A 72089-nucleotide genomic window follows, 5' to 3' on the forward strand; every position below is an offset into this window, starting at 1 on the left:
TACGTGTGACAGAGTTGATGTTAAATAAATATTTGTTAAATGAATAAATAAATGGATGAGCCCTGAATGAGAGTGGCAAACTGATCAGAGTAGACCTGCCCTGCCACTATCTCTTGGATATATCTCATGGAAATGTCACTTCTCTTCTTAGGTCTCAGTTTACTCATTTGTAAATGTGTTGGTTGAACCATCAGAGAAAGAAAATGGTATACACGTCATATGCTATCACTCCCTACTGCTGCACCCTTGACAGACATTGCTAATCTGTCGCAGCACAATTTCCCACTGAGCCCAAGTCCACTTTCAGCACTGTGCTCTTGGACATCGGCAGGGATGTCACTCAAGATGAAATCTGTTAGCTGACCCTGAACTCCATGGCCTCTGAATTCCCTTCCAGCCCTGACATCTCATCACTCTCTGAAATAAAGTCCTGTTTTCTTAAGATCTTCTTCTGCATTAATCTCCTGCCTTCAAATGTCTTTGCTGAACCCAAAATCTAGACCTTTGGCTTGGCTGCATTCTCTTCGGGTCATGCGGGGAGAATATGAACCACATGCTGAAAGAACTCCAATTTGTTCACACATCTGACTGTTCAAACTGCCCTGGCACCTGGAGGCCGCGTGCTGCTGTCAGCAGCATCCTTCACAAGAGGCCTCCCCACGTTTCCCAGACATTCCCAGGGTTCTCAGGAGTAGTCGCATTTTTTGTAAGAATTCTACTCTTCCTAAATTTGTTTCTTGTCATCCTGTTCACAGCTGCTATCTACCAGGACCAAGCAAACCAAAATGAAAGGACTATTGCTGACACCCTCAACCTCCCCACATCGCCCCCAGAAAAATGGGACTCCGTGATCCTCCTGGGATGGTCTAGCCTCCTCTGGCTTCCCTCTGTGACTGTGCACTGGGAATTAGGAAGCACTCTGAGTGGACACATGTTTTAAACAGCTTTGTACCTATTTGTTCACCATCTGCTTTTAAGTCTGAAACGAACAAAGAGCATCTTTGAGCATCATTTTACATTTCCCCCAGCCCTCTCTGAACACTGAATCAAGACCCATCACCAACTCTAATTTGGGCTAGGGAATAACAGCATTTGTCGTACAATTCTATATGTATAAACACTGAACAGAGCTGATGGGCACAGCTGATGGCCATGAGCCACCAGGCCCACCACGCTGTGTGGCCCGGCCACGCGGCTGGGTCTCGGTGGGATCAGGCTGGACCTGACATCTGAGATCCCACCTGGCTGCCTGCTCACCATGCGTGACCACAGGCAAGTGACTTCACGACTCTGAGTCTTGGTTTCTTTGTCTGTTAGATGCTGCCATAAAGCCATTTCCTTCACAGCTATAAGAGAGAGACCAGGCATGCTCTGGAGACAGGAAGTGACTGGCAAAGAGAAAGAGTAAGAGAACAGGGTCCTTGGGGCCCCCACAGGCCCTCTGACAACATGGCAGTTTGCTTCTTCAAAGCCAGCAGGAGACTCCCTCCCTGATGTCATGCATGGGAGTGAAATCATACCAGCTTTATTATTAAATATATTCCATAGGCTAGAAGCAAGTCACAGATTTCACTCCTACTCAAGGAGACGGGATTATATAAAGGCATGACTCATTGGATATTAACTTAGAATCCTGCCCACCATCAGCACCCTGTGATCTCTTCTGTACATAAACACCCTAACTCCTTAGTAGCCAGCATTGGCCCAGTGCAGGAAGCTTAAGGGAATTGTCTGACCTCAGTGGTCCTGCACTAACCCTGCCTTTGCATAGCACATTTGCCAGTGAGACTATTCCAGTCAATAAATCTGCAAATATTCATTGACAATATATTATATACGGGGGCAATCATCATACTGAAAACATTTGTGATGAGTTTTGCAATTTATAAAGGACTTTGACCTGCCCTCTTATTTAATCCTTATGGCCACAGATGAGGATTATTATCATCCTTTTGTTTCATGTGAAGAAACAGGACCTCAGGAAGCTTAGATGACATAGTCAAGACTGCACAGCTAGGAAGTACAGAATCAAGATGGGAACCAAACACCTGAGGTTCTTGTCTCCAGCAGTGTATGTTTGGTTGTGAAAGTGAAAAAAAATGTGCATTTTTATGAAAAGATCAGCAACAATAAGAGGGATATATACTTAGAGCCATAGGAGCAATATGATATTAAAGGATTTTGCAAAAAGGCTAGTCTGGCCCAGCAGGATTTTATAGAAAAGGCAGGATGTGAATTAGATCCCAAAGAACAGGCTTCATATACCAGATGGGGTGGGTGAAAAGATAGGGCATCCATGTGGGAGGAACGGGATGAATAAAATGCGAAAGTGGAAGATGGTGAGAGTTTCCAGGGGACCAGAGGAAGATGGCCCAGCTGGAGAAAGTCTTCTATTGGAGAGAAATGGAGGTAAAGGCTGGAAAGCCATTTGGAACTCTTGAAAGCCTCTTTGAGGATCAAAACTGTGGTGCCAATGGGCCCCTGAACCCCACCACCCTTCCTAGAATCTCATGCGTCAGCAACAGTGTGCAAACCTGACCAAGCCTGAGCTACCTGGGGTGGGAGGCTGCAGCAACACTGAAACTCACATATTTGGCTCACCTGGAGAAGCAGCATAGTGGAAAGAGCTCCACTTCCCAGGTGAGTGGCTTTGATCTCCTTGAGCCTGTTTCTACCTCCATAAAATGCAGATGAAAAATACCTACCTTGCAGACTTTCTGAGCAGCAAGAAAATGAGATAATACCTATAAAGTCCCTCGCTTAGCACATTCAATAAAGAGGAGCTATTATTATGAAGTTAATTAATCAATCTGTTGGTATGATATGAATTGGTCTCCCAGGGTTGCTCTCATGGGAACTCCCAGACATATATTCCACACACTCTACAAGCCTCTTCCTCCACAATGAGCCCCCAAAAGTTTTCTCTCTGTTTATCTTCAGTGAAAACATAATTGATACTTTTAAAAATTGCTTATTTTGCATTTTAGCTATTGGTGATAAAAGTGAAAATAAACTCACAAGTAGCTTAGCATAGGAGTTCCCTTGAACTAGACCAGTGTTTCTGAAACAGGGGGCAAGCATTTGGAGATGCTTAGAGACATTTTTGGTTGTCGTACCTGGAGGAAGCTACTGGCATCTAGTGGGTTGAGGCCAGAGATAGTGCTGAATACCCTACAATGCACAGGATAGCCACCCCTTTGGCCCCCCATCCAGCAAAGATTTATCTAGCCCAAAATGTCAACAGTGCCAAGGTTGAGAAATCCTAGACTAGAGGTAGGGAGAGCTGGGTTCTGGCCTTAACTCTGCCTCAAATAAGTTCTGTGATGAACTGTCACTTCTCTTATCTGGGCTTTGGTTTTCTTATGTGTAAAACAAAGACCTCAGCTTAGATCTGCCTATAATAAAGTGGAAAAAAAAAGTTGTAGTAAACTTTTCATAAAGCTAAATGTATTCAATTTTTAAATACTATCCTTTATACTGATATTTTAGTCCTCTTGTTGAAAAGGTATGTTAAATGCCTTTTCTTTTTTAAAAAAACAATTATGATAGTTAACTCAAAAAACATAAAAATATTCCTAGCAAAATAAAAATTTCCAGTCCCAAGTCAGTCACACAAACTTTTAAAATTGTCCTTGTCAGTGAAATGCAAATTTTGAGGATCTAAAGGCCTATGTGATCTCAGAGATCTCCTGCACCTTTAACAGCCTCTGACTCAGTAAGAAATAATTAAAGGAAATTGCTGGTGAGTTGCTGTTCCGTACAGTGTCATGATTTTCTGAAAAACACCCTGCATTACCCAGAGTTCATTCAGTACACCAGGAGCTAGTCTGCTCATTACAGGTATTGGAGTTAGGGGCTATACAGCTGTTGGAAGGGTTGGAAAATAAAGATCAGAGAAGCCACCACTGGGGGTCTAGAAGCCAGCGCTGAAGTCCTTAGCCCAAAACACTGAAGCGTCAGGTGGTTCTCAAGCAGTTGTGAACGTCCCCTCAGTGCACACATCCGCTACAACTCCTTCCAGAGAATCATGGCTTCTCCTGCTCTTCAACCTTCCAGATCTTGTGCAAGTTCCTCTCACTGGCAGGCAAATTAGGAAAAGGGATTTTGAGATATGTAGTTCCCACTTGTCTTCTGGGATGCAGTGGAAACCTTGCGGGTAGGGTGCCAATAGGATGCCCGGTTGACCAAAATCCAACACGCATATAAACAGACGGGGATGCCGCCCTATGCCTCCACCCACACCCTTCTTGGCCGGAGTAAACCCAGCCAAGACGTGGATAGCTTTCCCGTGAATGTATGCTGCCCTATCACAGAGGAGAAGAATATGAAGAAAGAGGCTACAATCAGTTAAACATAATAAATCAACATTGCTTATAAAAGTGTCTGATTGCTGAATTAATTCCTAGCCTGATTTGTAAAGATCGTTGGGATGCTTTTTGGAGTTTTCAATTTCCCTCTAGCATTTTGCAGGCCAACAAGTCTCTGAGATTCAAATCCTGTGACCATCACATTAAGCTATAAAACATTGTTCTGCTGATGCAGTAATTGCCTGACATGGCTACCTGGTTCGAACTTGTGCTTAGTATGCAAATCTGCTCCAAAAATGCATTTGACAATCACTTTTCTGTCCACAGAAACTGCCCCTTGACAGAAAATGTGTCCCGAAAAATGACTTTCTATTTTTTGCCTTTAAAACTAAAGCTTGCAAGTCCAGTGGTAGATGAGAGCAACAACATATGCTTATAATTAGGATTACCATCAGGCAATTCAACCTTACCGAGGGAAGGGGAAGAGGCCCGCCAAGGGAGAGCACAAAGGCTCTCTGAAAAATAGCACACGAAACAAGCCCAGTTGGGTTGGCTGTTCCTGGGTAATGGGAGAAACTTGATTGTGAAAAACAGTGCTGGTTTGACTCCAGATTCTAAAGAAATGTTGCGTGGGCAGAACAAGAAATGCTGACAAACAAAATCAAGCTGTGTGGATCTGCTTTCCAGTGTGGGCTGAAGGAGCCTGACAGAGGGCAGCCCTGGCGCAAGCAGCTGCCCCAGGGTTGGGAAACCGGGCCCTTGCCCCAACCCCATATGACCAAGGCACTACTCTGCCCTGGAGAGGGGAGGGTGCAGGGCCTCTCACTTCTCTCCTCCTCTGATTCCCTCTGCGATTTCTGCATTCCAAGCATGGGTTTGCATTGAAGAAGCAAGTCTTCGAATCTCAGCTCTGATTCTGCATGCACCCGGCAGGAGATGTGACATCTCTGATCTTCAGCCTTTCAAATGGGCAGGAGAATGCCCACCTCACAGAACCATTAGGGAATCAAGTGAAACAGTGTGAAGGAAAGCCTGGTGCCTACTGGCCACTAAATCAAAGGGACCACTACTGTTGTTCCTTTGTTTGGTTGGCTCCTGGACTGCTTGGGATTGGCTACTATTTATGGCTCTACGAGTTTTTATTTATTAATTAATTCACTCCACAATTATTTGTTGGATGCTTACTTACATGTACCAGGCACACTGGAGATTCAGTGATATACAAGGCAAATGTGGTCCCCACTGACTGGTAGGGGACACATGAATGAATAGGCCATTGCAATGAATGAATGGCATGGGGGAAGAGCAGGATGCTAGATAGGCACCTAAGGGGGAAATTTTACCCAGATTTGGGGGCTAAGGGACCTGGAGGAGGCAGCTTCTGAGTTACAGCTGAATCCTGAGTCTGATCAAGCCAGATACAGGATGGTGTGAAGGGGTGGAGGGAGGAAGGGAGACGTATAGCTTCAGACCACAGTGAGTGCCAAGGCTTATAGGGAGTGACTTCGTGGTGAGCCCATTAACTGAAACGGGTCCCAAAGGGGTGAATGGGACAACAGAGGCCTGGAAAGGGCAGCAATCAGCCTGTGGGTCACATGGCCAGGTAATGGGCAGCCAGGCTTAATGTCCCTACCTGGTCCCAAGTCCATGTGCCGTTAAGCTCTTTGCTTTTCTGGGAAGCCCCGTCCCCCTGCCCCTCCATTTCCTGGTATTCTTGTCACGAATCTGGTGGAATCTCACTGTCTGACTTTGGGCAAGTTGTTTCATTATCTGAGCCTGTATTTCCTAGCCTATTGTGAAAGGATCCACTGCTACCCTATTTGGGAAAGTATTCTGAAAAATATAAAGGAAGCAGTAGCATGACAGGTGGGCCCAGGGGCAGTAATGTGTAGAGAGAGACAGAGAAGACTGGAGGCAAAATGCCCCAGCAATGCATAGAGGGACCATGGACTCAGCTGTCCACTTTGTATGTCCAAAATTCCAGAAAGGTAATTCTATCTCTGACTATTTCCACAGACCCCTGTCAGTCCCCAGAGTCACACGGTTAATTCTCATTTGCTGCGAGAGGCAGCAGGGCCTAATGTCTCTGCAATCAGACTAACTGGAATTGAAACTCCACCTGTGGAGAGCCAAGATCAAGTTACTGAACCTATGAAGGTTCCTCACATGGATGAGATGATAAACTTACCTTATAATGCTGTTAAGAAGACTAAATTAAGTGCAATAAACTATGTATAGTGCCCAACGCATCATAGGCACCAAGTAAATGTTAATACCCTTGTTCTTAGTTTTACGGCAGGTGAGCTAAAGAAACTCATTCAAAGACATAATGCCATACATAGTGTTGACTTTAAATTCACCTTCTCCATCACTTTTCCTAATTAATCTTTTCTCCCCACACTCCTAAATCACTACAACACCCAGTGTAGATGCTCCATTTAGCCTTTTGTTTTAAAAGGACAGAATTTGCTAAGTTTAGCTTGAGAAATGAAAAGCTTAAGGAAGGGAAACATGAAAATAGAAAAGTGGGTACCTTGACTATTTAGCTGGGCACCATGGAAAGGCAGCAGGCTTTGCAGACACAGAAACAGAAATGAATGGCCTCTCAGAATCCAAAGATGCTTTGGCTTCAACTGCTCACCAAGAGAGGGGATCATGGATTGCCCCATGGAGCTCATCCCTTATTATGACTTGGTTTACCCTCTTGATCTTTTCTCTCTCTGTGTCTTTTGTCATTTTCATCTTGCCACCAATTGGCCAACTCTCTCCAGAGAGAAGATGTAATTGGCCTAATTACCCATTGTTATCCCGTTGGATGCAGCTTTCAGGCCAAACCATCTCACAGGCCACTCTCCAGCCTAGAGATTGGCTGCACGTAGGACGACTGCCTACACTACACTACTGGGGTCAGAGGGCGGGGGTCCCATGCTCCTAGGCTAGCATTTGCCTGGGACTTTCTCAGTTTTGTCATGGAAAGCCTTGCATCCCCAGAAAGCCTTAAGTCACAATTTTAGAACTAAATATCTCATACCCTGAGAACCCCTTCATCCCCAGGCAAACTGGGTAGTTGGTCACCCTCTGTGGCCCCAGAACGAGAATCTCTGCAGAGGAGGTGTGGCTGAGGCATGACCTCTCACACAGCAAGAATCAAGAACTCAGTAACTGGCCAAAATCTTCCTGACATGGTGGAATCCATCTGTCTCAGTGGACCATCCTGTGAGTATGTGGGATTCAACTCGTTTCTATTAAAGCAATGTTTAAAATAAACTTTCCAGAATCAAAGAATTGAAAATCTCTCTGATCTTGCAATTTGGAAGTTTTAACCTTTTTTTATTTTTACTGAGTTTCCATTTTCTAGGCTTGTAACCAAAATAGTGCCATTTAGGCCTAAATCAAATATGATATTCTGGCTCAAAAGAAAACATGTTGATAAAGTTAGTAAAACCTGAAAGCAGATTTATGGTATAGGGGACCCAAGACACAACTAGGGATCCCCAAACTGTGAAAAGTGGTATGTGTGCTGATTGCTGATGCTGATAACCATTCTTTCACTCACTCCTTAAACTAACATTTAGTAGGAAAATTTATTGGGCATTCACCGTATACCAAGCTACTCAGAGTTAGCCAAAGTACAAGGTTTGAGGACATAGACCTCCAGACTGTCAAGTCTGCTCAAAATTTCTAACACCAACTGCAAGTTTGGGGGTTTCCTAAAATTACCCTCAGGTTCACTAGTTTGCTAGAAGGACTCACTGAACTCTCTGAAAGCTGTTGTACTCATAGTTATGGTTGATTATGATACAAAGAAAGGATACACCAAAATCAGACAAGGGAAGAGATGCATAGGACAGAATCATGGAGGGTTCTAAATGTGAAGCTTCCTTTGTCCTTAGGATGTATTACCTTCCCAGCATTGATGTGATCTGGGAAGTTCACCTCAGCCTCAGGTTCAGGGCTTTAATTGGGGCTACACCACTTGGACGTGATTGATTGATTACCCATGTGTTGCCATCAACATGAACCTCTTGGATTCTGATACCTCATGTAAACTAAATTGCTCATCCTCATGGTGTGATGAAGACTTGCACTGTAGGCGTCAGAATTAGGCACTTGTGTTCAAAATCTGGCTCTTCCCTGATCGGCCATGTGACCTTGTGCCAATCACATCCCCTCTTCAAGCCTCAGTTTCTCTTTTTTATAATGGACCAGAGATCCCAACTTTGCAGAGCAAACAAATTTTCAAAAGGAAGAGACGAAATCAGAATGCAGGATACAACATGCCGTAGGGAGGGGCTCGATATATTGGAATTCTCTTCATTTCCTTTAAAAGAGGCCAGATGAACGTTGCCATACATACAAATTGTGAGATGACACCAATTGTATCCTTAACAGTTATTTCTAATCCTTTATTCCTCATTACATTTTGGGAAAAGCACTAGTTGATATTTGGACAAGTTAACAGCATGGTTTTGTTTTATTAGCTGCCAGTACTAAATGTTGTCTCTATGCACTTTCATCATGTTTTTATTTGAGCTTTTGAATAAACTTCTCTTCCATGTTGATTTGACCTTTTCAAACCCCCGTTCTCCAAGTGTTTGAGACAAGATGAGGATATGTAGAGTGACAAAGCTGAACTCACACCTTTTATACTGAGAGGAGAGTGAGTCCAGGCAATTGGCTCCTATGCCAGGAAAGCCTATTAAAATATTAAATGAGGAGTTCGTGACAGGTTTAACTAGCCTCTTGTGGCAAACCTCCAAACCATAACTTACTAAGGCTGGGTTTTGGCTGTTACAAACCAGCCGTCACAGGCTGTGTGAGACCGTTAATTACGTACGTGAGCATTGATAAATTAACGCCTGATAGCTAGAAAAAAATTAGGGGTTCTTGTTTGTGTAATGCACACTCTTCCCACTTTTGAAACAGTCCCATAAGAAAATGACATCAAATTAAGTTTGTGGAGGTGCAAAAGTTGAATAAAAAGAACAGTAACCAATGCGTGAGCGTAGATCTCACAACTGAAGAATGAAAGCTGGGCTGATGTTCCTAACAGGCTATTCTTACAGTAGAGCGCCTATCCTGGCATTTTCCAGTACTGTCCTCAAAGACCACTCTTAATGGGTCAGTCAGGCTTATAATGAGTTTCTTTTTGTACTTTAATAACCAAGAAACTTTGGATCTGTTCCAAAATACAGCACCTTATTCTGAATATCTGTACTATAATGATAATAACTATCATTTATTGAGCAGTTATGAGGTAACAGGCAATTGCAAAGCCTGGAGATTATCCTACTAATTAAAATATGATGTTAAAAAGATGTAAGGAATAAAATAGTACACTGGGGAAGGACATCTTGTGATCTAGGCTCAAAGAATATAGGGGAGGAGAGGAGAGGAGCTGGAGTATTTCGGTCTTGTGCCCAATGTCCCAGAGAGTCAGTGAGCTGAGTTTGAGTTGATAGAGTGACCCTTGAAAGGTCAGAGCTCTCAAGTGGAGGCAAAGGAAAATAGTTGCCGCGGCTTTGTTTCTGACCTATTCCTAGGAGGGACAGCCAGATGATGTGGGTGGACTGGGAGACAGGACTGCTAGAATTTGATTTCATGCTAATGATTTAGAGCCTATGGTAGATTGACTATAATAATGGCCCATTTTCTCATCTCTCAGTGTAATCATTCCCTTCGCCATGTGACATTACAGTTCTTCTCACTAAAGAGAGATAAAATCTGTTTCCCCACACGTTGAATATGGGCTGGCCTTGTGACTTGCTGAGGCCAACAGAAATCGGCAAAAGTGACCACACCCCTGTTCTGAGCTTAAGCCTTAGGAGGCCCTAGCTTTGTTACTTGCTCTTGAACTTATACAACTGCCATGAACACATGGCTGGGCTAGCTCACTGGAGGAAGACACACATGAAGCATCCCAGATGCGGCCAAGCAAGATCGGCTAACAGCCATCCAACTCCCAGACTTGGAGTGAGCCCAGCCAAGATCAGCAGAGGCATCTGGCTAACTTGTAATTGTCTATAGGCACTTGAGCAAACCCAACCAAGACCAGCTAACTAACCCCAGTTCAGATCAGCTGAGCCCTGAGGACTTGCAAACCAAATATTTGTTTATTGTTGTTTGCCACAGAGGATTAGTGGTTGTTTGTCACGTAGCAGTACTGTGGCCATAGATAAACTATTGACAGCCTTGTAGAAGCTGCTCCTTCACTCTGTATCACTAGTAGCAAATTCATTAATGAGAGTATTCATGTCACAAGATTCATGTTGAAGAGTCAAGAGCAGGAAGCTTAAAGCTGATTTAGCCTACCTGTCCAATCTTAAACAGAAGTTATAGCAGATTCAATTCTACTCAGAACATATATATGAATGTGCATTGTATATATGATCACTTGCTAAGCACAATCTTATTATTAATACTAGGCAGGATGGTTTTCAGTGGAAGTATACACCGAAGAGACAGGGCAGAACCATGCTATGTAGGTAGCCTGCCTCCTCTCTCCACACTGAGCTTCCGTGGACGATATTTCCCTCCTCACTCTGTAAAAAACCTTTGTTGCTAATGGGAGAAATTTGTATTTCGCAGCTGTGTTAGGTGGGAAAAGTTGAGAACCATCAACCAAAAGTCAGAACTAACTTTCTGTTGTCAAACACAACCATCATTTGTTGGAAATTGAGGATTCCTGTGTGTTATTTACTATCTCCATGCCTGTTAGACAGTAAGGAAAAGAATAGCAATGCTCACAAGTCCCCATGATTTTCAGGTCTTGTTCCCAGGCAGCCTCCCTCTCAGCCAATGTTTTTACATCATGACAACTTACAGATATGCACAAGGTCTTCCTCGATCCAAGAGATGATTATTCATTCCAAAAGAACTATAAATAGGACTCTCACTAATAAATTTATTCTTTAATCCATAACATAAACATAGCATCAGGTGGTTCATTTACTAAACGTCATGCTTGAAGCCAATCCCTATGATGAGATTCCTAGCCCAAATGTGGATTAGCAGGTGAATAAACTTGGATCCTGGGTCCACACAAGAATATGAGTAGTTAGCAACCAGAAAAGTTGACTGAAAGACTAACTCCCTCACTCTAGCCTGTGTTGCTAAAATCCACAAAATTTCTTTAACTTCTAGGAAGACCCCCAGTGATGCACAGAATATTTCGTGTGATGGTTAGTTTTCTGTGTCACCTCAGCCAGACTGTTGTATCCAGTGATTTAACCAAACACTAATCTAGATATTTGCTGTGAAGATACTTCATGGATGTGGTTAACATCAACAATCAGCTGACCTTAAGTAAAGATACTGTGGGTGGGAGTAATCCATCAATGGAAGGCTTTAAGAGCAAACACTAAGGTTTTCCAAAGAAGACTGCAAGACTCAAGACTGCAACATCAACTCCTGCCTGTGTTTTTAGCCTGCCGGCTTGCCCTACAAATTTGGATTTGCCAGCCCCCACAATTGTGTGAGCCAATTTCTTAAAATAAATCTCTTTCTCTCTCCCCATGTATATATATATTAATAACATATTAAAAAACACATATTTACATGTATAGTATACATGTGTAATATCCATATATAATATGTGCATATACATATGTAATATGTGTAAATGTAATATATGTATAATCTTATAGGTTCAGTTTCTTTGCAGAACCCTGGCTGATACAACACATAAATTTAAACCTCCATCACTATCACAAAATTAACTTCTGCAGTCCTGAAAGAACCACTTGTATCCATTTTGAACTCAGTATCTGAACTTCTCCTGATACATTTTCTTCTAACCGTTTTATGGTCTTAGGACTTGGACTTGACATTGGAGTCTGTATTCTTTGCTACGACCTTGGTGGGAGACCCTGTTAGCATTCTGCCAAGATTCACCGGAATCCCCTTTAACTTTACTGTGTGTTCTTCCAGGGCATGTTGTGTGTTTTTGCTTCTAAAGATCCACATCTGCAACTCTCTTTAGTGGGTCTTCCCTCAAGTTACTGAAGCCTTCTTCTTCATGAGCACGGAGAGCCTAGGAGTTAATATCTCAGCCAGTGACGGCCTGGTGTGGAAATGTGAGCCCAGCTCCTTCGCCTTAAGTTGGGGCAAATTCTGAAAAGTAATTGACATGGTTTGGACACTTGTCCCCTCCAAATCTCATGTTTACTTCATGAAGTGGATCCCTCATGAATGGCTTGGTGTCCCCCCCAAGATGAGTGAGCTCTCGCTTTGGCAGTTCACACGAAAGCTGGCTATTTAAAAGAGCCTGGCACCGTCTCCTCCCTCTCTTGCTGCTTCCCTCTCCATGTGACAAATCTGCCCCACCTTCACCTTCCTCCTCGACTGGAAGCTCCCGGAAGCCCTCACCAGAAGCAGATGCTGGTGCCATGTTTGTACAGTCTGCAGATCTGTGAACCAAATAAACCTCTTTTATTTATAAATTACCCAGACTCAGGTATTTCCTTTACAGCAATGCAAAGCGAATTAACACAGTAATTTACACTCCAGAGATCTCCTGTGGGAGAAGAATGAGGCTGGGACTCTGCCTGAAACTGCACCCTTGCTTGGCTTCCATCCATTCCCTGTCCTTCTGCTTCATCTCAGGGCTTGCTTCTGGCAAGCTCCGCCTAAGGCACCCTTTGTAAACTCCTTTGTCTGTGGTCCAGATTCTTATGCTAGCTATGCTAGCTTGGGAGAGCCCAGGGAGGTAACCTGCCTCCAATTCAGCAGACATGCCCATGAACAGCGAAATTTTTAGTTAGTTCTGGCCCCCTGAGTAGGATCCAGATGGATCTGACAAACTATCAAATACAGAATGCGAAAAGCAGAGGTAGAATTTTAGAATGACACATTCATAGCTGCTCGGAGTTGGAAGAAACCTAAAAGTATTTCATCCAAAATTTTACTTACTCATGAATTTCTTCTTTAATATCACTGAAAAGTAGGCACTGGATTCTTTTTGAATAGTCTCTACTTTCTGAAGCATCATGTCCCATTGTTGAACAGTTACGTCAGAAAGTTTAATCTTACATTGAGTCAACCTATCTCCCTATAAACTTCATCCATTTAAAAACAGAAGTGTACTGTTTATAAGAATTGCATTGAAGGAAAAGAATGATTTCAGGGGCTCATGCCCACCACAGCATAAGTCCTTAATGCAAATTTTAGAAGGTTTTTTTTTTTTTTAAATACTTGAGTTTAATCCAATACCCCTCCAATATTTGCTCTGTTTTAGGCAGCAGTGGAAGAGTTTCACAACACATAGGTAGGGAAGATAAGACACTTCAATGCTTAGCACAGGAGAGACTTGTGGCCATAAGTTAGCAAACTTCAAAAAGGCTACCTGTAAGAGTGCTGATCACATATTTGAAAAGGCCACAGTCCTTATGCAATAAAACACTTAGGATCCATGAAAGGGTTTACAATATTTGTTCAGCTGAGTGAGACTTTCGAAATCTATAAAGAGCCCCAATGCTTATCCGGAGGAGGTGAGCATCAGGGATCTCTTTGTTAATTGAAAATTTTCACTTCTAGAAAAGATAACATGAAAAATAATTGATTATGTGGGAGCTGATTTGGGTGTGAATACACATAATGGGTCTAATTCTATGTTCATGTCTATGTTAAACATTTGTGCCCTGGCCTGAGGCTCTCTTTGCCCATCTTCCGATGCTCCCGTCATTTTTCAAAAGACACAGTGAGGCTCACTGCTCTCAGCCCCCGCCTCCCAGTGCTGTGTCTTCTTCTCTCCCCAGAGGTTCCCCCTTTATTTTTTTCTGGGTTCAGGTCCTCTTGATTTTTGCATTTTGTTTTCCATCAAACTCTGTTTCTTATCAAGGGCTGAAACTGGCAAGGAAATGACGATTAAATCAATGTCCTTACTCTGGCTGAAAGGCTGACATGATTTGTGCCCCTCCCCAAACATTCTATCTTAGCCTCTACCATTCCTCCCATTCCCCCATTCCAGCCACACTGGTGTCTGCTGTTCCGCAAACACACCGAGTGGCTCATGCTTCAGGGCTTTTGTACTTGCTTTCTCTCTGTCTGGAAGGATCTTCCTGCCTGGATTCTCATGGCTCCATAACCTCCTTGAGTGTCAAGACTTTTGCTCAACTGCCTCCTTACTGGAGAAACCTTCTCTGACCACCCTCTCTATTTTACTTCACTTACTTCATGACATCTATCCTCTCAGCATTTATTACCTCTTGGTGTTTATAAACTTCTTTGTGTATGGTCTTTCTCCCCCTCCTAGAATATAGTCACTAGGAGGGCAGGGCATTTGTCTGCTTTGCTTTCGGCTGCAACCTGACACTTTGAACTATGTCTAGCATCGAGTGTAACTATTCAATAAATATCTATTTAATGAAAAAATAAATTTACATATTACTAAGGTTATTTCTTTATCTGCAATATTCTTTGGAAAAGTTATTAATACTAGAGGGTCCCTGCATCTCTGCTCCCAACCACCTAGTTTTCTTCCTCGAAGGCAAGCAATATAATGATTTTCTTATGTATCTTGCCAGAAAAACTTTCTGCATATACAGGAAAATATACTTGAATATATTCTTTTTCATATTTTTACTCAAACAGAGACACATTATGCATACTATTTTAGAATAGTATGGAATGCATGGAATTATATGGAATTATTTCAGACCAGTATAAATGGCAATACCTCATTTAAAAAGAAATATCTGCATGCTTTTTCACTGAAAGGATGCACCATAATTTATTTAAGTATTCTCCTATCGATGGACATTCAGGTTGTTCCTATTGCATATTTTCTTTGTACACTCATTTTGATAATTTTCAAGTACTATGTTGGACCCTATGAAATTGCAGATATTTAACCACTTTTGCATTAAGAGGATAAATTTCTAGAAGTAGAATTCCTGGATTAAAGAAGACAGTCATTTGTAAAGTGAATCAATATCGTCAAATTGCCCTTCAAGGAGGATTCCCATTGTGGGAGAGTTCCCATTTGTCTCACACACCCTGCTGGCACAGAATGTTATTAAATGTTCTTAACTTTACCAATTTGATAGGTAAAAAATGATACCTCATTGTAGTTTTAATTGGCATTTCTTTTATTATTAGGCTGAGCATCTACTTACATGGATAAGCACCATTTGTATTTCCTATTTTATGAACTTTCTGTTGAAGTCATTTCCTATTTTTCTTTTAGGTTTTTGTCTTTTTCGTACTTACTTGTAGAAGCTCTCTACAAAATAGATGATCTCCATATTTGCAATATGAGTCGAAAATATTTGCTCCTACTTTGTAGTTTGTCTTTTACTTGACTTTTTTTCTTTGCAGAATTCTATTTTTACATTTATGTGGTTAAATTTGTAAGTTTTTCATGTTGGTTTTGTGTTATAAGAAATGACTTCCTCTACACAAGATTATTTTTAAAGAATTCTTACATACTTTCTTCTAGTATTTTATGGTTTCAATTTGTATTGAATCTTTTAAAAATATGGAGCTCATTTTCAAGTGTGGGTGAGGTCAGGAGCCAGAAAATATATATTTTTTTCAGATGGCTACCCTGTTTTCCCAGCTCCATTTTTGAAGTCAATTTTACTCCTTTTTCATATATTAAATTCTTCTATGTATTTGCATTTATATTCTGGGATTTCTGGTATATTTCACTGACCTCTGTATGCATGTACAATGGCAATACTGTTTTAATTAGCATAGATGTATAATATGTTTTAGTACCTGGAAAAACTACATTCCCTTTATCACTCTTCTTCTTCAGCATTTTCTTGGTTCTACCTGCTTGTTTAATTTTCATATCATTTTTATACTCCGTTTATCTAGATCCCCCAAAATCTTGTTGGAATTGAGTTTGATGAGTCTATTGTTTCTTCATTAAGCATGATTTTGATTATCAGGCTAAGATATATTTAAAATGTACATTCATATAGTCATATAAAGGAGCATTCATCTTTCTTTATTTTTAAAGTTTTGTTAAGATGAGCTATTGAATTTCATCCAATATCTTTTCAGCATCTTTAGAGATAATCATATCATTTTTCTCTTTTGATCTATTTCTACTCTGAATTACATGGATGGAGTTTCTAACGTTTCAACACCCTGGAATTAAGTTCCTCTTGGTTGTAGTGTTATTCTTTTAATGCACTTCTGGATTCTGTTTGTTATCCATATAGCTAAATTAGTTTATTCTGCAGTTTACTTTTTTTCTCTGTATGTATATGGTTTAGGTTTCAATATTATTCTAACTTCTTAAAAAGGGAGTTTCAAAAACTGCTTTATACTTCTGTATTCTGGAACAGTTTAAGTGGCACTGGATTAACTTCTTCGTTAAAGGTTTGGTGTGATTACTCTGTGAAATCATCTGGGGTGGTTGCTTTTTGGGGATATAACACTTTGACCACACTCACAGGTTTAATGGACAATAATGAAGCTTAAGATTCAGAGCCCCTTGCATGGACCCAATAAGTCCCTGGAGGGGCCCTGGCAATTTATCCACATGGTCATATATTTCTGTGAAATCTTCGAATAAGATGTTTTTAGTCACAATTGGCTTAGGCCACTAATTCTTTCCAGGCTAATTTCTATGTCACTCTCCTGTTTTTGTCAGGTGGCATTGGAATGGCTGCAGATATTTTTGGGATCTGGCTGAGGGGAAGATGGCAGACTTGGAGATAGGCCACCCAAATCCCCCTCAGGGAAGGACTTGCGTCCCACTTGAAGGGAGTGTAGCCAGCAGTCTCCAGGTGTCAGCTCCTTCAGGGTCTACCTTAGCTGTAGAGAGCCACCTTGCAGAGGTCACACCATTCCCAGGGCAGCCCTCTCACCTGGTGATTGAGTGAGAGGGCCATAAAGGCCCAGTCATTTCTGCCCAATGCAGAGCACTCTGCCACGTGACACTGTGTCTAGGGCTCTCGGCAGCCCTGACGTCTTCCTTCGTGTGGTCCTGCTTCCTCTTCTTCCCCTCTCAGCTGCAGATTCCTGACAAAACATCTTGCACCCCAAATAGACTCCCAGCTTCTGCTTCTAAAGAACCTAGACTACAATAGGAGAGTTGAGTTTGATGTACGTTTAATTTGGTTGTTTAGGGATACAACACACCACACACATACACATACACACACGCAATGGTTTTCAGTCACTTCTGTGGTTTGTTATGTTATTGTTAGCTGATTTGGTGTGTAGTAATGGCTTCCACACTACTCCTACTTCCCAGTTTATTTCCTTATCTGCCATCGCAACACAAATGGTGCCCAGTTCTGGAAGTATCTGGGGTGAAGGAGAAACAAAGTTCGAAGTGCATGGAGCCAGAGGCTACTCTGTAGAAAAGTCTTCCAATTGTCACACATCTAAAGGTGGAAGCAAAGAACTTGTTTCTAATCAATACTCGGTCAAAATGGAAGATTTCTTCTGAAAGGAAAATGATAATGTGGCATATTCACCTATAAAACCACCACACTTAAAAAAAATTTTTTTTTAAATAGAACTTAAAATTCTCGTAGGGTACAAATCTGCAGCAGTATTGAAAACATCTGTATATGAAGTCACATGTTTTTTGTGTTTGTTTTTGTACCCCTACATATTGAATTGCACCTTAGTAAGGTTGAGAGATTTCAGACAAATGGCATGCCAAATTACAATCAAAAACAGAAAGAGCCTGAATAAACAAGTATTCTAGTGATAAAACCATACATATTTATCAATATGTCCATGCATGTAGCTTATGAGTAATTTGGGTATAAAATTAATGGGTCTTATTTTATTTCCTTGAAGATATTGTCATCTTTATGTTTTGATATTGGGATTTCTGATGTTATTTAGAGGAAACATATTCTGGTCAATGGAATTCCCAGAATCCCAGAAATTCAACCCCCTAAATTGATCACTCTATCTCTAGATAGGTTGAAACCTGATGCTCTTTGATTTTTTTCCCTCTAATATTCTCTAACCTGGGTTTGAACCAAAAGTGCCCCTTTCTAGTGATATCAACTGATTTGGGGTAACACAGTTGGGTATTTAGTAGCAGTTTGGTGACTTTTTTAACAATTTCCCATTTTCAGCTCAGCATTACCTAATTAAAGGCCTGTGTAGATTTGAGGTCCACAAGAAGCTGAGTGCTTTGTGACAATGAGAATGACATAACTTTGCCATGCTTCTCTTTCTTTCGTGGCTGACAAGAAGCTCACAGCAAATTTGATTTCTATTCATGGCAACTTTACTAGTCCCAATGGTTTACATATTTCATCCTCTCCATGGTGCTGGCTTTCTTTTCTGGCCACCTCAGGCTCTGGTGCAGGTCTTTCTGTTGCTATTCCCTTTCCAGAGAGCATCCCTCCACTCTCTTCCCACTGCTAACTCCTAGACATCCTTCGAGGATCAACTCACATGTGACTTTTTTACAAGAATTCCTGGGTGCTTCCAGAGCCTTCTAGTGTTGCACACATCACGATGCATTCTAATGTATTTGTTTGTGTGGCTCCTCAACTGCAGATAAATTTCGAACTCTCTCAGAACAAAATAAATGTTTTTTGAATCTCTAATTTCCCAACATCTGACACTGGATTTACATTTATTCTATGAATGACTAAATGAAAGAATGATTCTTCTTCATCTATTTTTTGTTATAACCACATAAAATATATTTCAACAAGGACCCACCCCCTATCTTTCAGGGCTTTTGCTTTCTATGTTAAAGTTTATCATTCATACTCCCCTACACAGAGCCTCTGACCCAACCAACCATAAGTCTCTGCTCATGGAGTTTGCATTCACTCCCTTGTCCCGTCCCCAACTTGCTCCGTGAAGCCAGACATCCCAGATTTAATCTGATGGCATTGCCTTTCCCCTGACTCCACTTATCCTGAAACCAAAAGACCCATGTGTGTATAGCTCCATGCTTAATTAAGATAGAGCCGTGGCAGGAGACTTGCATTCTTTCCCCTTGATGTGTCAGTATTTTGACACCTGTGTTACTATTTAAGGCTTCTCCAACTGACTCCTTGGTTTTAATTTGCGTCCATATCTTATTTGGTTTCCTCGAGTAGCTAAACTGCTGCCTTCCTTTCTTCCCTGGAAGAGGGGAGCTGATTTAATTATTTCATAATGGAGTGCATTTTCTCTTGTAAAACTGATTAATTTCTCAACTACATCTAGGACATGAAAAAACAGATATTCCTGGCAGTTCAGTCAATTAGTGAGTGGCCATATTTTCTAGGTTCCATTATGGGATAGGAAAAAAAAAGCACTGAATTTAGAGAAAAATGATCTGGGGTTGATCCTGGCTTTATCACTTGCTCATTATGCTTCTTTGAGAATGCGCACCTTCTAAGATTCGATTGCCTCATTGGAACTAATGATTCTTTCGTGCTTCAGAGAATTATCACAGTATCAAGTGCATTTACAAAGGTGAGAGCCATTTTAAAACTTTGGTAGATTATATAAACAATAGTTGTTATCGCGTAGGAAATTTCAAGTCAGATCTGTAACTCCTACCTGATCTTTTTAATAGTTACATTTTTAAAAAATATACACTATAACTATTATCTTGCTAGCAAAAAAAATCAATGAAGGCTACTATTTAAAGTTCTAATAAATTCTGAACTGAATATGTCGTCTTTTTTGCTGAATTAGCTTTTTGACACACCTCTCCCAATACTACAAAGTGTGATTTAAGGGTCGTGATCAGTTTCATAAATTTCCATATCACACTCCTAAGTGGTAAGACAGAAACTCTAAGCCTACCTCTATTTATTTGCTTCTTCAATCATGAAGTCAGTATTTTCTTCCCAGCTATGGCCTATAAGAAGCTGTGTATCTGGTCGTGGAAAACTCAGTCTTTTCACTGTGGTGTCCAGGAAGTGGATATGCTTTATTTTGTGTTGATTTTCATCATAAAGCCTTGGTACTGAACTTCAGCTTCTTTGATTCAATAATGATAATACTAATTAATAACAATGATTATAGTTTGTGTTTTTGTTTTGTTTTTCTTTCTTACGTGTGTTTTTTTTTTTTATTTCAGCATATTATTGGGGTACAGATGTTTAGGTTACGTGTGTTGCCCTTGGTTCCCCCTCCCAAGTCCGTGTTGTTTTGTTTTTGTTTGAGTGTGTTTGTTTGTTTTTTGAGAGGGGGTCTTGCTTTGTCTCCCAGGCTAAAGTGCAGTGGTGTCATCATAGCTCACTGTAACATCAAACTTCTGGGCTCAAGTGATCCTCTATCCTTCACCTCCTAAGTAGCTAGGACTACAGGTATGAGCCACCATGCCTGGCCCAATTAGCTTATTTTTAAAGCCTTTTTGGAGCTACATATTTTAAGAAATTAAAGCAATTGACATGGTTTACATTTGAAATGATAGCCTATGGCACATTATATAAGACATTAGATCTGTTGCCTGTGTTGGAATCACCTTGTTTTGGCATATAAAACATTCGTTTTTTTCTTTCTTTGTTAGATTTTAATTTCTTCCTAAAATTTCAGTAATATCTTTGCTGATTTCCAGAAAGTAAATATTAATTGCATAACAAATATACATAAGTATGAAAATCTTAGTAATATTTATAATCTTATCTTTTATACTAAATATTAAAACTTTTGTGTACATTCTTTCAAATAAACACACATTTTTAAAGGAAATTGATATTAAATCTTTTTACCTGGGATATTTTTAAAAATTTCTTTCTACTTTAAAACAAATGTGTATTTGTTATAGAAAATTTGGGAAGAAACTTAAAATGTTTTTAGTCATCAAAAACAACTTAAAGAAAGTAAAACAACCAATTACCAACTGAAAGAATTCATTTGTAACACAATTAATTAATAAATAACTAGAATCAAGAGTATATGAAGAGCTCACTTCCATGCATAACAAAAAGACGAAGCACCCTAATTAAAAATGGATTTTAAAAGTATGAACAAGGATGAAATAGAAGCAGAAATATCACTGGCTAAAAAGTACAAAGAGATGTTTAACCCCCACAGTAATTAGGAAAATGCAAATGAAGATAAAAATATAACTTTACAGCCAATGGATTGAGAAACAACCAATGTTTTGGGAAAATTTGTGATAGACAAAAAATAAAAAGTTTAAACAATATCAAATTTTAGAGATGTGAATCAAAAGGAGTTCTTATACATAGCTGTGCAGGTGAAAACTGGTACAACAACTTTAGAAAGTAATTTGGAATTCTCCAGTAAAGATAAACATTTGCATGCCTCACCAACTAGCAATTTCCCTTCTTGGCATCTACCCAAGAGAAACTCTTTCACATGTGTACCAGGAGATGTGTACAAGAATGTTCTCAGCAATTCAATTGAAAGTAGCAAAAAGTTGGAAATGATTCAAATGTTCATTGCCAAGAAAAGGGATAAACTGTTTTAGTCACAAAATGCACTTTCATGCAGCAGGGAAAATGAATGAACTATGTCTATATATTATCCTGGGTACCCTAGCACCACACTATACTTGGGATGTGCAAACCAGAACGAGGAAAAGGGAACTTAGGAAATAACATAAATAATAAATAAGTAAATAAATAAACTGTAGGCCAGGGATGGACCAGGAATAATAGTATTAACATAAACCAAGGAGCATAATCGATTCATGTTCATGTACACTAGGAATAAATTTTAAAAGATAAATTACTTTATTATATTTTTTATAAAGTAAGAAAATTTAACTCTGCTTCACACGTGGATTTCAAGGTCATATATATATATATATATACACACACATATTATAAAAATATATAACATACATAATGTATGTATAGTAGCCCCTCAGTCAGTATCCACAGGGATTGGTTCCAGGACGCCCAAGAATACCAGAATCTTCAGATGCTCAAGTCCCTTACATAAAATGGCACAGTATTTGCATATAAGCTGCGTGTATCCTCCTGTGTATTTTAAATCATCTCCAGATTATTCATAATACCTAATATGCTATAAATGCTATGTAAGTAGTTGTTACATTATTGATTTTTTTAATTTGTATTGTTTTTTACTGTTATACTGTTACTTTTTGTTGGTTTTTTCCCCACATATTTTCGATACAAGGTTGGCTGAATCTGAGATGCAGATACGGAGATACTGCAGATACGGAGGGCTGGCTATACAATATCCACGTATATACTATATATATAGTGCATTTGTGTACATATACGCACACTATATGTATCTTATACACACTACTTATGTAATTATTTGCTTCTTGTTATTTATTATAGAAAATCGGAATTGCTCTGCAGATTGTTTTCCCTGGTTTTGCGTGGCCAGCCTCTTCTGGGCTCTAACATGACACCGATTCCCTCCTGCTTTCAGCTGCAACCCCCAACACTCCTCCCTTTCTCCTCTGCATTTATTTTCTGACACTGATCAGACCCTTACCCCAACCCCTGCTCACTCCCCATCCCAAGCATGACATCCAAGGCCCTCACGTTCTAGCCCGGCCTCACCTCCCGCTCCGCAGTCCAGTCATCCCAAGCTCCTTGGCCTAAGTGTCTACTCCCCTGTACTTCCTCTTTCCCTATCGAAGTCCTTCTTAAAGTCCCAACTCAACATGTTAGTTAAAACTTTTCCAATCAAAGTCTACTTTTCTTAGAACAGGTGCATCAATGTAACAGACAGAAGTAAAAGAGACAGAGATACACTATAAAGAGCAGAGGAATCCAAGAAACATGGGATTTGGTTGACATATATTCCCCAGTGTGTCACACATACTTTCACTGAAAGTTTTAGTCCTTCCTTCCCCATTTCTTCCTTCCTTTTGCATTCCCACAAATAATTGCTATTAAATTCTCGTTCTCTCTCTCCCTCTTTTATTTGCCTAAGCTGTTTCTATTACCTTTACTAACATTTTCCAAACTGCAAGTAACTAGAAGGCAAGGACTTTACTTGTAGCAGATGCCGTTGGCACCTCAACAGACATCCCTGGATCTTTATACAGCTGGGTGTGTGCCCCACCCCGCTGCCATGGGCATTGCTGCTCTAGGCTCACAGCTGCTGTCTCCCCTAGAGGGCCCTGGGGCAATTGGAACTGCCTTGGAGTTCGTCTCCCACGGAGCAGCCAGTAGCCAAGGACTCGCTGATACGAGGGTATGAAAAAGCCTTAAGTCTCTTGCCTTGAAGCTGGACAACCTGTGGTAAAAATTACACCCCTGAGCTCATCCCAGGGTAAGACTGAGGCTGAATTTGACCTTGCTCCGCATCTATCCTTTCCTCGCTCCTTTACGGAAGTGTCGTGGGAGCACTCCCTCAATAAATCACTTACAGGTGAGTTCCCCGCTCAACCTGACTCTAGGATGCCTGACCTAACACAGTTATTTACTAAAACTTGTATCATCTAAAGTGTTGAGCACAATGGATGGTATATAATAAAATATAGGTACCATTTTGTTGAATTTAATTATGCTAAAGTTTGCTGGAATGATATGGGTACATGTATCTGGGAGAAAGAATTTACTGTTCTTTTTCTAGGATAGATAAATGTATTGAAGAAGGCTCTCAAGTGTTAAAGACAGATCCCATCTCTGAAGAGCTTAAGCTCAAAAGATAACTTATTTATCCATGTAACTGAAAAGTCCAAGAGTTGCCCAAGGAACCAGAGTTAATAATAGTTTCAGGCACAGCTGGATCCAGGGACTCAGATGGTATCATCTTTCCTTTTGTCCTTCCTCTCTACTGGTTTCTGTTTTTCTTTGCATATTGGTCCGTTTTCTTCTATTATAGGTTGTCTCCTTCATTGGTCACAGAAAGGGGCTGTAGACAGCTTCAGATTACTATATTTTTACTTCAAGTGAGCCCAGTGGGAACAAACTCTCTCTTTTGTCAAGTAGCCATATGTAAAATCTCAAAGAATATTCTGTCTAACTCAATGTCCATCTCTGAATGAATCAACATGGCCTGACGACACCTGCAAGCAAGTTCAGGCCGCGTGCACACTGCTACGGCGCAGGCCCGGTCAGGGAAGTCCTGTCTGAAACACTGGAAGACAGTCCTCTCAGCAGTGCTTGTGTCTGCTTGAAGAAAGCAGTAAGGGGTAAGAGACGCATGAGAGCAACATCTACCCGCCATCATACATAATAAGTCTGATTGTTGAAAAACCCATTTTATTGTGTCATTTGCTCACTACTTTTAAAAAATATGTTCTAGATACTTCATGTATGTTGCCTGCCACCATTACTACACTTAAACCCAGGCAAGAGGACTTTTTGCCCAAATCCCCACCCTTCAGAGATCGTGCACTTGGGAATGCTTCCTGGAGATTTTCTGAGTCCTCTTGCAGCAGCTGGGACCAGCTGGGGTTGGCAGGGCCATGTGCCTGGGCAACCAAGCCTGAGGGTAGTTACCAGAATCCCCTTCCCTGAAATTGTCCAAGTCCCCCTCCATTCCTGGTGTCCTTGTCTCCCTTTCAGAGCACACCCTGACCCTCTGCACACACGTGGTTGATCAGATGCTCTGAGGAGCACTAGAAATCCTATAAGGATTCCCTGGGGTCCTGCAGCCAGCTCCCATCTCAAGGAGAACACTTAGGGCGTGGATTGCTCCCACCTGCTAGCATGGTGTTCCTTCTACAGGATTCCAGCCATCCCCAGAATGGTGCCAACCTACTAGTTTGTGTGACTCTCCCATGTACTGACTGGATAACGAATACATGAGGACCTCTTCTTTATCCATTCTTCTAAGTCTTCATCAATAAATCTGTACTTCCATGGGCCTATTTTTAAACAAAACATTTTGAAACAGATTGTTTGTATAAATAGGAACCCCCACAAAAATAATTTTCCCTGGGCCCTGCACTCCTGAAGGGAGGCCCTGCCTACCACACCCTCGGAACCCTTCTGCTGTGGTTTGAATGTTTGTCTCCTCAAAAATTCACACTGAAATTTCATTTCCATTGTAACAGAGATAGAAACTTTGATTAGACCACGTGGGCTCTACTTTCACCAATGGAGCTGTGCCATTATAAGAGGGCAATTTGTCCTCCTTGTGATCATTCCCTCTCTCTCTCTCTCTCTCTCTCTCTCTCTCTCTCTCTCTCTTTCTTATCCTCTCTTTGCCTCCCTGCCATGTGATGGATGATGTAACAAGTAGGCCCTTGATACTGGACTTCCTACCCTCCAGAACTGTGAGCCAATAAATATCTTTTCATTATAAATAACCCAGTCTCAGGTACTCTGTAACAGCAGCACAGAATGAACCGAGATACCTTCCAAGGAAAATTGCTTCAACCACATCCCTTCCTAAGGGATGCTGTCCTTGTTTTTTTCCTTTATAATAGGGGTCATGTTCAGCACCACACAATCACTCCTCACCCATAATTTGACTGGAAATGTTCACCTGACCCAAAGACAGTGAAATAATAAGTTTATGATTCAGACACTTTGGTAGAAAAACATGCAGCAAACTCTTTGGCACCCTCTCATAAAGGGGATGAGGGTCTTCTATATCTCCTCTCCTTGAATCTGTGATTGCTTATCCAAAAGGATTTAGTGGAAGTGGTGCTGTGTCAGCTTCCAAAGCTAGGCCTGACGAGATCGGCAAACTCTACTTCCTATCTTTTGGAACACCGGTCACCAAGCTGTGGGAAAGCCCAAGTAGCCATGTGGGAAGGAACTGAGGCCCCTGGCCTGTAGCCTTAGTGGAGCTCCCAGCCAACAGCTAATACCACCTTTCTAGGTATATAACTGAGTCTCCTTGGAAGTGGATCCTCCAGCCTTATTTGAACCATCTCAGCTGATACGACATGAAGCAAAGCTGACCCACTGAGTGCCGCCCTAACTGCAGACTCATGAACGCATTTTGGGGTGGTTTATTTACACTGCAGTGGATAACCAGACCTTCTGCTCTCTGAGGCTATACTTCTTGGACATTGTCATGTGGCCTGGTGCAAAAACGCCTCAGAAACAGGGAGCAAAGCATATCCAAAGCATGTTTATGGACTATATTTTGGCCTTTGAAAATCAGTTTGCAACCCATAATCTAAGATCTGTAGTCACAGAGACCTCTATTCTCCCAGGATGCATCGTGGGGAGGGCTTGCCTTGAACCTGTTCGGGACACTCTTCCGACTGAAGCCCCACTGTATTTATGTCCCTTTGCTTCCCTTGGCCACTGAACTTCCCCTCTAAAACAAAATTGATTTGGAACACCAGAAAGCTGATTTACTAGTCCTACACAGCAGCCCTAATGCCAACAAATCAAGTGCCAGATTTACAAATCCTCCAAAATTCACAATAAATGCCAAATAAAAACTTTCAATTTACCAATCTTTATTTGTAGGAAGCATAAATCAGAAACAAGGATAGAATGGCCCTGACATGATTATGATTAAGTTTTGAAATCCTGATTTTTTTTTTTTGCTTTATATTCTCTTTCAAATTTGATCTTCTCTTTATAAGTGGTCTTTGGATTTTAATGACTGTGTAAAAATAATAGTCTTAGTTACGACCTAGAAAAGAGCTTTAGCTGATGGATGCTTCGGTTAGGTATTAAAGCCCATGGTATTTTTAATTTGGAAAATCAAGACCTTTGGGGAGTTATTTCTGGCCAGCGTTTCATTCACCAAAAGAATGTCCTGAACATAGGCCTTGCTTAGCCAGGCAAGACCCTAAACATCCCAGCCCAAAGTTCTAAGTCCTTTACCTTGCTTGGTTTGTTTTCTAGTGGCATCTAATATCTCTCTGGTTTATCATAAGGCGTGACTTTAAGATGTGCTTTTTGGGGAGTGGCAGGGGGAGGGCAGAGAGAATTCTCAATGTTTGGCTCAGGAGGCACTGAGGATCCACACAGGGCAAGCTGAAAACATTAGAGGTGACTGGTGCTCTTTGGCCATTTGCATCTCTGGGTGAGTGATAGGGAAGGGCACATGTCTGGAAATCGTGGATCTGGAGGTTTTAACCTTTCTGTCTGCCTCAGCTCTCCTTCCACCCTTAAAAATGTCTGACACAAGGCTGGGTACAGTGGCTCACTCCTATAATCCCAGTGCTTTGGGAGGCTGAGACAGGAGGATCACTTGAGCGCAGGAGTTCAAGACCAGCCTGAGCAACATAACATGTCCCTGTCTTTACAAAAAAAAAAAAAATTTTAAACTACTTGTGCATGGTGGCATGCACCTGTAGTCCCAGATACTTGGGAGGCTAAGGTGGGAGGATCACTTGAGCCCAGGAATTCAAGGCTGCAGTGAGCTGTGATCACTCCACTACACTCCAGCCTGCCCAACAGACCAAGACCCTATCTCAAAAAACAAAAAAATAATGGGTAACACTACTACATATGGCAATTGCCACAGGCTTGTGGCAGCCTATGATATCAATAAATATTGTTAAAAGGAAAGAAAATGCCAGATAAAAGAGAAATAAGCAACTCAAAGCAGGTCTTCCTCACTCTCTCATCTTAGGAAGCTCACAGTTAAAAGTACATAATCTCAAGGCAAAGGGTCACCAAGAGCAGCTCACCCAGCTCCTCTGCTGCTCTGTGTCTTAGAGCCACTTCCCTGCCACTGTCCATGTCAATGCTGTGTTGGAGCGGCAACAGAGGAGCTTGGGGTGAGGCTGAGAGAAATGAAGGGGTAACGGAAGCATTAGGATTCGGGGGGCATCAGACAGGGGCTTAGGGAGGTGCAACAGGTGAAGAAGGAGGTGTGGTTGGAGCAGTGGCCCCTCCCTCTCCAGGATGGAGATCCCTCCCTTGGGAAGGGGGTTGAGGGGACCCTTCTGCCAAAAAAAAAAAAAAATTATTATAGCAATTTCTTTTCATTACAGAAATGTAGATAAAAAATTTAAAGCCCATAAAATATACTCATAATCTGTCCCACTCAAAGATAATCACTGTATGGACTTCTTATTAAAAGACCACACATACCAATGGGCCATCATACTCCACCTCAAAAGAAAAGTTGCTTTGTCAGTGTCTATTGATTGTGAAAATTCAAAGTGATAAACAGCCGATGTGAATTTAGCATCGATGCACATTTGGAATGTAACAGTGTGTGGCTGTAAGAGACCTATTCAGACTGTAGATGAGGTTTTGGGCACATCTTCTCACCTTGCCACCGCCCTCCTCCTTTTCCCACCCTACACATGGCCAGTTATTCCACTCACACAACCCAGCGCTGTGGCGGGAATACGTGGTGAAATCGCTGATTAAAAATACTTACCATGCATGTACTGTTTTTAAGGCACTGTGTCCAGATGCTGGGCATGTCCTTGTGGGGAAAAAAAAAAAAAATCCAAGCAAACTACCTGTGTTCTTTTATTCTACTAGGGGGAAACTGACTCAGTTGTGAAATGTTTCATATGTGATTTTTGCTAAAAACCAATTTAAAATATTTGCAAATATTTGAACTTTTTAAAGAAATGAATTAGAATGCATACAACTTTATTTCTTTGATAATATGACTCTCACTGCCACTTTCAGTTTGCTGCCTTGGGTGAGAAAGGAGGAGATGGAGTTATGGTTAGCACTTAGGAAATTGTAGATAATAACCCCATGCCTTTCCAAGGTAAAATATCACATATATGAGCATTCTCTGTCACACTCTCTGTTATAACTGACCAGGAAAAAAAAAGCAAGGAGTACTGCTTTGTGAAATTCATCGTAATGGGTGGCTCTGTGGGTAGACACGGTACCCATGGGATGAGTCATGGACCTTCTGTAAATACCTACTGTTGCAGTTCCTGAAAGTAAAATGATCCTCACTGATATGAGAAAGGAGAAAGTGAACAGGTGTGATTATAACAAGTACAGCAACCCTTAGCGGAGGATCCCTCTATGCTGAGTGCTGGGATACAGTGGGAACTTGTGGTTGGGGTAAAGAAGAAAGTGGGCTGAGAAAGCCACAGACACAGTACAATATGTCTAGCTCACAGTTAGATCAACTGTTAAAAGAAGGAACAATAATCAGTTTGCAGAATTTCACCAAGGGGGTGAAAGTGTAGGGTAAGGATGGTCTGGCCAACAAAGGAGGAAATGAGATAGCATCATTCCAGGCAGAAGGAACAGCATGTGCAACAGCACAGAGCCCGGAAAGTCATGACATGCAAAGCATGAAGAATAGAGGTGAGTCTCCAGAACCAACTGCAATGAGAACACAAAGCCACACAGGTAAGCTGGGGCCAGATGGGTACAGCCCAATGTTATGTTGTGTTGGGATTTAATCCTGAGGGCTAGTGTTCCCAAAGAAGAGCACCTACACCCTTGTTGGAGCACCAGGTCATTTTAGAAACATTTTTTTAAATCATTATTTTCTTTTTAAATTTTCCTTCATGTTCAATGGAAAAAATAACACATGGAAATTAAAATTTAATGAAAATTATTGCTTAGGACATGGGTGAGTTTAAAAAAAGAGTAAGTGGATTTAAAGAAAATATTAAAGCATTATAAAGATGGTAAACAATACAGCAAAACAGAGGATAAAATTGGGAGGCAAATCATGAAAGTTGGAGAAACACCCTTCTGGAGTTAGACAGGGGAGCCACAGGGACAAGAGGACCAGATTCATGGGATGTACTTTGCTTTCGAAAGATCACACAAGCATCAGAATGGAGGATGTGCTAAGGCTAGTGGAGGACAAGGTTGGAACTCTGGTTTGGGAGACCACAGAGTAGTCCAAGAAAGAGACCACAAAGACCGAAACCACAGCAGTGACAGTGTCGACAGAGACCAAGGGACAGATTCAAATATGCTTCCCCTGCTTCCTATCAAAGCAGAACACAGCCTGGAGAGCAGGCAGGAAATGAGAAGGAGAGATGGCTTTATCCCAGATTATTATCATTTATGCTTCCTTTCCCAATAACTGGTATTAGAATCATAACATCATGTGATGGTGATGTTTTCTCCTGGTGCCTGGAAGCTGCAACTCTAAGTGCTCACAAACATCTTTGGGGATGGATGAACCAGAGAGTATGAAAATGGACTTTCTGCGTTAGTCATTACAGCATCTGGGCTTAGCTGTCAGCCACTTACAACAGGCCACATGCAAAGAAATGCCTCTTCGAAGTTCATAGTTGGCACCAAATATAAAAAAGAAGAAGCCAATTTATACCAGGTGGGTTAATAGTTCTTTTAATCCTCAATTTTTCCTGCTTGGCATTCATCTTCATTTCCTCTCCTATCACCACCCCGATTTTCCTCTAAAAGCTGCCCTTCCCCCACTTTAAACCTTGCATTTGGATGGGTCGAACCCCACCGCTTGCCTTCCAGTTGAGTACAAATCTCAGGTTTGGCCAATCGGAGCATCCCATGCCCTGGCCAAAGTGACAGGCCCACAAATAGGCATATGGTATAAGCCCAGTCAAAGAAACGCAGCCCAGTATGTTTTCCTGGGACTATTTGATAAAGAAACGTAGAGGGAAATAAAACTCAATGGAAATCAAGCAGGCGGGAAAGAGGAAGAGGGGAAGGGTGAAAACTTACCTAACAGGTGCAACGAACACTGTCTAGGTGACTCAAGCATTACAAGAGTGATACATGTATCCGAAAACATTTGTACCCCCATAATACTTTGAAATAAAAAAGAAAAGAAAAGAAACATTTTCCCTACTGTTCAGATTCAAACCTGAAGTGCAGGAGGGCACCATGACCTGGAGTGAGGATGAACCTCACCCAGAGAGACATGGACCTTTGGGAGACAAAGACTCTATATATCCAATGGCACCAATTGGCCCTGTGGGTACAGTTTCTCTCTCTGGACTTTCTAGTTTTACGACAAGATATCCCCCCATATTTTCCTCTCAGGGCAATTTGAATTGAGTGTCTGTCACCTACAACTACCCAGCTCAGTAAGTCCACCTGAAACTGGGGTGGAACCAAGGAGCAACAGTGGAAAGGAACAGGCACTGCCGGAAAGAGGTGGGCTAGCACCTCAGCTCTCATTTTTAATTCAACTTTGTGAACATCTATCGAGAACTTACCATGTGAAAGCAATTGTTTTAGACGAGGCTGGTGAGGGGAGTGGGTAGGAATATAAAGACCTAAGAAAATGGTCTGAGTCCGTAAAATGATTATAATCCATTCAGGTCAGAGCAAAGTAGTTTCACCTCTGGACTTGACCTCTACCAAAGGGAGCTCGTTGTCACCTTCTCTCTTATTCTGTACATGTGATGCTTTCTCCAATCCAATGAGGAAGTCGACACCACCAGCCAAAAGCTCCCGAATGTCTGAGCAAAATTAGTCCCCAAGAAATTTAAGTATACATTTAAAAAAACCCAAAACTAAAAGGTCACATGCAGACTGAATGATGAACTATAACAGTCTTCCCAATGACTTCCTCTTCCTGCGTCTTCTTCTCTATTGAGTTTGTTCCTCTGCCTATTGTACCTTACATAGATGCATAAAGTTGAGTGTGGCATGAAACATTTGGAGGGAATGAAGAAAAGGCAAGGAGGTAAAAAGAAGGAAAAAGATAGGAGGGAGGGAGAAAGGAAGGAAGAAATGAAGGAAGGAAGGAAGGAAGGGAGGGAGGAAGGGAAGAAGGAAATAAATGTTGGCTGTGTCTTAGAGTTTGTTGGCATGGAAACACTTCTCTGAACATAGACTCTAGTACAAATTGCAATGCTACTATGTATCAATCTTACAAAATAACCACTATGTAGAGATCACAAAGGACTACCAAAGAAATGCAAACTGAAGGGAAGCCTGGGTAAAAAGTTGCACAGACGTACACTGGAAACTCACAGGGAAGTATCCAGGCTGGAAGTTGAAGTCTCTGCAGAGCTGGAGGAGGCTGCTGTTGCCTTTTTCCCCTCCTGCTTAGCCAGCAGAAATCTGATCATTTGAAGATCTTGCCTGCCCTTCTCTTTTGGAATAAGAGATATGTGGCCATTTGTTATTTCTACATGTGTGGAGGACTCTTCTCCCTCCTGCCTCCTGAATGGAACCACTGGGTCTGTAAGCACAGCCAGAATTCAGCATGCAAAATATCAACACCATGGATCCCTTCCTGCTTTTATAGCTGTGCACCTCCTTCTTCCTGCCTTAGGAAACCTTATCTTTAGTCTCCCTTGCCCAGCTGCTGAATTCTCCGTGTGTCTTTTCAAATTTGAAGGACACATATTTATGGCTCTTCCTCTGAAATTAAAATCCAGGATAGGTAATGCACGTGGGGAAAGGAAGCATCCTTCAATCTTGAATGTGCTGCTGAGTGAGTCAGCACGCAGGCTGGTTTGAGGGAAATAGTCAGAAATGTCCATGAAAAACAAAAGCCAGGAAATATTAATAAAATGATGATGCTTGCAATACTTATTAAAATGATGACCACTCCAAGAATCCAACATGGGCAACCCCACACTTGCGGCAGGATGAAGGGGATGTGTGTACATCTGAGTTTTGATAAGCAAAGATATGCAATTGCCATCTCAAATGCTTTTTTTAAGGAGTAGGAATATATATGCTGTAAATTATTATTCAATTCAAATTCCCACCTGCCTTTAGAAAGACCCTTCAGCAAAACTAACATGTGAGCCCAGACAAATTAAGGCATCAGATCCCCATAGATTCTGGCAACCCCTGGGAATAGAGTGCCTTGTCTGTCCTTTATAGGATGTGTCAAAGTGTCACCAAAAAATGTTCTTTCTTTGTTTTCTGTCAGCTACAAAGAAAGAACATCCAATTGGTATGGGGTTTAGGTTTTCATTCAGTGGCCAAAGAATGGAGAAGGGGAAGCTTGTGCTCTAAAGGCAACTTCTCCTTGAGCAAAGGGAGGTGTGGGAGTTTGAAAGAGTTATATACAGGATGGAGGGGGTGAGTGAGCATGTACAGGGTGGAGCTTCAATGCACAGATGCAGTTCACGTACATGCAGCTTCGTACATCTCATGTACAGAAAATGGTGATGATTCTCACCCGGGGGAGTGAATTTTAGTATTACAATGGTATGTTGATGTTTTAAAGGTAACTGGAGGTTGCCTGCTCTTGTCTGCAATGACTTTGTGCAGGTCTGGACTTCCTCTGACATCCAGCAGGGGGGTCATGTGAGTATTTGTAGCATTCAGGCCATCTGACATCCTTGAGTAGCTGTGCCTCTAAAGAGACTAAAGAAAAATTGTTAAAAGAATGAAAGAAAAGAAAAGGGGAAAAAAATGTTAAAATTTAACATTTGCTTTGTCTGGGCCATCTTGGTAGCAAAAGGACAGCTATGCAGTCCTGAGGGGCTGGGAAAGTGATCATTTCAGGAGGGAGGCAAAGGCATGGGGCGGGGACAACACAGGATCTGTTTGGGACAAGGTGATTGATCCAGGAGCTGCGTCAGGAGTGTGAGGTAGGGAGAATGTCAGAGAAAACCAAAGAGCTAGTCTGGCGGCAGGAAAGATGATTTTAGGGAATTTGAACATTATTCATAGGCAATAAGGTGCCATGGAAGGTTTTTGGGCAATGCTTTTTGAAAAGTCACTTTTGAGACTTAATCTTAGCATAAAACCCAGAGCAAGCACTTCAGGAAATTAATCTTTCTATGATCATCTGTTCTAAACCTTTATGGGATGTTTGTGAATCTGGGCATGGCAGAAGCACCACAGCACCCTCATTTGTCTCTGGGCACTGCACTGCATTAGGCTGGGCAGGAGACGGGGTGGGGGGGGCGCCTTCTGTTTTAGACCCACCATTGGAAGCAACCACAGCCGGGCCTTGCAGGCCACACAGTCTAAATGGAACCACTCTGGGGAGAGTTGTCAGCTCATCACACCAGAAGCAGAGGCAACCATTTACAGAGAAATCATCCCTTCCTTCTTTGCACAGCCCAGACAAGAGTTAGGTCAATCAATAATACCATGAAAAATTTAGATTAAAGGAAACATGAAAAATGGCCTGCTTTTTGGTGCTTGTAGCATAACAACAGGCTACAACATTGCTTAGGAACAGATTCTAGCTTTTGTAGCCTCCCTCACTCTCAGGCTCAGGACCCTGATCAACTCCCAAGCCCTTGGCATCTTCAACAGCATTGAACTCCATCTTCAGCTCACTAAGGGTACCTGCTGCAGTGATCTGGCTTCAATACCCTAACACAGTGCTCCTGTGTCCTCCCCTCTCCAGCTGAGGCTCCTCTGTCTGCAGTTCCAAAGCTCCCTCCCTGACCCTCGGTAATATGTGCCTCACCCCAACTATCCTCATCCACCACTGACGACGCTTTTCAGCTTCATCCGTCTTCAGCCACCCTCATCTACCCTCCACCACCCGCATTGGTCCTCCACTCTCCTCTTCCGACCTTATCTCTCCTAACAATCCTCATCCCTACCTGACTACCCTTGCCTTTTTTGTGACTCTTTAGCTTGCATCACCACCATCGTAGCTGCCCCCTCGACATAGCAAACAAGGATGATAAGAATGATGCCCTCTCCAGCACACGGCACATTTTCCACTTGACAAAATATCTCTGGAATGAAGGATTTATATAGTAATCATAATCCTTTATGTTTACTGGCAACTTACATCCTCTACAGCATTTTACATCTTTGTTATCTAGTCCTCATAAGAATCCCGTAAAGAATGTGAGATTTTCCCCAGATGAAGAAATTTCACAGATTGGGAAGGTGAGGTTACAAGTACAGGAATAAGGCCCAGGGACATCTACTATTCCCACTCACAACAGTGGGTGCCGTTTAGTGTCACGCTGCAGTATGTCCACGAGAGGAACTTTACGCACATGGTGCATCATCCTCGTAGTCCCACAAGGAAGGTGTGTTACAAATGAAGACTCTGGAGCTCAGGGGACCCCAGTGACCTCCCCAAAGCCACTGAGCCAGCAAATGGCAGAGTAGGGACCAAGAACTAAGGTCCTCTAACTCTGAGTCTTTCTTTGGTATCGGAAATAAAATCATTCATACTCTGATGTTATTAAAGTCATGTGCATTTCTTTTTCATGAACATGTCCATTTTTAAAAGGGAGAAAAATTCCCTTTCAAGGTCAAGAAAATATTTCTAGTTGGAAGAATTGTCTGAAAAATTGTACCAGAATGATTAAAGTTTTCACGGTCCCTCAAGTTATACTTTGTACTTCTAAGTCATTCCTGTTTCTAACACCAAAAAAGAAAATAGGTCAGATATTGAAGTTATCCTCCTTCTAGTACATTCCCCTCTGTTCTGTGCCTCTTTCTACTGCAGAGCACATTTGGCTCCCTTGAGTTAAGGCTCAGGACACGTGAGACACTGTTATGCAAATCACAGAGGGAAAGAGCAAGCCTGAGAAAAGGCAGAATCTTCTCAGGTGGAGGTTTTTGAATTACTGAGCTTTAAGGTAAATAGAAAGATTAAGCAGTGACCCAGTTTGACCTCACATGCAGATGGAAGACTCTTAAGAAATTGTGTCATGAAGAAAAAGTAGGAAGGAAAGGTAACAAGTGTTGACTGAGAGCAGAATTACACAGTGGATAGGACCCCCGTTCCAGCCCTAGACTGCCTGCGTTCAATTCCCAGCCCCACTTCCTGACTGCCTCAGTTTCTTCCTCTCTAAAAAGGGAACAATAATGAAAATATTACCCACCTTAAATGGGCAGGGGGGCGCTGAAGAGTTGGTGTGCACAGCCTGTGTCACGCAGGCCCTGGCACGCGTATTAAATGCCGCGTGGATGACGGAGAGCCATCGGTAGTGAGCACCGTTCCTGGGTGCGCTTGGAACACTTCCTAGGCTGGGTGAGTTTGGCTGCTTTGCCTATAAGATGCAGAGCCTCATTCAGGTTGCAGCAAGAAAGAGGAGTTTCCCTCAAAATGTACAAAAAATGAAGAAGAACAAGGAACGGGTGCTCAGTCAGACCACAGGGACACCGGAATGTTGTTCAGCACATGGGAGACACTGTCCTGAGACATCATCAGGTGACAGTTCGTGACTGAATGGATAATGCACTGTCCCCAGTCTATGCGCCACTGTTAGGGCAATGAACTGATGCCATCTAATTACAGTTACTTCACATTGTCTTACACAGCCCGGTGAGGTGGGTATTATTAAGCCCCATTTTTCAAAATGCATCCATCTAGGCATGGTTTGGTCCGGAATGATATTAACTCACACACTCTAGACGTAAGGCCTAAGGTCAGGCATTTTGTTGAATTTAAACTTGAGAAAAGTTAGAACACTCTAAAGGATTCTAATTCTGATTGTGTTTTCATCTCACTAATCCTTAAACATGCAAAGTTATAAATACTTTGTAGAAAGGTTTATGGCATTTTACCACGTGTTCTTGATTTTATTATCACCTTCCCTAATGAAGGATAAACACATATTTATTTCAGAAAGGAAGACGAGATTTAGGAAAAAAGAGAAGGAGTGGAAAAAGCAATCTACAGCTGAGATTTCCCAAATTAGGTGCACATCGAAATCACCTGGGAGCTTGTTTTAAAAACAGCTCTACTGAGGTGTTGTTGACGTACCATAAAATTCACTCGTTTAAGTGTACAATTCAATAATTTTTAGTAAATTTATATAATTGTGCACCTATTACCACAATCCAGTTGTAATATTTCTGTTACCCCAAAATACTCCCTCATGCCTGGAAAGTTTTTAATTTTGATTTTGGTCTTAAATCACTTTATTCTCAAATTACAAAGAAAACCAATATTAAGTCTGGTGTTTTTCCCATACTTTTATGCATACATTTATGCCCTTACATATTGTCTTAGTCCATTCAGGCTACTATAAGAAAAATATCACAGACTGGGTGGCACATAGACAACAAATATTTGTTTCTCACAGTTCTGGAGGATGGAAAGTCCAAGATCGGGGTGCTGGCAGATTCACTGTATTGTGAGGGTCGGTTCCTCACTCATGGTGCCTTCTCGCTGCATCCTCCTCGTGTGATAGAAGGGACAAGGGAGCTCTCTGGAGTTTTTTGTTATAAAGACACTAATCTCCATCAGAGGGCTCAGCCCTTGCAACTTCACCACCTCCCAAGCACCCCGCCTCCCAATACCGTCACCTTTGGGGTTAGGATTTCAACATGAATTTGAGGAGGACATTTAGAACATTGCACACACACGAGGAAATACTAGTTACTCATGTGTCAGATTTTTTTTGTTTTAAAATAAGTGGAACAATAGCATATATTCTCCTTTATGAGCTTTTTCTTTTAAAAATGTGTCTCAGAGATATTTTCATGTTGGTTCACTTTTCTCATTCTCTTGTAATGTCTCCCTAGAATTCCAGAGTGTAAACATAGCATCATTCATTTGGACACCCTTCCCTTTTTTGATGAAAATATAAATCGTTTTCATTTTTTGTTATTTTTATGTTAAATAATTTGACAATAACATTTACGTACTACATCCATATGCATCTGTGTATTATTCCTGGAGGACAGACCCCTAGAGGCGCAACTCCAGATGGGAACTTTTCTAAACCCATGTATCCTAACATTCTTTCTCTCCTTCCTCCATTCAGCAGGAGTTTAATTTATTGGGTTTGGGTGAAGCCCAGAACCCTGTATTTTTACCAAGCACCTGTCCTAGAGATTCAGATATAGCTAGAGTGGCACGATCTACAGACTGTCGTTGCAGAGTCATTGTTTTAAGACAAATATCAGTGACTTTGTACTCAGAGAATTGTAGGTTCAAATCTCAGCTCTGTCACTGCAAGTGGTACAGCCTTGGCCCCATTCATTCCTGCTTATGCCCACCCAGCCATTCAGTTATTCACCATTTAGTAAATAAGCATTGAGCATCTTTTATGTGCTGAGCATAATTCTCAGTCAGCAGGTGAAACAGACACAAAAACAAATGAAATAAATACAATAAAATGTCATAGATTCTATAAAGGGGAGGCTAGTCCATTATATGTTTAGTAGAGGAGGATGACAAAGTAGATCTGGAAAGATTGTAGAAGAAGGAAATCTAAGGGCGAGCCTTGAACTAAGGGTAGGTTCCTGCCAAGTGACCAAAGACAAGGCAGAGGAAACAGTGAGAGCAATGGCCTGGATGTAGCATGCATTGTTGAGTTTTATGGTACAGGTGCAAGGTGCAGCAAGGAGGCTGGGGATAGAGACAGGATTCTGGCAGGCTTTGTAAGGTATAGTGGGGTCATCTTAAAGGGTTGTAATCTAAGGTATACCATGGAAGACGTGCATTTTAGCACAACTTTTCTAGCAGGGTATGAAGAAAGAAACAAAGGCCTTTGGGCAGAGAGACCCCAAGTCATAGAGCCAATTGACATGGGGCCTTGTCTCCTAGGCCACCACTCTTTACATAGTTCACCTTAGACACTAGAGTGAGAATCCATTAAAAAGCTAGGTAGGGCTCTTGACCATTGTTGACTTGTCTAGTTCTTAAACTGATTGTTCTTTGCCTTCCTTTAATTCAGCACTAAGCCTAGCATTGAATGGTCATTGAGCAACTGAGCTATGACAACTGTAAAATCAGAGTTCAAAGGCAGGTGCAATGATTAATTTTATGTGTCAACTTGGCTGGGCCACAGTGTCCAGACATTTGGTCGAACATTATTCTGGATGTTTCTGTGAAGGTGCTTTTGAATAAGATTAACGTTTAAATCAGTGGACTTTGAATAAAGCAGGTTGCCCTCCTTAACGTGGGTGGGCCTCATCCAATCAGTTGAAGTCTGTTTAGACCAAAAGACTGACCTCCTCCAAGTTGGAAGGAATTCTGCAAGCAGACTGCCTTTGGACTTGAACTGCAACATCAGCTCGTCCTGGGTCTCCAACATTCTGGGTCACCCTGCAGATTTGAATTTACCAGCCTCCATAATCCTTGAGCCAATTCCTTAAAATAAATCTCTCTACTAATGTGCTCAGCTTATTGGTTCTGTTTCTCCGGAGAACCCCGACTAACCCACCAGGGAAGATAGTATGAGTCCTTAGCTGTTCTCTCTGGGACTAGAAGTATTCCCAAGACCCTGACGGAAATGCTCGTCACTGCAGGAAGAACATTGAGAGCAGGGATTTTCCCATGATGCTCTGGGGACCTTCAGGTTCCCCTGGAAGCCAATTTAGAAGAGGAATGGGGAAAAGTTACAGAGCAGATTCCATCCTGGCCTGGACAATCTGGAGATATAATGCATCTTTCTGCAAATGTCTCCATTACAGCATTTATTTATAAAAAGCTTTTCTGAACTCCTTTCATTCTTTCTTGCTCCAAGACCTTATACCGGCCTGACCCTGCCCAGATGCTGCTTTGCCTGGTTTTTCTTTTTATGCTTTGGTTTTTGTTCAGTTTGGTTTTCTTATCTTTTCTTCAGTTATTTACATAAGTCATTCAAATCTCAGAAGGCAGGGTCCATATATTGCAAATTCTTCATAATTTCCCCATAATCTTACTGATACTTTGTTTTTATAGTACTTTACAATCTATAAAATAGTGCTGGATTTAATTAATCTCTTAGCCTCAGTTACGAAATCCATAAATTAAGGATAATATTATAATTGGGAATAGTACTATAGTATCTCATAGAATGTTATGAGGATTAAATGAGAATATGCATGTCAAGTGCTTAGCAGCATACCTGGCATTTAATAAATGCTAGATCTTTTCCCTAGGAGATTGTAAGTTTCATGATTATTTCAATGAGCCTCCAAAGTGGACAGGAAATGATCAGTTAACCCTGTTTTATAAATGAATAAGATGAAGCTCAGAGGTAAAGTGCCTACTAGGGGACACACAGCCAATGAATAGAAAAGCCAGAACTTGAGTTTAGAACTCTGACTTCAACGTCATTCCTATGCACACTCGGTTTCTCAGGCACATCACAGACACTGAAAGAATACATACACACATAAAAATTTATGCAGATCAATGAATAAAAATTCTACATTGCAGCAGTTTATAGATCATGTCAGATGAATAATAAGTGTTGAATAATACTCAACAAAGGGATCACCTCAATCAACAGTTCTTAGTCTTGCTAAATTTCTCTGTAAAATCTTCAGCAGATCATCAATTCCTCAAATGCCCCAGCAATTTGAATGTGGTCACTTCAGCTCTCAGAGTCACTTCTGCTCCAGAAAGCACGAAACTGCACCTCTTCATCTATGAAACAGCTAGTGTCCTATTTTCCCCGCCTCTAGCCTCCATGGCCAGGATTCAATGCTCCATCCTTCTCTTCACCATTTTTTTCTAGCATCAAAGTTATCTTCCTGAAACCCAAATCTTATCATAATCCTCCCCTGCGTATCAGCAAACTAAATCCCCTCTCAACAACAGCTCTGGGATCAGGTCCAACTGCCCTCACAAGAACTACAGGCCATTCTTCATTTATTCAATCAACAAATATTTATTGAGCCCTACTATGTGTTGGACAGAGTTCTGTGTGCTGGGGAAATCAAAGTTCCCGCTTTCATGAAGTTTACATTCCAGGAGGGAAGATGGATTAACAAGCAAATAAATGTAAATAAACCAGCGATTGTCACAGTACAATCTTACCCTACCTTCCCCTCCTGCCACTTCTGCCCACACGCTGCACACTTGCACCCCGTTTCTTTACAGCTCCCGCTACCTCATGTTCTTTCCTGCCTTTGAGCCTATGTCCTTGCGGACTCCTCTGTCTAGAAAGTCCTCGACTCTCCTCTACTTTGCAAAACATTTATCTTTTAAGACACAGTTCACACCACCGGCTATGTGACGCTTTTGCTCCTTAACTCCATGTACGTATGTTCTTGTACATGCCTCTTTACGTGTGAAATTTCTGTTAGGGTCATCCTTTTATTTTTTTGTCTTTTTTTTTAATATACAGAGTGACTAAAAAGGAGGTGCAGTAGATTGACTACAAAAAATGTCCCTGTTTTTTTCCTATCTTTTTACCCCCCATGATTTTAGATGTCAGCTTGACTGGATTGCAGGATACCCAGGTAGCTGGTAAAGTGTTATTTCTGGGTATGTCTGTGAGGATGTTTCTGGAAGAGACTGGCATTTGCGACAGTGGACCGAGTAGAAAAGATCCACCCTGACCCAATGTGGCTGGGCACCAGCCAATCAGCTGGGGACCTAGGAACAAAAAGGCAGAGGAAAGAAGGAAAATTATCTGTCCCTATTCTGGAGCTGGGACATCCTTCTTCTCCTGCCCTTGGACACGAGACCTCCAGGTTCTGTGGCCTTTGCACTCTGGGACTTGCACCAGCAGCCCTCCAGATGCTCAGGCCTCTGGCCTTGACTGAGAGTTGCACCGTCAGCTCCCCTTGTTTTGAGGTCTTTGGCCTTGGACTGAGCCACACTACCCGCTTCCTGGGTTCTCCAACGTTGGGCTTCTCAGCTTCCATAATCATGTGAGCCAAGTCCCCTAATAAATACCCTTCATATGTCTAATCATCTATATATTCTATTGGCTCTGTTTCGCTGAGAACCCTGACTAATACACCCCCTATTCCAATGTTTGCAATACGACTTAGCAGCCCCTTCTCATCAAGAGGTAGAGTCTATTTCCCTACACCTTGAGTCTGGGCTAGCGTTATATTGGCTTTGGTCAGTAGAATGTGGCAGAAGAGTTGGGGTTCTTGCTGACTCCTGCTCTCTTGGACCCCTGTATCCACCGTGAGAATGAGCATGGGCTAGCTGGCTGGTGGGTGAGAGAATGGAACAGGGTTAAAGGTAGTCCAGCAGCCCTCGCAAGGCAAGGGCCCAAGGCAGAATTAGCAAAGCCAGTCAGCTAAGCCCCTCCGTGAGCAGAATTAAATGTTTATTGCTCTGTGCCCTGAAGGTTAGTGATGATCTCTTACACAGCATTATTGTAGCCCTAGAACACTGATGCAAATGCCATATGGAATCATCAAATTTTATTACTCTTTATATCTGCCACATCATTGGCATTATTCTACTCATTGATCTACTTATTCACTTATTCATTTATTTCTCGTTCAAGCAGGTTTGTCTACTGTGTACCTGACGCTCTTATAAGCTTAAAGATTGGTACGATATATTTTGTGCCTCATCCATAAATGTCAATGAGACAATTGACATGTTTCTTTTCTCCTCGAACAACTCTAGAGAGAGAACTTCCCTAACTGCTCTGTAGAGCTAATTCCTCTGTTTAATCTCCCCGTGGTTAAGAAGTTCTTCCTTTTGTCCAGCCTCAAACTCCAGCTTTAGCTTCAGTCTTCTTGCTCAGCTGCCCATGAACCTGGGGAATAAAGCATAGCATTCGCCTCATAAAAACCCTTCATAAATTTAAATTCAGTCATTAAGTCAAGGAAACAGTTAAGCCACTTTACATGTGCCGAAGATTTTATTTTGGGATATCTCTGTGGGAAGGAATGTTTGGGATTAATTGAGCTTTCTGGGTATCTGCACATGAGCACTGGAGTTTTATATATAGAACCAGAACACCTGATCACAGCACCTGCAAAGAGAAATTACTCATTTAACCTCCCGAACTCCAATCAGAGAGAGGAGGGTGTTGCAGCTCTGATGGAGGGCCCTGTGGCAGGGGGTCAGGTCCCATGGTTAGGGTGCAGCGGGGATGTTCTGAAGATCCCATCTTGGTACTCGTCTTTCCCTGCAGCCCCCCTCCTTTTCCCCACGGTCACTCATATTCTCCTTAAAACCCACTCTCAGGCCGGGTTCTGAATCATTCACCAATGTATATGCCTCTCTCTGTCTGATTGCTCCACATTACCATCTGCTACAGTATTTTAAGGGGTTGCTTTAACAGAAATTTTTAAATACTGGGAAAGAAAATCTATTTATCTTTTTCATTCTTTATGCCATCATAGAGGGTTTTTTTTTTGTTTTTCCTTTGTTTTTTTTTTAGACAGAGTCTGGCTCTGTTGCCCTGGCTAGAGTGCCGTGGCATCAGCCTAGCTCACAGCAACCTCCAACTCCTGGGCTCAAGCGATCCTCCTGCCTCAGCCTCCTGAGTAGCTGGGACTACGAGAGTGTGCCACCACACTCGGCTAATTTCCTTTTTATTATTTTTTGTAGAGATGGGGTCTCACTTTGTTGCCCAGGCTGGTCTCCAACTCCTGGCCTCATGCAGTCCTCCTGCCTTGGCCTCCCAAAGTGCTGGCATTTCAGGCATGAGCCACCATGCCCAGTCTTTCTGTAACTTTTAAAACAGAATGAACTTTATTCAAGCCCATGTTCTAAACTCACATTATCAGAGAGGACTTCCCTGACCATTCCATATAAACTCACACACATGACTTCCCATTCTTGGTCCCCTTTCATTCCTCTATGTTTCTTCATAGTTCTCAGCATCAGCTGGCCTTTCTGTATTTACGTACATTTACTTTTTAAACTGTTTTCCCTCAGCAGAGATGGGAATTTGTTTTGTTTTGGTTTTTTGTCTAAATTTTTTTCATTTTTTATTAAAACACAATTTACATACAGTAAAATCTACCTTTTTAGTGTAGAGTTCTATGAGTTTTGACAAATATATCCAACCATGTAACCACACTACAATCAAGATATAGGACAATTTCATCATCTGAAAAAATTCCCCATGGCCCTTTGTAGCCAGCCCTTCCTCCCACCCCATTCCCTGGGAGCTAACGATCTATTCCACATATCTAGCTCACCTTCTCTACGACGTCATAAAAATGGAACCACATATTATGTAGCCATTATGGCTTCTTTCGCTTATCATAATACATTTGAGATTCATCCCTGCTGTTGCATGTATCCGTCATTTTCTTCCTTTTTTAATGTTAAGAAGTATGCCACTGCATAAATCATGCCACAGTCATTTATAAGTTTAAAGACATTTGAGTTCTTTTCAGTTTTTGGCTATTGCAAACAAAACCATTCTAAATATTTGCATATGTGTTGTTTTGTAAACATAAACTTTCATTTCTAGGGTAAATACCTAGGAACAAGATTGCTAATTCATAGAGCAAGTGCATGTTCAATTTCATAAGAAAGCGCCAAGCTGTTTTCCAACATTGCTATACTATTTTGCATTCTCACCAGCAGTATTTGAGAGTTCCAGTTATTCTAAGAGCCTTGCCAGCACTTGGTATTATTAGTTGACAGTTGTCAATTTTTTTTGTTTGTTTGCTTTGTTTGCCATTCCAGTAGGCAAATGATGGTATCTTGTTGCAGTTTTAACTCCCATTTTTGCCAATGACACATTATGCTAAGCATCTTTTTATGTGTTTATTTGCCATCCATTTATGTCCTTTACTGAGGTATCTATTTAAATTCCTTGCCAATTTTTATTTGGGGAGTTTATTTCTTTATAATATTATTCTGAATTTTGAGAGTTCTTTATATATTCTGGATACAAGTCTTTAACAGATATATGATTTATAAATATTTCATTCCGGTCTGTGTTTTGTCTTTTACTCTCTTGATGGTGTCTATTGAAGAGAAGATGTTCTTAATTTTGATGAAATCTCATTTATCAATTTTGTATCTAATAAATCTTTGCCTATCCCAAAGTTACAAAGATTCTGTATCATGTTTTCTTCTAAAATTTTTGTATATTTAGGATTTAATTTTAAGAGTATGATCCACTTTGGATTAATTTTTACATATGGTACAAGCAAGATAAGGGTTGGAGTTCATGGCATGGATTGACAATCATTCCAGAACCAATTCTTGAGAGGAATGGGAATTTGTTTCCATTTATGCTCTATTGGGTAGGGCTGTGGCATGTGGCAGGCATCCAAGAAATATTTGAAAAATGAATGAATCTCATTAATTTGTTTTTAAATATTACTTAACTCTTCAATTCATCTAGAAATTGTTTGGTATACTGTGAGAACTATGAATTCAAAGGGACTTATTTGCCAAATTATTTCTGTTATGCCAGCTTTATGTATTAATTTAGACCAAATATTCTTCTTTGAGACATAAATTATTTAATCTAATTATTTCATTCATCACATATTTTATTTACTAAACTCTGAACCAGGTACTGAGTTAGACACTAAGACAGGAATTCTTTTGTCAGTTTGGTGAAGCCTGTGGATTTCTTTCTCAGAATAATGTATTTAAATGCATAAAATAAATATACAGGATTACAAAGGAAACAGATTATATTGAAATCATTTTCAAAATACTTTTAAAAAATTGTGACAGAGCAATATACGTGTTTCTTTACCTAAACATCATAACACAATCTAGCAGCAAGTCTGATGACTACCATAGTGTCAGAGCAGTGATGAGCTTAAGATATTTTAAAATGTCTGCAACAAGCTGTCATGTGATATAAAAACATCTAGGATTTCTATGGGTGGCAAAGTCACAGGTCTTGCTGACTCTATTGTGGCTCGTTGTCTATATTCATGATTGAAGGACATGCTGAATTCCTGTTAAAGAGGATAGTGAAAATAAAGTCATATTCTTTTTTCTATTCAAATTACCAGCCCCATGAATTCCATCTCCATTGAAGAACTCTTGAGCTGGAGAGTTGCACAGATGAATAAAATGTCGTCCTGCTTCCCAAGAAATTACATTACAGTGAGAGACAAAAGAAACACGAGTATGAGAGTCTATAACTGCAGTCCCTAACCACTGGGTCTTGGACCAGTACTGGTCAGTGGCCTGTTAGGAACTGGGCCACACAGAGGAGGTGAGTGGTGGGCGGGAGAACAAAGCTTCATCCATATTTACAGCCACTCCCCATCGCTCACATCACCGCCTGAGCTCCGCCTCCTGTCAGATCCACGGCAGCATTAGATTCTGCATTCTGGTGAGTTGTATAATTATTTCATTATATATTACAATATAATAATAATAAAGTGCACAATAAATATAATGCACTTGAATCATCCTGAAACCACCCCTCCAGCCCCAGTCCGTGGAAAAACTGTCTTCATGAAACCAGTCCCTGGTGCCAAAAAGATTGGGGACTGCTGGTCTACAAGATGCCAGATTTTGTTGAATGGGCTGAAACAGTATGGCAAAGAGTTTACAAAGAAGGAAATAATTTGAGTCAGCCCCAGAGGAATATATTAAGTTCTGTGGTCACATAGGAAAGAACAGTTATATATGAGTAATAGGGGTGGAAGGGAGGTGAAGAGAGAAAAAGATGACCTCAGTGACCTGTGTAATCTCTTTCCCCAACTGTACCACTGAAGAGTCAGAAGTAGCTGTGTTTTTAAAATCTTGGACATTGCTAAAAATGAAAAAATTTGAAAAAGTAGAGACTGCTGTCTCGGGTGGATGGTGGACATGACAAATAAGTTCTTTTCTGTGCCACAGAAAAGTCTTCTCTTCCTGAAGGATAGAATTATACTCTGGAGTTGTGGGCTGAAATCTAGCCCCATTAATGGGATCTAGGCTAGTGAGAAAGAAAAAGTAGTATAGCAGGAAAAATAGGGACTTGGTATCATCAGATCGACCTGAGCCTGAGCTGGCCGTTTACCCACGTGTTAGGGGGCAGTGATGTCATCTGATGTAATCACTCTTAGCTAAGGAAGATTTTTATCCTTCTGCATTAATTTTCAGAGAGGAGAGGGCAGTGAAGGCCTGGGGTGAGGATATTATTACGACTTCAATTTTTGAGAAAATAATCCACCCGTGAAGGAGTGACTTGACGCATCAGTCGTGTCCTCCTCAGGAAACTGGGTGTGTGTAGTTCTGTTTCTCTGTGGCTCCCTCTCCCCCTTTGGGATAAGGGATAAACCTGTCCCACACACACACATTCTCCTTCCTCCATGTGATAAGCAATCTGCTGGCCTTGGCCCTGGAATCAAGGGAGTGAAGGGGGAGATCTGCAGTTGTTTATGCTCTCTCTGGTGTGTGCGTGCATGTTGTGCGTGTGTGTGCGTGTGTGTGTGTGTGTGTGTGTGTGTGTGAGTGTGTATCAGCCAAAGTGTATCCAGGGTACAGAAATTGCACCAGTTATCTGAAAAGAGAATTTAATAGGAAGAATTGTTAAGTAAGTATGAAGTTGTTACCTAGGTAACTGAAAGGATAAAACAGAACTCAGGAGTATTGCAGAGGTAGTAACTGCAAGAAGCAACTACCACCCCTAGGGCTGGGGGAACAGGAAGAAAAGCCTGGATTATAACTTAGAATTTGGAGGACAGCCCGTGAGGAAGGGGGTGCTGCTGGGGTGGGCGTGCTACTGTGGTGGGAGCAGGGGGACTGTGATGGAGGGTTCCACGAATGTTAAAAAAGCGCTGCAAACTAGATTCAGCTGCTTCTACAGGAAGAAACCGGCACTGCCAGGGTAACAGAGCAAGCCTGGGTAATGCTCACAGGCACAAGAAGTAGACAGGAAGCCAAGTTTCCTCCTTTCTCTCTGGCATCCCACTCTCTCTCTGGTGCCCCTGTTGGCAGATCCTAACAGGGAGACACTGACAAAGCCAAAATGCAGTCCCAGCTCTGGCATCTCAGAGCTGAGTAGAAAAGGGATTTTAAGCCAAGAAACAATAGCATAATAATTGGCACAAGGAGTGTGTGTGTCCATCCGTGTGGCGGTGGTGGGCAGTGTGTGCATGAAACAGGAGCGGGAGGAAGAAAGTTCACCTCCACTTCGATTCCAACTTTGCCAATATTAAGGCATTTGATTCTTATGTGACTACTGTGTTTATTTTTCAATTGGTTAAAAACACAAAAGGCAGAATAGTGTAGTTCATTACTCCCGTCACAAACCCCAAGAGACTTCTTAGTTGGGAACTGTTTGCTATGAGAATAATATTTAAAAACATAAGTATTTAGGTCATTAAATATGAAAGGTCCGATTTCAAATCGAAAGTGTAGTTTAGTATATCTCAAACAAGAAGCAGTACAATTAACCAAAGTATGCGTCTAAATTATCTACACAGTTTTTCCATCTTAACAGTTGCTTGTTTATGCCAGCAGCAAAGAAGCCTAGAGAGTGAATGGCGATGAAATTACAAAAGGTGTTTTCCACAGCTTGTTGAGAATTGAATATTTTTCATTGCAAGAAGTGGTCCAAAGCCTGGAAGAAGCGGTAGTCAGTTGGTGCAAAGTCTGGTGAATATGGTGAATGACAGAGTTTCCAAGTCCAGCTGCTGTAGTTTGAGCAGCGTTGTTTTTGTAACATGTGATCTTACAAGAGGATTGGCCTGTCTCTATTGACGAATCTCGGCTGCTTAATCACAAGCATCATCATCGTTTGGTCCAGTTGGTTGCAGTAGACATCCACTGTCATTGATTGACCAGGATTCATGAAGCTGTAGTGGATAATATCAGCACTGGATGACCAGATACCATTAGTTTTTTCTGATGAATATTCAGTTTTGGACTGTATTTCGGCACTTCATCTTTATCCAACCATTATGCCGAACACCTGTGATTGTCAAAAAGAGTCCATTTTTCATCACACGTAACAATACAGTGTAGAAATGGCTCACCTTTATGTCGTGACAGCAAAGAAAGACAAGCTTCAAGACAATTTCTCTTCTGACGCTCGTTTAATTCATGCGGAACCCATCTATCCAGCTTCTTTACCTTGCCCATTTGTTTTAAATGGTCCAATATTGTTGGAATAGTAACGTCAAACCTTGCTGCTAATTCTAGAGTGGATTGAGATGGATTCCCTTCCACTAGAGCTTTCAGCTCATCATTATCCACCTTGGTCTCAGGTTGCCCACATGGCTTATTTTCAAGATTAAAATCACCAGAATGGAACTTCTCAAACCATCAACGTACTGTGCGTTCATTAGCCACACCCTTCCCAAACACGTTGTTGATATTTCAAGCTATCTGTGCTACATTGGTTCCACGACGGAACTCATATTAAAAAATAATACGAATTTTTGACTTATCCATGATTTCACCAAAATTGCTCAAAAACAAACTTTGAAAGATAATCACAAGCCAAACCATGCATTTGAAAGAATGAGGATGTATCTTCATAATAAAAATAAAACAAGAAGTGTCAAAGTGAAATATCAGAGATAATCAACTGTCAAACTTAGTACTTAAGGAAATTGGATATTTTATACTTAATAACTTAATACAATGCCTGATACAGTTCCTTGCACAAAGTAGAAAATCAACAAATACAAGATCTCTTCCTCTTTTCACCCCTCATCCCTTGTACAACTGATAGAACAGATAGAGAAAGAAATTTCTCCAAATAAAATAATTATATATATATTAATAAAAATGAAATAGTTGATAGAGAGTGAATGTTTACAAAAGGTTTTCGCATCTATTTATTTCGTTTAATTCTCTCAATAACCTTACAGGCAAAATATTTATTCCCATTTTACAGACAAGAAATCTACAGCTCAGAAAAGTTGGTAAACTGGCCCAAGGTCAAACTGAACTAAGGTCAAGCAGCCGAAATATATACTTAACTCCACACCAGTGTTTCTGAAGTGTGATCCTTTCACCACTTGACTCAGAAATACCTCTGATATCTGTTAATATGCATATTTCTGAATTTTTCCCTAAGTCTATGGATTTAGAATCTTTGGAATTCTCCAGGACTTTGTATTTTTCACAAGCTCCCCAGAGAATTGTCTTGCACAATGAAGTTGGAGACTCATTGTCCTACAGCAGATGTCTCTCTAATTGGTAATAAAAATGTATTCTGGCAAAAGTCCTTTAATTGATTCCCTGACGGTTAACATACTACCCCTGACATGATTCTTAGCAATTTCAATATCTTTATAGATATCAATTGAAGTAGTTCTCAAAGTGTGGTCCTGGAAGAGCAGCCTCAGGACCCCATGGGAACATGCTGGGAGTGCAAATTCTCGGACTGCAGCAGATATGGGAAAGGTAAATGGAGGGGCCTCTGGATGATACTGGTGCAAACTAAACTTTGAGAGCTGCAGTTGTAGATGAGTCTTCTAGTAACTATCTTTTCAACTCCTTGACCTACCTTTTTTCGATGGCCAACTCTCATACCTACCTCATCTACACATACTATTGGTTATACCCTTCTATACTCTGTCTTTACCAATAACTGTACCCTCTCCATACTCATTATTTCTCTACCCCATTCTGAAACCACCACTTTCTACCTTTCCAGATCATTCTCTCTAGTACTTTATGTTCGACAACTCTTCAACCCCATGGGAGCCTCCAATCCGTTGATTCTATCTCCTATTCATCCTCCTTGCCCACACATATTGGTCCCCCTAACTAGATACTTTGGTCCATAATTAGATTTATCTTCTTGGGTATATCCCCAATTTCCTTACTTCTTTTCTTTTACTGTGTTACTCCTGTCAAATTCCCAGTGCTGGTTACATCCAATGCTCTGCGTATTCTGGGCTTGCTCCCATGTAGTGGAACACCAAGAGAAAAATAGAACCATGCTGACAGGTTTCATATTGAACTCAGACCTTGGACCATAGCTCTTCTGCAGCTACATTCATTCCCTAGATAATCTCTTTCATTCCCCTGGCTTTTAATACTCTCTATAGACCAACCATTTCAAATTTATATCTCCATCCCAGAGCCCTTTCTCAAACTCCAGAATCATTCAAAATCCAAAATCTTCACTTGTATACTTACTGAGGATCTCAAGCTTCCTGTCTCCAAACCGCCTGATTCCACCTCTTTCCTCATCCTGCTCCTACCGCCAGGCTCCTCCTCCATGGGAAGTGGTAGTTCCAGGCTTGCAATCATTCAAGCTAACAACTTGGAGATTATCCTTCGTTCCTTTCTTTTCTCAAACTCCACCTCAAAAAGTCCCATCAGCATCAACTTTAAAACATATTCTGAATCTGACAACTTTGTCCCACTTTTACCACTATGATTCTTAGTCCATGACACCAACATCTCTCACCTGGGTTATTTTACAAGAGTCTTCTAAATACTTACCTTGTTTCTGCCTTTGTCCTGCCCCTGCCCCCAGTAGCAGCCCAAGTGATCACTTTTAAACCAGGAAGACTGGTCATGTCAACTCTCTGCTCAGAACTTTCCATTGGCTTCTTATCTCACTCCATGCAGAAGACAAATTTCCTACAAGGCTCTGTGTGACTGGCCTTTTTCTCTCAGACTTTGCCTCCCACCTCCGTTCTCCCTCCCTCCACTCCTGCCACTCTGAGCCTTGCTTCTCCTGGAACACAGCAGCCGTGCTCTCATCTTGGTGTCTTCGACCTCTTGCTTCCTCTTTCAAGTCTTCCTCTTTCAAGTCTCTGCTGTGCTGTCACCACATCGGTGAGGTCCTCTCTGACCACCCAAATACTCAGCAAGCCCCTTGGACTGAGTACTTATTATTGTCCCTATTTCCCTGCTTCATGGTACAGATCACCATTGGGAGGTTTTGTTTATGGTGTATTTGTTTATTCATGTCTTCATTATCTTTTACCACTAAAAGGTAAGTTCCACGACAGCAAGGACTTTTTTCTCCACTGTTATATTCAGCACACATCAAACAGTGCCTAGCACACACTACACATCGTATCTGCCTCATAAAGTTTCTTCAATAAATAAATTAGTTTTTGAAATTGAGAGATTTTTGCACAAAAACCTGTATATCTCTTTTTAAACACACACACACACACACACACACACACACACACACACACACTGTGTGGTAGCCACGGAGCCACAGCTCTTCTGTGTCAACTGGGGCCTGCAGCTGAGGCAGGATGTGCACCTTGGACAGTGTGAGCCCTCCAGTTTCCAAGGACCCTCCCCTCACTCTCTTGCCAGCCTACCCGTCATAGGCACTTGGGGTTTTTTTTTTTAAATGTTGTTTTGTTTTTGTGCATTTTTTCTTCTTTGTTTTTGGCTTAAACAACAGAAATTTATTATCTCACAGGTACTTGGGCTTTTGAGAACCAGCTCTAAACTTTTAGACTTTGAAGTCATAAGAACAACAAACTCAATTGCTCCCCCTCCTCCTCTGCCTGAGTCCCACCAGAGTGGGAAGAGTGGAGATGGATTAACCACACGTGCCAGACGACAGGGACACACAGAGCAATCCACCCAGTGGCAATATAAGGATTCTGCTCTGCGTAGCCACAGCCATCTGCAGTAACTTAGTAAGAAAATGGATAAATAAACAACCCTTACACATTGATTACCATGTCTGGCCCAAAGCACTTCAGTGCCATGAAATAAGAGGAGGGACCCTGAACTGTGCAGCTGAGGTTCAAATCCTGCCTCTGCCATTTAGAGGTGGTTGTTTTTAGGTGAATGTTTTAATCTCTCCATTCCTCAGTTTTTTCATCTGTAGTGCGGGGACTATAATAATATCCACCTCATACAGCTCTTGCATGACACTTAGAGTGCCTGGCTAACAGTCACTCAGTAAAAGTAGCTATTATATCGATTCAGATTTGTATCCCTTCCTCTCTCCGCCAGTAGACTGTAAGCTCCTTTCAAAGTCAGGAACGACGTTATCCATTCTTGAATCCTCTGTGCCCAGCTGCGATTCTCAGGGTAGCGGTTTGGGAGTGATCCTAAATTACAGGGACTGGAAGAAGCTGTTCGAATTTATAAAGGGGGATTTCTTTCCTGTTTTCCTGAAACCCGCCTGAGCCCAGGGGAGTCTGTTGCACATTTTCCAACAACCAGATTTTTGATGATTTAGGGCTCTGGAGTCAGACTGCTCAGGCCTGAATCCTGATTCCATCACCAGCTGTATGACTTTAGGCAATTACTCTGCCTCCCCATGCCTCAATTTCCCCACATACAATATGAAACTAATAAAAGCACCTTTCATCTAGGATTGAGTGAGGATTAAATGAGATGGTGCTAGCAGTGTCCTTCATGACAGCAAATTCAAACTGTGTCAGCTACGCTGAGGCATGGGGGGTTTCTAAGGGGATGTTGGGGCAAAATCAGGGTAGAGGCACTGACCAGCAGCATGATGGAATCTCTGCTTGGCAACTGCTACTGTTTAGAAAATGCTTAATTTATCTGAGCGCTGGGTTTTCACCTGTGAAAAAAGAGTCTTATTCGAATTGCAAGATTTGATGAAAGAATACAAGAACAAGCCCTAATCTGGGATCAGCACATGAATGGAGCTCAAAAACTAATAGCCACGTTTATGATTAGAATCTTACCATAGAATCAGGGTATTTCAGAGCTGACAGTGACTTTGACATTTCCATGTTTCACATGGAAAAAAGGGCAGAGAATCAGGCCATACCTGGTCTCCTGTACCCTAATTTCCATGTCAGTCTACAGAGCCAATCCTGACCTTTGTAAGGTAGAATTTAAGAAACTTCACCCAGGGTTCCAAAGTGCAAGGAGGTCGAAGCCCTACCAGGTTCATCCAAGTGCACTGAACGTTTTCATCTCATGAGTTGCGACACAAAGATATAATTTGCCTGAGATTACAGAGCTTGGCTTTTGTGAAAATGCATTACGTTTTGCTCATATGGGCCAGTGGAGAGAGATAGAAGAGAGAAGATTGAGTAAACTATCAAGTGATGTGAAGTGAATAGTGTGATGGTTAATTTTATGTGTCAACTTGGCTGGGATAAGAGATGCCCAGATAGCTGGTAAAATATTATTTCTGGGTGTCTGTGAAAGCGTTTCTGGAAGAGATTAACGGTTGAATAAGTAGCTAAATAGAGAAGATCCGCCCTCACCAATGTGAGTGGGCATCCTCCAATCCACTGCAGACTCAAATACAACAAAAGCTCCGAGGAAGGGCAGATCGTCACTCTTTCTTCTTGATTGGAAACATTCATCTTCTCCTGCTCTCAGACATCAATGCTTCTGGTTTTAGGGCCTTTGGACACCAGGACTTATACCAGCCATCCTGTCTAACTGAGGAGGGGAGACTAAGAAGCACTTGTGAAGTTCACAGTCCAGCAGCATAGTCTCAATAAAAGACTGACGCCTAATCATAGGACTACAGAATGCTTTCCTTACCCCCACAACCTACCAGCACATTACTGAAGGCCTATTTACAGTAGTCCCTTTAACACAGTACATCATGTCCAGCTATAAGGAAAAAATTACAAGACATATTAAAAGGCAAAAAACACAGTTGGAAGAGACAATGCAAGTATCAGAACCAAACTCAAATATGTCAGGAATATTGAAATTATCACATCAGGATTCAAAACTATGAGTAATATACTAAGGACCCTAATGGATAAAGTAGACAGCATGCAACAATGGATGAGTAATGTAAGCAGAGAGATGGAAATCCTAAGAAAGAACCAAAAGGACTGCTAGAGATCAGAAACACTGAACAGAAATGAAGAGTGTCTTTGATGGATATGGTTGAGAACAGAATCTCTGAGCTTGAGTATAGCTCAATAGAAACCTCCAACCTAAAAAGCAAAAAGAAAAAAAGACTGAAAAAAAAAACCAGAATAGAATATATAAGAGCTGTGGTGCAACTACTAAAGATGTAAATATGCATAATGGAAATACCAGGAGAAAAGAAAGAGAAAGGAAAAGAAGAAATGTTTGAAACAATAATGGCTGAGAATTTCCTCAACTTCTTGTTGGACAAAACCCCACATATCCACGAAGCTCAGAGAACACCAAGCAGGATAAATGCAAAACAAACAAACAAACAAAAACACTACACCCAAGTATATCATATTTAAACTGCAAAAAATCAATTATAAAGAAAAAATCTTAAAAGAAGTAGAGGGAAAAAAACAACTTACCTATAGAGAAGCAAAGTTAAGAATTATATCTGACTTCTCCTCAGAAATCATGCAAGCAAGAAGAGAACAGAGTAAAATATTTAAAATGTTGAGAGAAAAAAACCCACCAATCAGAATTCTGTACCTTGCAAAATTATCTTTTGAGCATGAAGGAGAAATAAGGGCTTTCTCAGACAAACAAAAACAGAAAATTCGTTGCCAACAAATCAACCCTGCAAGAAATATTCAAAGAAGTTCTTCAGAGAGAAAAAAATTATATAGATCAGAAACTCATATTGACATTGAAAAAAAAAAGGGAGAATACCAAAAGAGAAGGAATAAGTGAAGGTAAAATAAAAACTTTTAAGAAAAAAAAAAACAAGAAAAATTAAAGACAAGCTTTCACTCTGTTATCCAGGCTAGAGTTCAGTGGCATGATCATAGCTCACTGTAGCGTCAAACTCCTGGGTTTAAGTGATCCTCCCTCCTCAGCCTCCTGAATAGCTGGGACTATAGGTCCCAGCCGGGACTACAGGTGTGAGCAGCCACACTTGGCTATTTTTCTTATTCTTAATTGATCTAACAGACGGTAATTTGTTCAAAATAATAGCAACATTGTATTCAATTATATAGAGATATAATAATATATATGTTATATATATATAATATATACTTTCTAACTCATTTTATGACATCAGAATCATCTTAATACCAACAAAGTCATTATAAGAAAGTAAAACTGTAGACCAATATCTCTCGTGAACATACATGCAAAAATCCTCAATAAAATATTAGCAAACCAATCCAACAATATATAAATAAATTCCACTACAACCAAGTGGGATCTACCCCAGGTATACAAGACCAGATCAACATTTGAAAATTAAGTAATGTAATCCATCACATCAACAGACTAAATAAGGAAAATTCTAAGATCATATCAATAGATGCAGAAAAAGCATTTGACAAAATCTAATACCCATTCATGATAACAAAAAAAACCTCTCAGTAAACTAGGATTAGAGAAGAACTTTACCACTTGATAAAGAATGGTCTACAACAAACCTAAGCTAATATAATACTTAATGGTGAGAAACTTGAAACTTTCCCACTAAGATCAGAAACAGGCAAGGAAGTTCTCTCTCACCACTTTTTAACATTATACCAGAAGTTCTAGCTAATGCAATAAGACAAGAGAAAGAAATAAAAGATATACTGATTGAGAAGGAAAAAATAAAACTGTCTTTCTTATTGTTTATGTAGAAAATCTGAAAGAATTGATAAAAAACTCCCGGAACTAACAAGCAATTTTAGCAACGTTTCAGAATACAAGTTTAGTATACACAAGTTAAATTGCTTTCCCACATACCAGTAATGAACAAGTGGAATTTGAACTGAAAAACACATTCCTATTTACTTTAGCACCCCAAAAAATGATATACTTATATATAAATCTAACAAAATATGCACATGATCTATATGAGGAAAACTACAAGACTCTGATGAACAAAATTAAAGTGGAACTTAATAAATGGAGAGATATTCCATGTTCACGGGTAGGAAAACTCAATACTGTCAAGATGTCTGGTCTTCCAACATAGTCTATAGATTCAATGCAATCCTGGTGCTCTTTAACAATTGTGCATCAATATCCTCTGCTATTTCATCAATTTGTCTAATTATGGTGCTAGCCGAAAGAGGAACACATGCCACCTTTTGAACAGCACTCACTTTCTAGAGAGGGAAATCAAGGAACGCCCTCTCTGCCCTCCAGTCCCCTTCAGGCAGAGCCTGTCACTGCCTTTGTACACCTGAGCACAGCACCAACCTGCTTTGGTATAACCATCTGCTCACGAGTCTTTCTCAGTCCACAAGAACTCTCAAGGGTAGAGATAATGCCTTACACAGCTTCATTATCCCAGCACCCTGCAAGGATTTGGCACAAAACAAAGAGCAGTCAGTAAATGAACATAGAAGGAAGTGAATGATGATGAGTAAATTCATCTATTATAAACTACGATGATCATCATATTAATAACTATTTATTGACCACCTTCTCAGAGAGGAACACTTTAATCATAACAACATTATATACACAGTCATCTCTTGGTATCTTAAGATTCCAGTACCATCCTTGGATACCAAAATTTGTGCTCAAGTCCCTTAGATAAAATGGTGTAATATTTGCATAAAGCCTACACACTCCTATATACTTCAAAGCATCTCTAGGTTACTTCTAATACTTAATATCATGCCGACACATCACTTCATTCACGTGTATTCAATGTAGTACTCAGCACACAGCAAATTCAAGTTTTACTTTTTGGAACTTTGTGAAAATTTTTTTCCCCAATATTTTTGATCCTCAGTTGGTTGAATCCATGATACGGAACCCACAGATATGGAAGGCCAATTGTATTACCTATATAAACTTCCCAAGCACACTGAGGTATTATTGTTCCCTTTTTACAAAGGGGAAAGCCAGAGACTTAGACAATTCACCGAAGGTCACGTGACAGTAAGCAGCAGAGCTGGGGGTTTGGAGTCAAGTGTCTCTACTGCCTGTCTAACCATTGCACTGTACTGCTGTAGGTATTAGAAGAATCAGATTCTAGTTCTGTATAAACAATCACTCTGTTGGTGACCTTGAATGAGTCACTTCTCTCTGGGTCTCAGTTTTGCTATTTTCTCAGTGAGTTTGTCTGACCATACCAATGGGGACCACACCAGGGGCCCCAAATTCCTGGGAGCCATGGAATTACTATTAAAAAATTGGCAAATCCATCTGTATACCAAGCACTGTCTGCAACTTATACCTATATGTAGTACTGTTTTTTAAATGTATTTAAAGAATTCTGAATCATTCATTCCTCAGCAAAAGTTTACTGAGTGCTTACGCAAAGCTAGACCCTCTACTAAGTGCTTGATACAGTGGAAGCAACCCTGTCACCATCCCTTCCTTCAACAGAGCAGGAGACAAATATGAACACATAGGTAAATGTTGAAATAAAAATTGCTAAAAATGCTATGAAGAAAGTCAGCTCTCTGTGAGCAGACTAAGGTGTGGGGAGACTACTTCATTAGCTTGGTGGTCAGGGAAGGCCTTTCTGAGTTGGTGATGATTAGACTGAAACCTGAAAGATGAAAAGGAGCCAGCCAATCACATGGGAGAAAGATTCCCAGCAGAGAAAACAGTAAACATGCCCTGAGGCTATTGAATTTAAACAAGTTTATCTCTAAACACTAAAAAGAAAACTATTATTATTTGAGGGTCAGGGAAAATATTTTAAGATAAAAAGAAGTCCATACATATATTTTTCGGGGTGAATAATTCTAGTTTCTGTAACAAACAAGCTCCAAATCTCAGTGGCTTAACACTGAGTTTATTTCTTGCTTCTATCACAGCCCAACAGGAGTGGACAGGAGACCTCTGCTCCATGAGGTCATTCAGGAGCCCAGGGTCTTTCCAGCATATGGCACTGCCGTATTCCAGGACACACCCATTCTTAACCACCTCAGCCTGGAAGTGATGTACATTTTCTCCACTCACATTCAAATGGTAAGAAACAGAGACTTGGCCCCACTGAGAAGCAAAAGATCTAATCCAGGTATTAGAGAGTGCAAGACACTCTGCCTCAACATGTAGCCAGGCAATTTGCAAAAGAAATACAAATGGCAATGAGTATATGAGAAACGTTTTAAAAAATTAGAAATCATGAAGATGTATATTAAGATAGAAATAACAATTTTATCCTTTAAAAGATTGGCCATTTTTTTCAATGTTAGAAATAGTGAAATACAGGAGCTAAATGTCCATTAATAAGGAATAGTTTTAAAAATTGTGGCACATCAATTCTTCAAATACTATTTAGTTGTTCAAAACAGTTATCTATACATATTGTCATGGAGAGATGTTTGAGATATTTTGGTATATAAAAAAAGGAAAGGAAGCAATAGAGCATATATATAGTCTGATCCCATTTATGATCAAGTACATGCAATGTAAATGCATAAGAGCATGTGAGAAGTATGCTCACCAAATTTTAACAGAGGTCGCTCTAAGTAGGGAAATTGGATGGGAAGATTAGGGGAAGAGTTATAGAGAAGAAAGGAGCCTTTATCCTTTTTATTCTCAATAATTCTATATTATTGGTCTATATTTTTAATATGAGCATTACTGGTTTTGGAATTAAAGGAGAAAAAAAAGAAAGAACAGCCCAGAGTTGAGAACACTGTAGGGAAATTGATGTTATCATATCACACTGGTGGACATATAAATTGGTACAAGTTTTCTGGAGGGAAATTTGGGAATGTATGTATCAAAAATTTTAAAAGCATATGTACCACCTCTAAGAATTTAATCTGTGAAATATTATGCATGCACACACAAGTTTAGCCCCAAAGAAGAAAAAATAGTTTTAAAAGATATGGCACATCCATTCTGTAAAATACTATGTAACTGTCCAAGAGAATCATCTATATATACTGTAATGAAAGGTGTTTGAGATATGTAGTGTTAGGAGCAAAAAGAAAAGCAAGCCATATAGTATATTATTTGTAATAGCAGAACATTAGGAATAATTGCAATATCCAATAATAATCTATCAATGGAATCAACTACTATTCAAGTATTTAAAGTTATGTTATAAAATTTCCAGTAACATATAGTTTATATTAACTGAGTAGGTTTTAAATTAAAATCTCTATTTTGTTTATTGCTGTATAGAATATACATGTAAGATACATCTAATATACTATACCTAACAAAATATACATACATGCAGATATACATATGTAGATATGTAAATATACATATATTTATATATGTAGTGTGTATATGTGTGTAGGTAGATAGCTAGATAGAAAATCTCCTCTGTCTACACTGACAAGAGTAGATCCATGTCAAAAAGACTGCACAGTAGTACTGCAGTGCCTGTGCCGCCTGGCGTCTGGCATTGCAGCTGCGGGCCCAGGGCATTGGCAACTGTCACACTGACCAACATAGACCAATATAGAATCCTCTGGCTTGGGAAGCCCTGGAGGCAGAGAGTTAACTTTGCACACCCAGTGCCTGGGGCTGTTACATAATTGGTGCTCAATAAACATTTGTTCAATGAATGAATAAAAAAAAAAAAAAAGACTGCACAGAGACCAAATACAGAGATTGTTCACTCACAGGTCATGAATATGGTAATAGCCACTTCACCTAAAACAATCAGTTTTCCTAAAGATAGGTTCTCTAAATATTTACTAGTAGTTTGCTAAAATTATCCCTCTTTCAGATGTTTCTCATTATTTATACAACATTGCAATTTTGATAAATCCTAATTAGACGTACAAAAATAAGTTAGAATTGCTTTTAAGTTAGAAGTGCCTTTTTGTGTTAATACTTGCATACCCAAAAGATGAAAAGACAAAGCCTAAGGTCCAAAATGATGCAAAAGAGGATGAATTTTAGGCAAACATGAATTGGCAAATGATTCATGGGCAAACTTGTTTCAGTCAAACCAGATTTAGGCATATCTATGTAGGTACAGAAAGCCTATGGGTGACTTTTTTTTCCTTTTTTAATTCTTTATTCTACTCATCGTTATTGTTTCTTTCTTTGTTTCTTTCATTTTCTTCTTTCTTTTTCTTTTTCTTTTTGCTTATCTATACCTTCTAATTTTCTTCAGAGATATCACTTTTATAATAAAGTAAAAAAATGAAAGTTATTTTTTAAATACTAAAAAGAGATTCTCACACTCATTAAAAGTGGGCAAATCTGGACTCTAAGATCTATTCCAACTGTGACATCCTTTGATGAATTCAACAAACACGCTCCACTAGTACCTACTGTGTGCTAGCGCTGGCGGTCAGTGTCATCTGAGCATGCCCTCATTGCCAAGAGCCTAACAGTGAATACCAACCAGTGTGGCAAATCCCCCACTCCCCTGCCGCCAAAGTCCTGGCCTGGTGGCCAGCCCTGGGGAGTGCTAACCCTGCCCAGAGAATCCATTTGGTTGACAGCACGCTGACTTCTACAGCTTCTACTATGTATCTGGGAGTCATTATACACCCCTCATTAGCATTGAAAAACCATCTGGTGGTCATTAGAAAGCAAACATTACATATAATACATTAGGCCCTAAAAACAATTTAATTTACATCAAGGTCTAGTCAAAACCCTCCAAATAAGGGGGATTCCCAGATAAGAGGCAACTTTGCTTCCCCCTTTATCCCTACAGCAGATGAGGAATTGTGTCAGGCCACCAGCCTGCGGGCTCCAAGCAACGCCCAGCACAGATTCAATTAGCTCAATTCCCATGAGTCATTGGCCAAATGGCCATTTCTTTTAGGATTCTGTGAAGTTGAATTTTTTTCAACTTTTGATAGTTTTGTTTATAAGGGGAACAATGCCCTGAAAATGCCACAGTTGGGGACAAAACTGTACATTCCCCTGGCTGGCACACTAGTTTTCCACTCTGGGATTTGGTGTGATGCAGTCGAAAGAAATTTAAATTAAGAATTAGAAAATTGTATCCAGCTCTGCTTATTCGTATGACCTTGGACAAGTTGCTTAACTTCTTAGAGCCTTTCCCCTCCTCTGCTGAATGCGCAGACTCACCGGGGCTTTGTGGATTCTACCTGACACAAATAAGTCAATATTGGTTTTATCTATAGGCCAGTTTCAAATTAAAAAATGGAAATAGCCCAGGCTCCACGTAGCTTCCACAGAGCAACATCTTGGAGTGTGAGGACTAGTCCGAGAAGACACTTTGGACTCCAGTGCTTTTAAATGACACAATCCAAGAGGCATTTCCCAGCATCCATTTTCCCAGAGGATCTGAATGAGACTCCACGCATTCCACCTCCCAACCGTGTGCCTCTCCTTCCTCTGGACTCTGCTCACATATGCCAGTTACCTCTTTAAGGGTGTAACTGAATGTGGAAGCACACAGCAGACGTCAAGCTAGACTCAAGGATCCCCATCCCATACCCACCGTCAAGTTCCTTCCTGGCCCCACATAATGTCTTTAGTTAACTGGATCCATACCGGTCCCAGCCAGTCCTCAGGCACAAATCCTGGGCCCCTCTTAAGGAATTTTACTCTTCTCTGCTCATCTAAAGGGAATCTTTTGAACACCTAGTCTGTTCCAGGTACCTTGTTAGGATTGGGAATATGGTGCCTTAGGACACAGTTCCTTTCCTTGGGGAACTCACAGGTTAGTGGGAGGAACCAACATACAAGAAATTGCAATCCATTGCAATGATTGCTGAGGTAGAAAAAGCAAAGTGTGCTCTTCCCCCTCACCCCTCGAAGTGTGGCCCTGACACCAGCAGGACCAGCAATAGCAGCATCCTCCCGGTAGTGCGTTAAAAATGCAAATACCAGGCCCCATCCACACTACCAAACCAAAGTAGTCTGTGTTTTAAGAAGATCCTATGTGCCTCATCCACATTCAAGTTTGAGGGGCATTGCTGTAGAAGACTGAAGTAGGGTCACAAATGAACCCAGTGTATGTGAGACTGAGGGGTTTCCTGGAACGTGGAGTTCACAGTGTTAAAACTGGGACAGCCTCAGGTGCATTGGAACAGTTAGTGATTCCAAACAGAAGGGTCACTGAGCTATGACTTGAGGGGTAGGAAGCAACGTCCAGGAACACATGAAGCCTGAGATGATCATGGAGGAGTTAAACAGATGGGAAAGATTGAGGAAGGAGGTCAGTCTGGAGGTAGCCAATGTGGCTAGTGTAGGTTTACAACCTTTTTCCCAGCAGTCTAGTTTAACATGATGATGCTTCAGTGCCTGCCAGGGGGATGGGTGAGTGGGATCAAATGATTTGACTCAAAATCTTTCAACACGCTTCAGTGAGAATAGTGTATTACTCCAGTTCTTAATTTGCATATTAGGCATCCTGTTGAGTTTTCTTGTACACATATCCCAAAGTATGCTGTTAAAAAGAAAAATAGTTTGAAAACCCCTGTTGTAAAAGAAGAGTAAAGTTTTATAGCCAGGAAGACTTTCCGTTTAAATTCTGGTTCTTTTATTTGAGGGCTGTGTGATCACAAGTGGGTCACATAAGTCCTCTGAGCTTCAGTTCATCTGCAAAGTGGGGTCATGTGGGAGGTCTCCAAGACCACCCTCAGATACGATGATTTATTAGAAGGACTCACGAAACTCAGAAAAGTTGATATGCTCATGGTTATGGTTTATTGCAGTGAAAGGACACAGATTACAATCACCACAGGTACACAGGGCACAGTCCAGGAGAGACAAGTGCATTGTTTCTGTTGTCCTCCCCCAGCAGAATCATATGGACAGTGCTAAATTGTCTGAGAAATGATATGTGACAACACATGTAGACCATTGCCAAAACCAGAGAGGCTCACCCAAGCCTTGGTGTCCAGAGTTTTTATTGGAGGTCAGTGACATCAGAATGGAGTACCCACATGACTGTCCTTAACTGCTCAGTCTTCAGCATCCCCGGAGGTCAAAAACACCGGGCCCCAGGAGAACAAAAACAGATGTTCACTTTAATTCACATTGTTAGTATAAACTATCATCTAAACTATCTGGTACATGCTAAAGTTTCAGTTTACACAAAGACACTCTCACCAGGAAAGATATTCCAAGGGTTCAAAGGTTCTCTCTCAGGAGCCGGTCAAAGGCCAATCCTTTCTTTATAATGTGCAGGGTTTGGACACACTGAGTCTTCTGAATTAACCTTTTACTACTTACGGGCACAATAACCTTTACCTCGTAGGAGACAGTTAGGTGTATTCTGACACATAGTAGGTGATGAATATAAGGAAGGCTTTTGTATTCCTTGAATAAAAATACCTTTGCAAAGCCTTTCCTACATGGTTCTACAACTTCATGTATTATTCCTTTCCGTAGGCCCATCAAGATCTTTTGCATTGGTAAATGTTCTGTTTAAGGCCCTTCTTCCAAGCCTTCCCCACAGACCAAGCCCACAATAATATCTTTTCTCATTCATTCAGGGAGCCACTCATAAGCAACCTCTCATGGTTACTTTTTTGAAAAAAAGAAATATAATATTATTTTTCTAAAAATAATATATGCTTATTGTGAACTCAAGCAATGCAGAAAAAGCAGACACACAAAAAAACACACAACAAATTAAAACCATCTCAAATTATCCCACCCAAACCTAACCTTCAATGTTTTAGATGAATGTTGTTCCACATATTTTTCTATATAGAAACATAGACAGATAATAGATTAATAGATTTTTAAAAAAATAGAATCATGCTATAAACAGTATTTTTTATTAAAATTGTTTAATGTTAATTTGAATTTACCAAAACAAAGGAATTAAAATGAAATGGAAGAAATTGCTAATCTTGAAATGTTTCTTTACTGTAACAGATTATTTTTAAATACTTCTGATGTTAGGAAATAAAATTATGAACATCATCATTAGAGATATTAGGTTTCCATTTTGATTGATCGACTCTCATAAGCAATGAAGCCATTAGCAGTCTTGCGCTTCCTCCCACCAAACCTCCCACCAAACCTCCCACCACCTCCTGATTTTTGTTAGATAGAGCATCGCTTTACACTGTCAAGGTTTGTAATATTTGCATTCTGCTTTGTAAGACTAATCCTCACAATTATTTGATATTAGGTCTATATTTAAATGGATGCAATGCTCACCTTTACCGCATCCTCCATTCCTGAGTTCCATGATTTGATTCATCTTTTAAGTGAACCGAATTCATTTTCAAGTAATTTTTTTTCCAGTAAGAGCTCAGGGGTGCAATATTTCCTGAGTTATATGAGTTATTTAAGAATATCTCCCTATTGTCCTGTTCTTGAACAACATCTTTGTTATATCTGATATTCTTGAATAGCAACTTCCTCCAAAAAAGGTAGACATTGGTCTGTTACCTTTGACTATTGAATAATGCTGTGGTTAGTCTTCTTGTCTCCTGCCTCTGTGACTTACTTATGCTTCCTGGATGCCTAAAGAGCTCATTCTTTTTCCTGGAAGCCCAGCAACTGAGCCAGGATACGCCTCTGCATTACATGCTTTCTCTGTGTAGGTGCTCTGCATCAAACTGTTTTGCAACAGAGCAAATTCTCTTAATCTGCAGAGTCATGGATTTTTTAAATTTCATTTTATCTTTGTATAATTTTTCTGTTCTATTTATTGTGTTCTCCACTTGAAGGACTTCAATTATGCACTGATAACTCACAAAAATTTATATCTTTAAGCCAGACCTCTCCTCAAAATTCCAGAATTGTGCATCCAACCACCTCCTATAACTCCAGTTGAATTAAAAGCATATTTAACATGCCCAATTCCAGACTTTGGTTGCCATCACCAACCTGCTTCTACCACAGTCTTCCTAATCTCATAAGTGGGAACTTTATCCTTCTAGATGCTCAAGCCAAAATCCTTGCCATTATCCTTGGCTTTTCCCTGGCTTCCATACCCCGTATTTGATCCTTCAGCAAATCCTATGACCTCTTCCTTTAATATATCCAGAATCTGGCCACTTCTCACCAACCTCCCCTTCACCCTGCTCTATTCCACCATCGTCTCTTGCTTTAATGACTGCAATAGACTCCAAACTAGTCTCTTTGCTTCTACCTACTCCACAGCAGCCTAATCTCAACAACTCAGCCACAGTGACCCTGTCCCTCTTCTGTTCAAAGGATTCTGTGGAATGGAATTCATACCCAAATCCCCACAATGGCATATGGGGTGGTGCAAATCTGGTTCTTTCCACTTCTCTAAACACATCTCCTAGCACCCTCCTCATTGCTGACTCTGTCCTAGTCACACGGCCCCCATGAAGTTCCCAATCCAATCAGGCATATTCTCACCCCAGGGCCTTCACACCCATGTTCCCTTCTGGAACTCCCTCCCGCTAAGTGTCCTCAGTGCTGGCTCCCTCACTTCTTTCAGTTCTCACCTCCAGAGTTGCCCTGTGAGGCTTTCTCTGAGCATCCCCTATAAAACAGCAACAGCTCCACTACTATTCTCACCATAATTTTTTTTTTTTTTTTTTTTTTGCTTCCTTTTTGCTGTATGTTTCTCCTTGGCACTTATCACCATCTGACATTTTGGCCTGTTTGTTTGTGGTCTGTAAACTCATTGAAGATTATGTTATACAGATGTGCTCTGTAATATTTGTTAAATGAATTGAATGATTGTTAGATTTATCTTTTCCTGCCCTCCCTATCTATTAGCATCTATCTGATGATGTTTTTACACTTTTTGATCTGCCTTCATTGTGCTGTTTTTAAGCCTTTTCACATTTTCAGTAATTGAATTTTCAGTGATGTCTGTTCCCTTCTTTACTTTTTTTAATTTTATCTTTCAGTTCTGCAATGAAAGTATGTTTATTCTACCATTTTTCTTCCTTCAGGCTACAATGTCCCTTTGCATCATGCTCTCTTGCTTTATTAGCTCATCTTTGAGCGCTTGTTTTTATTGAATTCATGCTCTTATTAGGTTGCTCAATAACTAGAAACACTTGTGGGGAATTGCCTTCTGTTCCTTGGGTTATGTTTTCTTCTAGACTGGATTCTCTATATTTTGCATGCATTTTTCTGTTTCTTCCTTTTTTCTTATAATTTATTTATGTAGTTGCCATACTCTTTTTCTTTTTTTCATCATGTGCTTACCAACTGGCTGCCGACAGAACTTCTCTTTACTCTGATGTGACTTTTAAGACTAGCTTTTCCCAAACCACGATCTTTGAGGACAGCTATTGTGTGTCCTTTGAGTATGTCTTTTCGGGAACCTGAGGTCTTAGATGGTGATGGGCAGTGGAAAGGGCCAGGGAAGCTCAGCTGACCAATGTGAAAACTTCTATTAGGTGTGACACTGTTAGAATTCCCGGTGGCCGCTCACTCTTCTGAGGTTGTGTTAAATGTCCTGTTCCAGTGTTACTTGCTTGAGGGCTGGGGAAATTAAGCTATTGCAGGGGGAGAGGGATACCTCAGACTTCATTGCTCTGATTCAGCATGGTGCCCTGGAGTCTTCATGGCATCAGAGCACATCACTCTTCTCGTCTTCTTTCCTTTCCATGTGTCATTAGTCTCACCCTAGAAGCTTTTGCCATTAATTTTCAATTATAAGAAGGAAAAGAAAAGACTAAGTTTGTTCCTTCCCAGATTTGGACGGTCTGTGTGAAAATTCTTATATAAGTTGCTAGGGCTGCCATAACCAAATACCATAGACTGGCCGGCTTAAACAACAGAAACATATTTGCTAACATTTCTGGAGGCTGGAGGTACGAGATCAAGATGCCGGCAAGGTGGTTTCTCCTGAGATTTCTCTCCTTGGCCTCTCTCATGGTGTCCTCACATGCCCTTCCTCTCTGCTCACATTTCTGATCTCACTTCCTTCTCTTCTAAGGACTAGGGATCCCACCCTAATGTCCTCATTTTAAGCTAATCATCTCTTTAAAGACCTTATCTCCAAAAGGGGTCGGTCACATGCTAAGGTCCTGGGGGTTAAGCTTTCAACATATGAATGGGGAGGGTAACAATTCAGCCCACAACAATTCTCAAAATGTAGTTGATTTCCTGGTTACAGCTCCTGGGGTCAGAGGAGAGCTAAAAGCCTCCCAGGCTCCTCCCTTCACTTGGCTGGGCTGTGCTCCTAAGCCTTTTTCCATCACCACTCGCCCCCCTCGCTGGACTTGTGTCACTGGGCTGTGGTTGAATTTCTTTAACTATTGATTCATTTTGTTGGGAACCTGTGGTGAATGTAGAGGGAGATTGGGCATTGTGAGTTCTGATTCAACAGAGATTTGTTTTCTACTACAAATCTGTATGGAGCACACCCAAAGGACCAGGCACTGTGCTGTTGTGCCAGGTGCTGGGCCACAACATGAAGACCAGCACATCCTGACCCCCTATTCCCACATTTCATGCCTGTCATCTTCTCTCTCCAACCTGCCCTCTTGCATGCCTTGGTGCCTGGCCCAGTTCTTTGCCTAAAGTTGTGGGTGTTTAATAAAAGTCTTTTAGACAATGAAATGGATGTGAGAACTCTAAAAAATACTGTCACCGTGTTATTCGTTCTTAGCCCCAAAGAAAGAAAGAAAAAACCTGCCCAATTCTCTTCTGATTTCAAAGGAGGGATGAAAAAATGAAAAACTCATATCTGGCCAAATTTTAAGTATAAATACTTTGCATAATCAATTGGAAACCCTTTGTTAGGAGGCCAGATGGCTGCTATAGCCAAAAAGGAAATTAAATACGTAGGTAATGGCAGTTGAATGGGGGAATTAGAAATTCCTTTCTAAAGAGAAAGGACTTGATCTGGAGCTGCCCTGTAGGTGTGGTTAATAGTGGCCATTGGTTTCCTAGCAACCAAGCTCTTTCCCTTTCAGAAATATTTCAGTGTCTGATCTTAAATGATCTCCATCAACACTAGAAGATTCACCCAGCACCCATAATGCCTTCCAGAAGAAGTGGAAAACTAAGACCAATAAGGATAGGAGGGGTGGCCCCTTCCCTCCCAACCTGGCTTACCTGATGCCACTGATACACCCCCTTGGGACGAGCTCCTGCACATTTTGTCATGAGTCCTGGCCTGGACAGGCAACAGAGTCCAAGATTCAGAACTCTGGAATTGCTCTTGACACGTAAAGGGTTTCTAAGGCAAAGCCAGGATACTTTTATGCCCATATTTCAGAGTGTACACTAATCACATTTGTTCGACCTTCAATGTCTCCCTCCTGGATTATTACAACCACCCTTTTATCTCCTGCCCCCAAGTCTTTCCCCTCTCCAATCAATCCTGTTCATGCAGTTGGAATCATCTTTGCATAAGGAAATTCTACTGATTTCTGAGCCAACAAGACCTTTATGATCTGCCTCTTGCTTAACCCTCCAATTCTTTCATTCTTGCACAGGCTACCTTTGTTTAGGACAGACCATACTATCTGTAGCTCCTTGAATACACCAGGCTATTTCACACTTCTGTGCCCTGGGACATGCTTTTCCTTCTGCAGATTACACCCTAACCTCGCTTCTAAAATTGCTCAATTCCTCCTTCTAATTCCCTAACTCTTTTTCTATGCCTAGTCTGTCTTGCACACTCCCCCTCTCTGCTCCAACAGGACTCTGGGTTTACATATCTGTCTTAGCACTAAGAAAAATGTGCATTAAGTGTTGACTTACTTACCTGTGCACCCAACTAGATGTGAATCCTTTAAGGACAAGAAGCTGTTTCACTTTTTCCCATATTCTCCATATCTAGCAGAGGGCCTGCCACAAAGTTGATGCTGGGTAACCACACATTTAATGAATGAGTAGATAGTGAAGTAGTCAGTATGACCTGGCTCCCATATATTTTTCTGGTTTCTCTCTAGACTAGAGTTCTGCTTTTGTGAGATGCCAGCTGAACAGTATGGAAATAAGTATTTGTAGTGGCTTAAAGCTCTAGGCAAGTCCACACAGAAACCTGCATTCTAACCTCCCTGGACCTGTGGTCTAGAAGAGATATATCAACAGGATAATAACCAAAAATGTCCAGAATCTGAGATTGTTCAAGAAACACAAGATATTATCTGAAATAATTTCTTAGTAGAAGAGTGGGTTCTTTATAAATGATTCCGGAGATGTACTTAAATACTTTCCATAGCTTTGAGCACAGACCTATTGAGGGAACCCATTCTGTTATTGAGCATGCCTAATTAGAGTCTGAAGCAAACAATTTCCATTTATCTAAATTATGAAATCCAGCTAGTTTGTGTGCATCAGTTGCAGCTCTTTGCAGGTACGGAGCATATCTCCTTGCCAATTGGCTGAAATCTGCTTCCATATGTTTTCAACATATTGGTTTGCACCTTGTCCTTTGTAGCAGCTCAGGCAAAGAGTATTCTTTCTTCTACACTACTCTTCAAATATTAGAAGACTACTTTCATGCCCTCCCTTGGCCTTTTGTTCTCTGCACTGAACTCTTAGAGTCTCTTCAACTGTTCTTCATGAGATGTGGTTTTCAGATACTTCTTCATTCTGGTCACCAGCCTTTGTATTTTTTATCATATACATCCTGCCTTGTCGACAAGAAATTATCAAATTCTAACTGTCAAGACTGCAAAGATCTGAGATTTTACACTCTTTGTAAGTTAATTAACAAGTGAACCTGCCAAAGTTTCATGGATGCTGGCGGAGGACACAAGACTCCTGGGTCAGAAACAAGGTCAATACAGCAAAATCAATAGCTGAAATATCATCATTTCTTGTGCCAGCTCCCTAAGCCCCGGTTCCCACAGAGAGATGTGAAGAGTACCAGATAATACTTGCACACATAATGGCTTGCATTATAGAAGAGGAATCATGAGCTTAAGAAACTCCATCTCTTATAACAGGCTGCAAGAAAGCTTACCCAACCTTTTCTCTGAAGGGAGATGTTATCTTTATCTAGCAAGACTGTTTGCTATACACACTTGCTCAAAAAGATAGTTCAGAAAAGGTTGTCAATGCCTCTACTTGCAAGATGTATAAAAATGTGAGAGCTTCATGGCAAATAATCTTCCAGTACCTACTATAGCCACCTGCATTCAGGAGATGAAATAGTTCTATGGCTGTAAGCTGACCATACGAAAGAGACAAATTGGAAACAACTCTGGTCTCTGGAAACAACAATGTGAGTATCATCTTCAGGTTCATGGAGCAGAAAGACCTATACCTCAGAAAAGCTGTGGCCTTGACTTATAGAGGACCACAGACAGTGGACACATACCCTCTTGTTCATTATTTATGAGTACTTTCCTTCCTCTGTTTAAATGTGTATTTAGTAAAACAGGGGTCAGAACCCATGGAATCCCCTTGAGAATGAATTCTAGGTCCCATGTGGTTTGTGACATTTTTATTTGTTGCTTTAATTATGCTTATTATATCCAGCCCACAAGATCAAGAAAAGGGCATATGTCCATGAAAAAAATGAATTTGTTACGGAAATTGCTAGTGAATTTTTGTGAACATAACAGCATAGAGCTAGCTTAATCCTAGGCAGAACAGTCATGAAATTATGACAACAGTTTTGCCAGAATTTCCAAGTCCATTTGGTCAGTTGTATGTCTCTGGATTTAAGAACTTGGGTTTTATTCATTTGTTCATGCAACAAATAGATACTGAACTGTGTGAGGCAATAATAGAGGTGCTAAAGATAGAGCAATGAAAAAGACAAAGACCCTGACCACCCACATGGAGCTTACATCCTAGTGTGGGAGACACAAAACAAGCAGGTAAACACACAGGTAAATAATATCAGGTAGAATGAGTCTGGAGAGTGATGTCAGCAAGATGGCAGAGAGAAGTTTCCAGTGTTCGTTCCATGGTAGAAACATCAATTTGAACAACTATGCATGCACAAAAACTCCTTCACAAAAACACCTTCACCAGCTGAGAGTATAGCACAGAAATAAGAAAAGAAACATTGAAGGTGGTGGAAAGGGCAGTTGTCCATTACTCACTTAACCCTTTCTTTCCCCAAGCCCACACAGCACAGTGCAGAGATATCCTCTGAGTAGGGGAAGGAGAGCAAAGTAAGCACCTGACTTCACTGTGGACCCCAGAACCAGGCCTGACTCAGTAATCTGCATCACTGAGCTGGCTCCCACAAACCAGACTCCAAGCCCATGCCAGTGCCAGGCCAGCCCGTATTGGCCAGGTTCTAGGGTGGCCTGCATGACCTCAGGCTTCAGGACTGCCCTAGCACCAGGCCAGTCCCCATGGCCCCAGATTCTGAGTCTACCCCAGTACCAAACCAGCCCCTGTGGCCCCAGACTCCAAGTCCACCCCAGGCCCCAAGCCAACCCCTGCAGACCTAGGCATCAGGTAGGCCCCTGCAGATCCAAGCTCTAGGCCCACCCCAGCATAGGCCAGTCCCCATAGTGCCAGTCTCCAGGCCCATCCCAGTGCCAGGCCAGCTTCTACAGGTTCTGGCTCTAAGTCAACCCCCACAGACCCAGACAAAAGACTGGAATCTGCATACCCAGAATCTAGGCAAGCCTCTGTGGACCCGGGTTCCAGATCTATTCTTGTACCAGGCCAGCCCCTGAAGTCCCAAGTACTAGGCTGGCACCCATGGACCTAGACTCCAGTCACAACCCTGCAAACCCAGTCTCCAGGACCACCCCAGTGGACCCCAGCACTAGGCTGGCTCCTGTGAACCCAGGCTCTGTGCCCACCACCACAGAGTCAGGCCCCAGGTCAGCTCACCTTAAGGATTTCAGCAGCAAGCCCACCTTCAGACCCTGCCAGCCAGCCTGCCCAGAGTCTCTGTATGGGCTGACTGGTGAAGGACTTTCTATGCCAAAGCCAGTCTGTAAATATGGGAAGAGGTACTTACTTTTTCAAACACACCAACACACCAACACAAGGCCACAGGGATCACGAACAATCAGGAAAACTTGCACAAAACAAAGCACCAGTAACCAACTCTAAAGAAATGGAGAT

The sequence above is a fragment of the Propithecus coquereli genome, unplaced genomic scaffold, assembly GCF_000956105.1.
Source record: "Propithecus coquereli isolate 6110/MARCELLA unplaced genomic scaffold, Pcoq_1.0 Scaffold13, whole genome shotgun sequence".
Lineage (NCBI taxonomy): Eukaryota > Metazoa > Chordata > Mammalia > Primates > Indriidae > Propithecus > Propithecus coquereli.